The 61,386-nt window shown below is 52.1% G+C and overlaps 2 protein-coding genes across 2 annotated transcripts in view; both read right to left on the bottom strand.

Annotated features, from left to right (window-relative positions):
- DGKZ (diacylglycerol kinase zeta) overlaps positions 1-852 on the bottom strand; it is a gene marked incomplete at both ends in the record, with an annotated part of 39,058 nt that extends 38,206 nt beyond the window's left edge. The window contains one exon of the mRNA XM_082000449.1: positions 794-852. Within this exon, the coding sequence (XP_081856575.1) occupies positions 794-852 (59 nt within the window). The remainder of the gene's footprint in view (positions 1-793) is intronic.
- Positions 853-15,377: 14,525 nt separating this feature from the next.
- Positions 15,378-59,121, bottom strand: CREB3L1 (cAMP responsive element binding protein 3 like 1). The gene is made up of 12 exons (XM_082001089.1): positions 58,666-59,121; positions 34,674-34,902; positions 29,724-29,884; positions 27,954-28,032; positions 26,850-27,007; positions 26,087-26,236; positions 25,261-25,319; positions 23,320-23,388; positions 20,853-20,952; positions 16,663-16,783; positions 15,949-16,195; positions 15,378-15,547 (listed from the first exon to the last, which is right to left on the bottom strand). Exons 1-12 carry the CDS (start codon positions 58,771-58,773, stop codon positions 15,511-15,513), a joined length of 1,518 nt encoding a protein of 505 aa, XP_081857215.1. The 5' UTR covers positions 58,774-59,121; the 3' UTR covers positions 15,378-15,510.
- Between the last annotated feature and the right edge of the window lie 2,265 nt (positions 59,122-61,386).

The following is a 61,386-nucleotide window of genomic DNA, read 5'->3' as shown; positions in this document are numbered from 1 at the left end:
CACCGCCGGACGGGGGAGATGGAGCCAACAGCCCCGCCGCCGCCACCGCCCTCCCCGGGGACCAGGAGCCACCGCCGGCCTTGCCGCCCAGGCGGACACTGTGGCTCCTCGCCCACCTTTTTAGCCAGCCCGGCCTCGCCACCTGCCCCGCTCCCCCCGTCTCCCGGGGGTACCGGCGGGTGGGCGGCCGGCCGGCTCCCCGTGGCTGACGGTGCTGGGGCTGCCTTCGGCCAGGAAAGGCTCTCCCTGCCTGGCAGGAGCGGTGCGCAGCCCTCTTTTGCATGGGAAACGAGGCGGCCGTGATGGCTGCTTTCCCCTCGCTCCCCCGAGAGTGTCGAGCCAGGCTGGAAGCCGGGGCTGGCAAGGGCTGCCCGGGCAGGGTCCCAGCCCCCACTGCCAGCCCGGCGCAGCCACTTGTGCTGACCTGTGACCCCCTCGCTGGCTACCTTGCGCACCAGCCTTTCCCAGGGGGGGATGGTGGGGATGGTGATAAGAACGTTCCTTCCAGCTCACACTACTGCAGGAGGAAGCTGACAGGCCAGGCAAAGCCCCGCTGACCCCGTGCACCCGTGGGCTCGACATCGAGAGCGCAGACCTCTGACACCCCTGCTTGCAGAGCGCGTGCTGCGCAAGCCCGTCCCCGGCACCGGGAGGAGGGGATTGCCGGCAAGGCACCGGGAAAGCACGGGAAGCTTTTCCCCCACCCCCCAAAGCACAGGCTGTCAGTACCAGCCACAGCGCCTCGGCCCCCCGAGAGCAAGGGGAAAGTGGCAGAGCCCGGCTCAGCAGGTACCTCGTATCTACATCCCCCGGAGGGCTCTGGGGAACGTCCCAGGAGCGGTGCCGCCACATCTGCTGCAGCACGAGCTGATGCGCTCAGCCGGCTCGGGGTTCACTCTCGCTCTTCCTCCCACGGCGGCCGCTTTCCGGAGTCATCCCGAGGGCAGGTCCCTGGCAGTGCTCCGCCGCCCGGCCGCCCGCCCGGGGCCCCGGCTTTGTTTGCACCCTCCACCTGGTTCCTCTCTCTGCACTTCCTGGAAGTGTGAGGGCGGCTGTCATTGCAGCCGGCTGCACCGCACTCTTCCCCCAGCAGCCCACGGCGCGGGGCCAACTCCTGTGCTGGGCCCTCTCCGGAGAAGCCTCGTGTGCGCCCTCGGCAAGCAGGAGCATGCCCTGGCGCGCCGGGCTGCGCGCGGAGGAGTGGCACCTCCCTTGCCGGGTGGCTCTTCAAAAGCCCCCGGGCTCGAGACAGCCCCCTCTCCCAAAGCTGCCCCAGCACCACCATGCAACCCAGGCCACGGCGGTGGGGTCATCCTCCTGGCACCCACCCTGTGCCATGAACGTCCTCACCCCACATGTCACCGCAGCACTCGCAACCCCCTGGCTGTACGTGTCCCCCCTGTGCGGCGGGTCTCCAGACACCCCCCAACCAGCAGCGTCTGCTTGCCCTGCACTGGAGTTCATCAAAAAAACACCTGGGTAACCCAAATATGGGCACTGCAGGAAGCACGAGCATTTGGGATGCTCCAGACCAGCTTCCAAAGAGCGGAGAGATGGACTGAAATTCATCATCCATCCCCTGGTGTGGGTCTGCAGGGCACAGCATGAGCCTGCAGCCTCAGTCTGTCCCCAGCTCCAAAAAAACTCCAGCTCTTCACAACCAGACGTGGTTGGTTGGTCTGGATCCAGGAGACATTCAGATGAGGGAGAGGGTCCGTGGACGGCTTCTGGGCGGCCAGAGAAAAACAAGCAAGCAAGCAGAGCCAGTCCCTGCAGCCCGCACAGATGGCATTTCTAAAGGGGCACATGGTCTTGCTTTAGACTCCATCATCAAAAGGAAAAAAATAACCATCAGCAGACCTTGATCTTGCCAGGCAAGCTCTGAAACCGAACACAACCCACTGCACTAATTACCATGCAGAGGGAGGAAAAGGCAGGTCCTGGACGTCTAACTCCAGCTCAGAGATCAGGGAGGGGAGAGGTTTTATTATCACCAAAAAGGTTTGTCATCCTCGCTGCTTTGCATGTCATGAGGGGTTGGTCACATTTGCTCCCTGCCTGCAGACGTTTCCCTTTCACCTTTTGTGCTCTGCCCCACAGCGTTGATGTCCAGCCCTCTTACCTGGGAGCACCGGGGCTTGGCGAGGCTGTCGCAGAAGTAACCCGCCCTGTGCTGGCACCTTCACCCTCATCTCTGTGCTGTGCCCGTGTGCCCTTCCCTGGTCCTGTCCCTTGGGCTTGATGCAAAACCACAGGGGATCCCATGGAAAGTCCAGTCTGGCTGTCCTTGGTCAGGAGACCAGAGGGGACCGACCCTGCTGGCGCTGGCTTCTCAGGCAGCACCGGAGAGGGACGGGGATCACCGTGCTGGGTGGTTTTGTGATCTGGCACCCCTGTCTCTCTGTGCTAGTGTGTGCAGTCCCCTGGTAAAGAAAGGGTTAAGCTGCCTGTTTAGCCCAAACCTGGCAGGATATGGTTGGGATTCCTTGTAAGCTGGGATGGGATAAGGGAGGCGATGGCAATTTCAGTTCAGGAAACCGAGCTCTCCCCACCCAGGAGCATGCGGGTGCAGTTTCGCATTGCCCCTAATGCAACCTCCTTGCTGGACTGCTTGCGGGGGACTCCCACCCCGCGCTCCCCCCGCGGCGCACCCCGGCCGCCTGCCTCCCCAGCCTGCCTCGGTGCGGCTGCTGCTCTGGGGGCAGCCAGGGAGGCTAACCCGGTCTCTTCTGCCGCCCGGGCGAGCTGGCCTGGCCCACCTGATGGCTACAGCCTGTGCAAGGAACAGGTGGAAAACCGTCAGCGTGAGGGAGGACGGGAGCATCCCCTCTGCTAGCAGCATGGTCTTGGACCGGCTTAAACCAGGGAGCCTGTCTGGAGACGGGGGCTCGGGGCTGCATTACACCGCCCTGCCTTGGCACTGCTGCAGGCATGTCCCTGCACAGCCAGGCTGCACCCACAGCCTCCCAGTTTCTCCAAAACTGCCACCTGGGATATGTTTCCATCTCCTGTTACATGCAGCCCAATCCCTGGTTTACCGCTGTCCTGCACCTAGGAGTATCCACACCAAGAGCTGTGATCAAATATGCACCAGCACTGCCCACCGAGCGCTGCGTGACGCTGACTCCAAACCCATCCCAGCCCTCCATCTGCCCGAGCCTGTGCCTGACGGCTGGGCCTGGGAGCTCTCACAAGTGCTACCTATGCCCAGCAAGCAGAGCTTGCCTCCGGCTCCGGAGAGGGTCAGGGCAGGGGATGGTGAGACACCTGCTTGTCACTCCCTGACCAGGGTCTCTGAGGAGCATTTGGACTTTCCAGCGCTGTGAGCTTCCCGCCGGCCGTGCCACCTCCTCGCCCCGGCTGCACAGAGGACGCAGAGACAGATGTCTATGTCAGAGTGGAGCGGGCTCGGCTTGCTGGGAATGGATGGGAATTTGATTATGCTGCTCGGTACAGCTGGGCTAACACGATTAAAAGGCTAGCAGGCAGGACTCGGGAAGGAGTCCTCCTCTCTGCCCCTCTCTCCCCGCAGCTGGTGGAGGCTCTCTTTTCCTTCCTCCCTAGCCCCTGTCCAGCTGGCACGGAGGGGCTGCCCACCCTCTGCCCCGGGACTTCCCAACCCAGCCAGGTCTGAAGGCAGAAGGAAGAGAAGACAGTGGAGAGCTGCAACTGTGACCGGCACCCCCCGGCCCCAGAGGGCTCCCACCTCCCTCTCCCCAGCAGGCCCTGCCCGCTCTCCCCTCTGCCCTGCCTGCGCCAGTGCCTGTGCCCAAGGTCCCCCGCTATTTACATTACAAAGCAGCCCCCTCTGCTCCGCTCTCTGGGTTATATTTAGCTCGCCCAGCACAGAACAGCCTGTGGGACGCGTTAGCCACATCCTATCTGCCAGCTGGGGACCGTGCCGAGGTGCCCCGCATCTTGCTAGCAGGGATGGGAGCTGGCAAGGGGACACCCCACTTTGCTCCATGGGGGCTAATGCCAGGCTGGGGGGCACAGAGGGCCACGGGGACCCCTCTACCCGTAACCGCAAGATGCTTGCGAGGAGCCCCACAGTGCATGGACTGTGCCAGGCGCTGCCTCCAGAGGTGGCTGAAAGCAGAAGGGGACTGGTCTGACGCCCGGCACATCCCTCACCCCATAGATGTAGTAGCCTACGGGGAGCCCGTGCAGTGAACTTGTGAGCACTTGTGGTTTCCTTTCTGGGTAAACACCCCTGCGGGCTGGGTTGCTGGGAGCGGTGACAGTGACAAAGGCCACTGCTGCAAGCGTCACCCCAAAAGCAACTGAGAAAGTGCTGAAGATGACAGCAAGCCCAGAACTGCAGAGGAAAGGCTGCAGGGTGCTGCTGCGGCAAGTCGGTGCCTGTCTCAGGCCTCCCCGGCTCCCGGCCACGGGGCTTTTCCTAGAGCAATGTTCCTCCAACCTTTAACTTGCCTTATTGCCACTGGAGCTGCCCCCCTCAGGGAGCTAGTGATGCTCCTGCCCCGCCACAAAACCTTGGTGGAGACACCCGCGGCTAGCAGGAGCTGCCTTTGGAGTCCCGTTGGCCGAAGTGACTCCCTGGGGAGCGAGGCACAAAGCCCTGGCACTCGCTCAGGGTTTGCTGTGGTGACAGAGAGCATGGGGTCCTTCTGGCGCTGCAGAGGGACCTCCCTACTGAGAAAATTGTCCCAGAATGTGCAAATCTGGTACACAAGCCAGCATCATTAATAAGTTTGGCACAAAACTGCTACTCAAAGTTCTAAATATAACCTGAGCGCTGAGCTCTCTTCCACCCGCCCAAGGTGCCTCCATACACCGTGGCAGCTATTTATGGCAGGAACTTTATTTCCATGGGCTTAATATAATTTCTGCTCATTTCAAATCCTTTATATAGCAGCTCATGCCGCCTGCCCCGTGTGATGACTAATGGGTCCCAGCAGGAATAGGCAGGTTGGCAGCAGGAGGACTGCGGCCTCCAACCTTCACTTGACATTGAGGACACCTGTGATGCCCACAGCCCATGGAGGAGGTCCTCCAAACTTGTACCAGGGTTCGGTAAATGCCTCCAGAGCCAGGCAGCACAGTGAGGGGATTTCTGTCAGCCCCCGCAGGGCTCCTCATGCTGAAGGTTAGCCCAGCTCTGGGCAATGGCTCCATCGCTGCCTGACCTGCCCAGGGAGCGGCCAGACCCAACCCTGCCTGGGCGTGCAGGACAGCACAAGCAGATTCCACCCCCAGGCACTTCCTCTCCCGTTTCCCCTTCCCTTTGCTCAAGCTGCCCGAAACGGAGGGTGGAGGAAGCAGCTCAATCCCAAAGACCGCCTCGTCACTCGCTGCTGGCCTGCAGGTAGCTATGGCATTCCCTCCGACGCCACCGGATTTCTCTCTTCGGCAAAGCCCACCTTGGATGGAGCAAAGCCTCTTGCAAAGAGACCCCGCGTGAGGGCTGAGGAGGACAGAGGCGCATTGCGGAAGGGCGGCACGAGCTGGAGCGTGTCAGCGGAGCCGCTTGCCTGCGGCAGCCGGGGTAGGACGAGCAGGATGTAAACAATCCCCAGCAACCTTGGGCAATTCTGGAGCAAATTCAGAGCTGATCAAATTAGGTTGCAATATGGTCCCTTCCTCCCTTGGGGAGGCTGGATAATTGCAGCTGGCTAATCCCTTCGCAAAACACGCCGGGCACATCTGGAGGAAGACAGCTAAGAGGAGAAAATCCTGCTCTGCCCCCTCTGCTCGGCACGGTAATCCCTCATCCGCGGTGGCGTCAGGGCAGAGACCCTCCCAGCTCTGCCCGGCGCCTCAGCGAGCAGCCCCGGGTGCCAAATGAGGGCCAGGAGGGCTGCGCGTTGTCCCCGCTCACGGTAAGGCTCAGGGATGCAGGGCTGCCTCGGGGAGGACTCTGCCACCCCGGCTCCTGCTTGCCACCCACTGCAGGAATAACAAGCGCTCGAGATGAGTCAGCTCGGGGCCCCTCCTGCTCTGCAGGCACTAATTCGGTTTCTCATTAGTTCCCGTTACTGCAGTATTAGAGAGCAATTCGCTCGCAGTTTGTACCGCAACCCGTGCAAGGGGGGAGAAGGGCTGCTGTATGCCTGGGAGCACAGCTGGGGGGTGGCCGATAGCTCCTGCCCGAAATCTGCCCCCCCAGCAGAGCTCTGCGCCCCGGGGTCCCCAAGTCCCAGGCCGGAGACAGGAGTGGCCATCCAGCCTCTGCCCACCACGGCAGCAGGCATGGCACCAAGGTCCTCCCTGCCGGTTTTCCACCTGTTTGTAAACTACCTGACGCTTGCTGAGCACGGCATGACATGGTGACACCGAGCCCGGCAGGACACAGAGACACCCCTGGGCCAAGCTGGCTCAGGAGAAGGGGAAAGAGGCGGCTCCTGCGCTCTCGCCTCCGCCCGGTGCCAGGCCCTCACAGTAGCCCAGGGTCAGTCCTGCAAGTGCTCACTTTTACTCCAGGCAGGTGCAGGGTCGAAGGATTTCTCCTCACTTACACCTGAAAGCCATTCTGCAAAGTTCAGGGGTACTAAATGGTAGAAAGGCTTAAACAGTGAAAGAAAGGGCAGGGTGAGACACCAGACCTTATTTGCTGTGAGAGAAAGAATAGACCTGAGCTCTTGGAGGTGCTGACCCAAGCAGGATTTCGGACAGTATGGTTGGAGTTGGGAATAGGAGCTTGCCTGAGCATCACCAGGCTCCCATAAGCTCCCTGGAAGTTATGAAAACCACTCTTTGCCTCCACCTGTTTTGCTTGGCTATAGCAGGGGTGGATAAGCAGGGCAATCCAAGCACAAGTCACACCAAATGCCAGGACAGATACTCCTCTTGCTGCAAGGTGCCCCCAAACGGCACATTCCCAGCCTAAGCCTCAATCTCAGCCCCTTCATCTTTGTGTTACCACTCAGTATCCCCAGGTGGGATCAAGGTTTCTGGACCTGGGAATCACACAAAGGGACATTTGCCTTGGGGCAGAGGAGAATCAGTGTTTTCAGAAGTCCCTTGTATCCAGTGCACTGAGGAGCGGTAAGCCAGGGCTGCAGAGAAAGAGGGAAACGGGTTCCAGCCATGCCAGAGCTCGTGGGAGGCTGTTGGGCATGGAGTGCCTGGAGAGGGACCTGGGAGGCATCACGGCCCCGGGACAGGAAAGGGGACCTGAGTGAAAGGAAAAATAAGGGTACCTGCGAGGCTGACAGGGGTACTGCCGCTGGGGAGGGGGCTGTTGCATGGGTGGGGAGGGAAGGGGCTAGCCGGTCACCTTGTCCCTGTGCTCAGATGGTTCCTGGTGGGAAGGCACTGGTGGGGAGTGGGAAGAGCCAGCCCTGAACCTGTTAGGAGGGAGATGCCCCAGGACAGGGCACTCCTCCACTCCAGCCCAGCCCTTGCGCTCGGGGACGTGGGGGCTCCTACCTGTAGGAGACCTGCTTTCTGATGGCCAAGTGCAGGAACTGCTCCTCCACCTCCGCCACAGCCCCTCTCATCTCCTCCCAAGCTGGATCCACGCTGCGGAGGACCGAGTTTTGTGCTCGCCCGGTGCTCTCTGCATCCACTGCTCCCAGGAGGTTTGCCGCAGCCTCCCCAGCTACCTTGTCATTGTCCCTGGCTGGGGTGAAGTCTCTCCAGCTCCCAGGACCTTCAGCCATGCTGGGGTGAGGTGTTTCTCCACGCAGGGAGTCCTGCTCTGCCCCCACAACCTTTTGGGCAGCTCAGTCTGGTCTCGCAGAGTCCCACGGTGCTGCTCCGCTTTGCCTCCCCAGGGCCGTGGGACAGTCCCAGTGAGGCTTAACTCCCCGCAGGAGCACAAGCACGGAGAAAAAGCAGTGTCCAACTTTTTGTAGTGGTATTTATCGGCTTCTTGATAGCGGTTTGGGCAGCTCAGGTGCTGCAGCTCAGCCTCCCTCTGTCTCTGCTGCCCTGCCACTGCGAAGCGGAGGAATAGCTGACAGAAACCCGGAGGCGTTGGTTGCTGCTCCTCGGAGGTGCCGGCACTGCGAGAGCGGCAGGGAGGGAGCGGGAGACACGGTGCTCACTGGAGAAGGGGTCTTAGGAGAGACCACATCCAGGGATGGCGATGCTCCCAGTGAGTGGAGAGTTTGGGGTGCCTTCTGCGAGGTCCCCCCAGGGCTAGGCACGTCCCGCGGTGTCCCCGGCAGCAAGCAGCTGAGCGGGAGAGGCAGGCAGAGGTAGGCAGCGCAGAAGGTGCCTGTGCACCGATCCTGCAGCAGCCCTCAAAAGACAAAGCAGAAAGAGAGCATGAGCGTGTGTGCGTGGGGAGGGGGGCTGCAGAGAGCTGCACCGAGAGAGGCAGCCTGGTGTCACCTTAGAGACACTCGGAAACTGGCACTTAACCCTTTGGAGGCTGAGGAGGGAGAGGAGGGTGACAACTCAGCCGCCCCTCGCTGCTCGCAGCCCAGCTGGCGCCTGCCTGCCTGCAAGGGCTGCTTGGGGAGCTGGGTCTCAGCCGCTCATCTTAACCAGACGTGCAGTCAGGTAGAGTCAGGCAGCCTGGAAAACTGCCTGACAGCAGCCTCAGGAGAGCAAAGTACCTGCTGCTCTGGCTGACTGTCCAACACAGATGAGATCTGTCTGGGGACGGGGTCCCCAACTTTGGGCAGTGGTACCCAAGGAGAGGCACGGCCCTAGCGGGGCTTCCCTCCTCCCAGCAGGCTCACTCAGCTCCTTGCCACTTGGGAGGCTACATTATCCCTGCTTATTACTAATTCAAGGCATTTTTTCTCCAATCCTGGAGAAAATCTACTATCCAGAGGTAGAAAGGCCCTCCTGCCCTCTGCCCACATCTATCAGGAGAGTTGCATCATCTGTCTGTCCTTCGCTGGGACTGGACTTTGTGACCCCAGTCCCAGCTCTGTCCTGCCTCATCCCTGCCCACCCCGGTGCTGCAGATGCCAGCTGGGGTGAGAGATCCACACAAAGCTCCTATATGTGCCTGGCTGCTTGTTTTGGATTTGTTCTTCCCCAGATTCACACACTGAAGCTTTACCTGCTGGGCACTGGGAAATTTGAGCTTCGGGTCTATATAAGCCACCCCCTGCATCAGTTGCCCATGGCAAGGTCCTACATTCATGTATTACATCAAGAATGCATTGCTATCACTCCTAATCCCAGTGCCTTCCCATGAAGGGCTGGCATGACGGGAGCTGGAACAGGTCCTCAGCTTGCTCTGACTGTTTTATCCCCTTGGGAGTTGTCAGGAGCAGGTCATCCCTCCTGCCAGCGCTGCCCATCACCTCCATGCAGCCCTGTGGCACTTCTGCTGCAGGGTCCCGTGACAGGGCACATTTCCACGCCACTCCTGATCCCAACGTGGGAAACAGCAGGGACTGGAGAAGGGCTGTTCCTTTCCCTGGGAACCACAGCCCACTGGCACCTTCAGTTCAAGTTACCAAACCTTTGTCTGACCCTGAACGTCACGATGACATCTCCCGCCTGGTCCTGTGCCCGCCGGAGGATTTGTGCCCCCCAGGGGCACGGCAGCCCCCGAGCCCACTCCTCCACGCAGTCATGACTTGCAGCGAGCCCCGCACACTCCTCTCCGCGTGACTCAGCCCCTCCAGCCCCCACAGGAGTTTTGTTCCCCTTGAAAGCTGGAGTGCTGCTGGGCAAGCCCTCCCCGATGGGCAGAGCTGGTCCTGGGGAAGCGGCTTCACCCTTGCTTGCTGGGATGGAGACCTGCCTGGGAGCTTGCCAGCGCTCCCCGTACCGATGCATGGCCCTGCTCCATGTCCTGCTGCCGCCCACGGGCACCGTGGAGGCTGGGAGCAGGCTGTGGGAAGAGAAGCGGCGAGTAGCTGGCTAGTGCAGAGGGACCTGTGGCATCTTGTTGCTTCCCACCACCCAACAGGGCGATGCCTCTCTGCCTGCCCTGGTGCTCACCCTGGCCTGGGGGTGCCCTGGTTGTCCATGTGCTATGAGAGCCACCTTCACCCACGCTGGCTGGGCTGCCAGGGCAGGGCAGAGCAGGGCTGCCCAGAGGAGCTATGGGGGATGCAGGTCCACTCGTGCTCCCAGGAGATCTTGGCAAACATCTGTCTTGTCCCTCAGGGTTGAAGGAATCAGTGGCCGTCATGCTGAGGAAGGGCATGGCCAATCTGAGGTGGATGTGAGTTGGAGGCTGGAGGAGCGCAGGTTCTGGGCATGGGAAGGAGGAGAGAGCCATCTTACTGATGGCTGTGTTGGTGCCATAGGAAAGGAGCTTCAGGGAGGGAAGCAGAGGCCCTTATTTCAGGAAACCTCCCAAGAGCCAGGCAGAGTAGAGCCCTGGGGTCACAGCACCTCTGGTCAAGGCAGAAAGAGGGGCAGGACAGCGGGTGCCTCCTGCTTTCCCATGGGGGCTGATCCTGTGCTACAGGAAGCCTCTCTGGGGGGAGGAGCAGCCAGCAGAGGATTTTTCCCCTTTCTACCCGTGTGCCAAACTGTATGGCTGTCACACAGGCAGTGCGTCCACATTTTTTGTGTCTGGAGAAGAGGAGACGTCATGGGACGTGCCTGCATGAGGGGAGGTAAAGGATTGCTCAGGCTTCTGCATCTCTCTCTGCTCACCTGTCTCTGCAGGACATTTCATGTGACTGTCCCCAGTGGGGTCACTCTTCCCTTGCAGGATGCCACCAGTGCTCCCTGAGGACCTGGGAAGAGCAGGGAGATGCTGGCTGGGGACAGTGTGGCTGGGCAGTGCAGTTGGGTCAGTCCTGTCCTCCTGCCACCCAAGGCACCCTTCACAGCTGAGCCAGGTCACCTGCTTACCTGGGGCTCACCACCTTACATGGGGCAAAGGCAGGAGAGGTCCTCTCCTGTGCCCTGGGTAGGGGTTTCCTTCTGTGTGGGCATGTAGGACGGTGCAAGGGCAGCTCAGTGTTGCCATACGGACCCCATCCTTGCTTTTGCAGGCACAGGCAGGGCACGGGCTTTCTAGGAAGCAGCATTTCTAGCCAGTAAGCTCTGGGAGGGTAGTGTCTCCTGCCCTGCGCGCCAGAAGAGGAACCTCCACCCTGCTCACCTGTAAGCCCCGTTTCAGCCACCAGGTTAGAAAATGAACATGGATTTGCTGAGGCAGGCTGCATCCGGTCAGCGTCCGGCCAGGTGCCATCACTACTGACAAGCCCTCAGCCCCTGGGGGTGTCAGGGGGTGTGAGTGCCCTGTTCTCCCCAGCAGCTGTCCAAAAGCCCAGGCTCCTTGCCAGGCAGCAGGACTGAAGCCTGCCGATCCCATGATGGATCCGTGTGAGAACTGCTAGCGCAGTCCCAAATGGTCACAGCAAGAGGGACCACGCTGGGCTCGGAGAGCGGGGATGCTCGCCTGAGAGCCCTAATAGCACATATCCTTCCGTAACGAACTCACCGTACCCGTCAGGCTGCTGCCATGCACCGCCAGTGGCCTGCTCAGCAGCAGCGAGCTGCAAAAGCCAATTCTTTTCTCTTTTTCTTTTTTTTTTTTTCCAAGTTGGCCTGGTAACAGAGAATAGTTGGGAATAATTTATCTCCGAAAAATGAAGCCCGTGTTCTGCTAGCGTTCTTTTGTTCAGGGCTTGTACATATCGACAGTGAAGAGGCTTGTTAGAAATGTGACCCTAAATGGGCAAAAGCCTGGCTTGGCGTGGCGGAGCCTGACTGGGGGCATTTGGAGCAGAGCCAGCGTAACTGAGCGAGGCTGAAGGTGACTTGTAAAGAAGGTGCCCTCTCGCTTTGCTAATTCTCTCGTTCTGCTCTAATTAGTCGTTGTAGCCACATTGGTAGGTGTGATTGGCTGGCTACGTTTCAGGAGGCATAGCGAGGATCAAAAGATCCTAACGTGCCTGTTTTGAGCAGCTCAGAGTTATCCGGTCGACTGCAGAATTAAGAGGATTTGTCAAGATGAAGGAAAATTTGCTCCTGACAGATGGGGGTTCTGGTTTCTCTGGCCGCATCAGTGTTAAAGGAGCCAAAGCCAGAGAATTCGTCCTTTTAAGAGCTCCCCTCTTGCACCCGTTTCCCTTGATGTTTTGGAAGGCAACGCCCGAAGAGCTGGGTGATGTTTCACAGGGGCAAGCAAAGCAGGAGCCCTTCCCTCGGGTGAAATCTGGTGGGTGTGGGGAGAAGCCTGGTCGCACAGTGGGGGAAGGGGCGTCGCACTGACGAAGGGGTAGGAGGCTGCTTTTGGACAAGGTGCTGCAAGGAAATCGTCAGACCTTTGACTTAGAAACTAGTTCTGGCCCAGGACACAAACTGCAGGGCAAGGTCAGGCATTTCCTCGCATCCGTGGGTGTGTGTAGGGAAAGGGAGCTCTGCAGGGGTCTGTAAAACCCATGTCAGCCTAACCCACCATGGATCCCATGTCAAACCCCCTCTTGGCAGTGCAGACCCAGCCAAGAAAAGAGAGCTCCTCTCTCTCCCAGCCACTCTTCAAGGGCCAGCCCCATCACAACGGCTGGCACAGGCCAGTGCTTTCCTCCTCTCCGCAAGGGAATCGTAATCCGCAGAAAGAGATCTTTGCAGGCCCGGTGCCTCACATCCTCCTCCTGTAGCAAAGTCAGAGCCCTGCTGCGCCAGCCCAGCCGGAGGCAGGAGATGGAGCCACCTTCTAGTGTCTTGGAGACGGGCTTCTGCTTGGGTTGTCCTCCAGCCGTGGAGGGATTGCAAGACTGCAGGAAAGAGTCCTTTCAATGGCCAAATTCTAACGAGCCCACTTGAAGCTTTCTAGAAGATGAAGATTTGTTTTCTAGACCCCCTGTTGCCTTGTGTTTCACACAAAATCAAGACAAAACCTATTAGTTTTCATAGATAATAAATGGACTGTCAGAGGTACAGGCTGACAGACAGCCAGGTCCCAAGTCGTTACCAATCTAAGTGCAGCTGCTCAGCTTTTACAGTTAACGGAAAGATTTAAGTATTTTTTCAGATGGGATGGGACCAGAGCCACAGTGCTACTAGCAATGTCTTTGTTGTACAGAACCCTGCACGGGCCCTTCATCAGAGGAGCTCATTGCACCTCATAAACGTTCTTCGATGATCTTCCTCCTTCTGAGAGGACAATGTTAGTGGGAGAAGAAACTGAGGCAGAACAGTTCTGACTTGTTCAGAACTGCAGAAGTCACAGTGCTGCTGGAAATAAAACATGCAAGGTTGCTTCTAGCCCCTGACATTGAGCACGAGGTCCCAGCACTGAACTGATTCTGCAAGTGGGACAGCCAGGGAGCAGGAGGTGAGGAGCTGTGCATGTGGGCTGGCGTGACAACCATGCCTCAATGAAAGTACCCGTCAACCCAGGGCTGATGCTGCATCTTTTTATTTTATTTTTATTTTGCTTCACTAAGCAAATGCAGAGCGAGTGATAGGAGGGAGGAAAAAGGTGGCTTGAAAAAAACAAAACAAAAACCCAAACAAAAAACAAACAGGAGGGAAGAGGCAGCTGCTGGAGTATAAGGGGAAAGTGAGCTGCTAACATGAAAGAAGTTCATAGATGCCAAGCCCGCACTAATTCTTAATAAAATACAATACTGAAAATAGGATCTGAGAGTCTCCAAAATACAATATCTTAAGGGATCGGCAATAATACAAAATAAGGTTCATTATGTACAAACGAGTTCTGCTCTTGGTCTCTGTACAACGGTGGGAGTGGGAGGCATGGGGACATGCTCAGTGGAAGTGTTGGGGTGGAGGAGGGCGTGCTTGGACCTGGCAGTGGTTCTCTGTGCTGGGGTGGAGGCGGAGGACGAGGAATGCAGTGGTATCTGGTAACCAGCAGGTCCTGTGTGAACCTCAAGAAGAGCAGTTATGCTGAAGGCCTTCCTCTTCTCACCCCACTGGCCAGGCATGTATGGTTGCAGCTAGCTGTGTCCAAATTTGTCCTAAATGGCTTCAAGGGACAAAACCAGTTTTCAAAAAGGGAGAAAAGAGGGATGTGAGAGCCTTTCCCTCACTTCTCCCAATCCTTGAGCAAAAGCCATCCCATCCTTCCTCTCCAGGGAGCCCTCTCGACTCCCAGCCTGGGGAGAGAGGAGAGGTTGGGGCAGTGCAGAGTGAGTCCAGGGCACTTGAAGAGAAACAAGCCAAAGAGGAGCTTGCTGTGAGATGCGGCAGAGTGCAGAGGGACTCCCATGTACAAACACGGGGCAACCTGCCACACCCCAGATCTCCAACACTTACGTCCCACATTGTCATTCCATCAAATGGCAGCTGAGGGAACGGAGTGAGGAGACACTTGAGCCTTTCAGCAGGGCTTTTGCTGGGGAGGAAGAAAGTTCAGAAATGGGTGTCTGGGTGCTAAGGAGGATGGCATAGGCTTGAGATGAGGTCATTTCAGCACCAAACTTGGCAAGTCTGCCCTAAACGGTGTTATGGCAAAAGTTTGCTACCTTTGGTGCCAGCACTTAGAAGGAAGAGGTCTAAAACAGTCTTTGGTGACCCTGGCCAATTCCACCATGCCACCTCCTTCCTGACAGACGTACCTGTCATCAGAGATGCCAGTATGTCCTCAGTGGCTTTCACAACACTGCTGTGCACACAGAGGATGTGGGGGGAACAATGGCTATCTGACAGCCCTCCAATGGGCTGCAGAGCTCTCCTTGGTGGTTCCTAGAAAGACCCCATTTGGCATAAAGCAGAATTGGGGATGCAGAGCTGGGATGGGGAGTGGGTTTCTCTCACCCACTCTCAAAGCGGGAAGCCTGCAGAATGGAAAGTGAGAAGGCCACTGACCTGGTTAGCACTGCACTGTAGGGCCCAAGCTGGGAACAGAAAGGGACATACCCCTGCCAAAGCAAGGGTGCTGAGGGTGGGGAGAAGTGGGTTGTAGGGGAAAATTGTTCTCTGTTTCAGAGCTCTGGTTGCCCAGAAGCTGCTGGAAAATTTTTATGGTGGTTTATCTGTCTGGGATCTGTCTCCCCCACTCCGTTTGTGTGCAGATCTTTGCAGATAGTTGGCGTGGAAGTTATGTAGCATGTCCATCAAGAGAAAACTAGAGCAAGGAAGAACTAGGTTTTCTCTCAACGAAAGCAGAAGTATACTAACAGATGGAGGGGAAGCAATGAGCTCAAACTCTCCAGAGCCATCTCTCTAGCACCAGCATCACTCACTCCTAAGCCCCCAGGCAGGACAGTAAATCCAGCACTCTCTCTCTCTCCTTCAGGTGCATCCGATGTAGCCAAGGGGTACACTCCTGGGGACAGCCCCCTTGGTCTGGAGGCTTTGGGGTGTGAGCTGAATAGTTTGGGGGCTTCCCCTGATCTCCCTCCACTCCAAGTTGAGCCCACATCCATAGGGTAGTGCTCATTTAAGCAGGAGGTAAGGCCAGAAGAAGAGGACATCTCAGGGCTTCACCAGACATTTATTGCTAGTTCTGGCAGTCCTGTGACTCCCTTCAGAGAGATCAGTACTAATGGGGGGTGGAGGGGGCATGGGGAAGGGGAGGAGCTGAACCCAAGGCCAGTTTAGGAGTGTCTGAATGCAGCGTCCTCTCCCACCAAGTCCCCTCAGTTGCTCGGTGAGGAGGGAATCCTGCAATCAGACAGATGAGGCCTTGAGGTCCAGCAGCTGCTACAAGTATTCAGCTGTCTCACTGGAGCTTGTCTCTCTGAGGAAAAGAAAAGACAAGGCATCAGTCAAGGTTCATTGCAACCTCCAATGCAAATTCACCTCCCTGTGTGCTCAGATGGTTTGCTCTGACCAGGACGCAGCCGTTCCCCATGGCACTGAATGACCAGCAAGCCTGAGACCACTTGAACCACCCAGTCCTCCTCAGCTCTATGCCAGTGGGACACCGCTTTATGGAGTCCCACAGTTTTGCTCTAGAAAATAAACTTGGTCTTATGCTCCCTGCCAGCATTGGCTTCCTCCAGCCACTGCTCTTTAGCTAATTGCCTGTCCCAGGCAGCTCAGCTGTCCTTAGCTTGCAGCAGAGAGGACATGCCTGCTGCTCACTCACAGGCACCATGCTGTGTTCTGGGGCTCGGAGGGTGGCCCCCACCTGCTTACCTCTCATGGAATTGCTCTTTGAGGTGGGCGAGAGTTGGGTCAGTTCGGTTCTGATCAGGAGCCTCCAGCTGGGATTTGCTCAGATATTTGGCCGTCTCATGTGTCCTGGCCAGATGAGGCCTTCCCTCCTCAGGCTGCCCTTTTTCGGCCTCCCACCCCTCAGGATGGTCCATGGTGAGGAAGGAGCTATAGCTCTCTTCTATGGAGCCAGCACCCTCATCATAGAAAAGGAGGCTCCGTGACTGAACTGGAAAAAAGAAGAGTATTGGTTAACGATGAGGACAAGGTCTCTTGTAATGATTGTGGGTCACGGTGGTGGTTTCAGCCCATGCCCATCCAGCTATGGCCTTGTTCATCTTTAACAGAGGTCTGCTCTGCGGGATACCCACCTCCCCCCAGCTTCAGGAGGCAAATGCCCCCCTGGACACACAGCCTCTTCAGAAGAAAATCGATCTGCCCTGGGACTTTTCCTTCATGTTCCTTCCTTTGACACTTGTCATGTTTTGGGACAATGGTTAGCAGAGAATGACAACAGGCCCAAACCAGGTGCTGTTATCAGTTTGTGCCATTGACAGGCCAGGAATCTCCCCTCACCAGAGCCCCAGCCTATGGGGTAGGCATGGAGGGGAGGACACTAGCCCTGAACCGTGAGTGTCAAGATAAGAGCTGGAAATAGTTTGACGGGATGAAATGGACAAACCACGTTAGACTCACTCTTACTAGTTGTGTAAATGTCTGGTGCTGGTGTTGCTTTCACTGTCTGTGATGCTGAAGAGAACTCAGGGAGACAGGGCATCAGGGATCCTAGGATCAGAACGAAGCAGAGTGCCAGCACCTAGAGAGGAGATCAGCACAGACTTAGTGAAATTAGCCATAAGGAAACACTGCCCCCGCAGCACACAAACACGAGGCTGTGTGAGAACATGTGGTCAGTCTGGCAACTGGGTCGCTGTGGTCCCCAGGGAGGGAAAGGGCTTGCTCTGCTAATCTCTGCTGAAAATCTAAGAAGGGAAGTCAGAAGCTTCCTCATATTGCTTTATTTGAAGTATTTTTGGTTCAATGGTGTGAACTTGCCTGTCCAGTTGATGAGAGATGGTGGAAGGCATAGCTGGGGAACAAGCTGAGAAAGAGGGAGACTCAACTGAAGTCTGTTGAGTCTCTCAACAGTTCTCAGTCAAGAGTTCTCAGGTCTGAACTCTGCCTTGGCCAAAGGGAACCTGACCATTGGCTCAGTAGGAGCTGTAGTGGGCTGTAAGAAAATAAGCTCACTAGCAGGAATCTGTGAGGTACCACAGCAAATAGCAAAGCGACGCTACTGTCCATGCAAGGACAGAAATGACAGCAGAACTGCAGCTGCCTAATACCTGATAGCAAGGATGGAGAGTCCAAGGAAGGAGTTAAATTTATGCTTGACATGCATGTAGGCAGGACCATGTGTCCATGCCTTCTGCTGTCAGGCAGACCAGTCAGAGCTACGGGGCAGTGATAAAAGGAGAGAGGCAGATGAAAGCTCCTTGGAAATCCCCCTCTGGTAGGTCTGCACCTGTCTGTAAATTCTGCCATAATAGTAAAGCTTCAGAGCGAGATGCCAGTGCCAATCATAAGGGACTCTATAGACTTTAGGGCACTACCAGTACAGAGCAAGAGGGGACACATGGGAAATGATAGACAGCCAAACGCTTATTACCTGAATACCCGTGTACCATGGGTGGTACCTAGCGTGTGCCAGCTCAGTGGTCAGACTGAGCATGTCAAAGAGGCAGTGCATCTGTTGGTGATTTCTACTACCTATGTATAAACTAGCTAAGTTTGACCTGTGGGGACAGCCAGCTTGACTGCTTTCCAGAACAGCCATCTATTTTGGAATAGCCATGTCTAAGTAACTCATGGAAGCTGGTACATCAAGGTAATTTTGACCACCAGGTGGATTCCGGGAGATGTGGAAGATCAAATAATAGCATGAGGATACTATGCTATGTAAAGATGGATTTTAATTGTCCAGACTCTTCATGGCTGGTTTTAAAGTAAGGAAATAAAATGCTGTCTAAGCACATCATATCAGGCACACAAGGCATTTAGAACCCTTATTCCACAAAACCAGGGGAAAAATAAATTCTGCATAGAGGTTGCTTGGAATTATCAAAGCCAAACATACAACTTCCAGAAAGGAGAGACAGCCTTGTGAAGCTTGTTCTTCTCTTCTAAAACAAAACAGGCTTTATGGCCTGGGAAAGATCAGTATACTTAACATCTTGCTTTAACATGGCTTTCAACTGGGGCTTTGTAAACCAGCATTGTTTTTACTCTGTTTTGTTTCACGTTAACTCTGATTGATGCTCTGATTCAGTTCCAGTTCAAGCTCTATAACACTTCATAATAGTATTTGTTGGTTTGACTCTGAGTACCATTCATCTCACAGCTTTTGACCATCTCACCATTTTACCTCTTAAAAAGCGAGGGAAACTAAGCTATAGGAAACTACTGCAAAACCGGTTGGAGAGGTGGAAGCAAAATTAATCAAAAAAAGAGCGTAGTTATCAAATGGTTTACTGTCAAACTGGGAGGAAGTAGCAGATGGAGTAGCAGATAGATCTGTTATGGCTCTGGCAAGATTCAACATTTTTAAGCTTGACTTGGATGATAGACTGTATCAAATCTGCAGATGGGAGAGACTAAAAGCAAACTGGCTTTTGATCAGGGTTCAAATTCAGAATGATCTTGACGATGGGGAGAAGTGGTCCAAGAGAACAGTGGGCAGATCCATACAGACAAACGCTGAGACCTTGGAGGTGGCAGGACTGATTAACAGAGGAAACATGTCAGTGACTATGTGGCCAGGCAACTGCTCTACAGAAGAGGATCTGGGAGTTAAAATGGAGCACATGGTGGGCACGAGTCGTTGTCACTTTGCATAGGGCAAATCTCAGCCCGAGCAGTATGAACAGACTTTCTGGCTGGCTGGCTCTGTACCAGCCTTCAGGTGGAACGCTGTGTGCAACTTTGGGCCCCATACTTCCAAAAAGATGCAAGGCAATCAGAGAAAGTCTGGAAGAGAGCTCTGGGAACAGGCAATGATTCAGTAACAGCCTACAAGGAAAAACTGAAGAAATTGTGGGGATTTAGCAGAGCAGATTGAAGGGAGTTGCTCAAAAACAATAGTTTTCAAATATGTAAAATGCAGGTGTACAAAGGGAGGGTAAACTGATCTTGCTTACAGTGGGTAGAAGAAGTTGTAATAGGCTTACGCTGTTGCAAGGAAGACTGAGATGAGATAGCAAGAAAGCTTTATCTGGGAAAGATAACAAAACATTGGAATGATTTGCCTGAGGAGGCTGAGGACTACTCATCACAGGAGGCCTTCAAGAACTGGCTGGACAAATATCCAGCAAGAATGACACAGGGCTAAAAAAGAAGGGTACTCTGCTCCACTCCCATGCTGCAGGGCATGATGATTCTACATATCTGTCGTGATAAGGAGTGCTGTATTTGAAAAAGGAAAATGGGAACTCATAGGCCTATGAGAGGAACTGGTCAAAGATAGAAAAGCAAATTACAAATTCTTTAAATGCTTCAAAGCTAGGAAGCCTGAGAGAGTTGGTGTGTGGGCTGGGATGACGTGGAATGAAGGGAGCAGCAAGGAGAGATAAGACATTGTTGGGAAGCTAAATTAGGTATTTTATCAGCCTATAGCACAGGGGATGTCTGGAAGGCACCTCTTCTGGACTTCCTCATTCCAGGTAGCAGTGATGAAGAATTGCTGGAGCCAGGGGTGCTCTGATGAGCTGCTGCATTAAGGAGCAATGAATCACTGGGCCCAGCTGGGTCATACCCGAAAATGTGGAAAGAACTTGGGAATGAAACCACAGAGCAGCCAACAGAAAAGACAGTCAGTCATTAAAATCTTGTCTGACATGGGGGCAGCAAAGAGTAGCAAAAGTTTGAGCAGATTTTAAAAGGGGAATGCTGGAAATTACAGAGCAGGGGCTCTGGAACCTACAAAACTAATTGAACCAAGAGCAAAAAACAACCCCTCAGGACACTGAGGGTGCTGAGAAAGTGGGGAAAGCACCTCACCATCTGTTTGTATTTCATGACTGTTAACAGTACAGAAGTGACAAGTAGATATAGATAACTGACTTTGACAAATTTGTCACAAGCAGCTACTATGACAATCCTGCAAAGACATCACAGGGTTGAAGGTTATATTTTTATCATGGATCAGAAACTTTCCCCCTGGCAAAAATGACATGAAGAATAAGCAATTGACTCTATGGCCACACACTGGCATGCCCCAAAACTCTACAGTGAAGCCGGTGTTGCTTAACCATGATCCTCCACTATGAGAAATGAGAGGGAAGCAGGGATTACCAAAACCGACAGACAGCCCTGAATCATTTTGGTTAGTCAAAAGGGCAAATGAAGAGAATTCCAGTTGGATTTAACAAAGTCTGATGTGCAGGCATAGCAAGAACAGATGTCATTTCTTGCTGACAAACACAAGGTAATGACCACTGGGAGGAATACTTGAACTGTTTGTCCGCCCTGTTGAGTTAAACATTAAGCATTACCAACTCAGCAAAGAAAACTCTTACCCATTATGATGGAAGCTCATTGAAGATTTTTGCTGAATGGCCTACAGCTAATGAAAAGCAACCAAAGTGCTGTTTTGCCCGAAGAACAAGACAGTGAAAAGGCAGGAATTACTCTAATGCTGTTGCATAAACAACTGACACTAGCGGTGGATGTATGACACAGGGCCTAGTTCTGGTGACTCTAACACAAAAGGAGAGAGCAGATATAACTGGCAACAGAGCCGGGCAGCAGGGAAGAGGGCAGAGTCAGGAAATCGACAAATCTGTCTGGGGAAGCATGGCCAATAAGGAAGGTGGAAATGAAGCTTATACCATTAGGCAGGTCCCGGTCTGTGTAGAAGCCATTTTGTAAGGTCTGGAGACTTTCCCAGCTACCAGAGCCTGCAGCTTCTGTAACTGCTGGAGTAGAGTCCTGGGATAGGAAACAACCCAAATCAAAACTTGATAAGGAGGTAGCAGCCAGTAAGTGATGCAAGAATACCACTACCCCCCTTCATATTTTACCCTGATTTTCCCTTCTTGTGAAAACAAGTATCTCCTCCTTGCTATATCTTGCCCAAGTTCTCTGACCAAACAGGCTTGGGAAGCAAGAAGCAAAAAAGGGTGAGTCTGAGATATAAAGTGTGCAGGAACTGTGGGAGGAATGTCCCAAGGTGCTGTTACATTGAGGTAACACCCTCCGTCTCCTCACCAGTAGATCTACCACAAACTTCACTGCAACTAACCACCATTATGAATGTCCCGTTCATTTAGGACTACTAGTTGCCTCAGAGCCCAGCTAGTTATCTCCCAGAGCAATGGAAAGGCAGGATACCATGAAAACCAAGCTCTGGGATGGAGGCTGAACTTTGTAGTCAGGTCAGACCTTCAGCACAGGCCCACTTCACTGAAAGACATACACTCTGCAGCTCAACCTGTGCCCTGAACCATATGGTGGAGAGAGAAATAAAAAACAGTTTTGATCCCCTCCAGCTTCTTCAGTGTTGGCAAACTCTGCAGAGGGATGTGAGCAAAGCCAAATCTTGAGTTCAGCAATTAATTCACTCTCTGGCTGCCCCGGCTGGAACACGTGCTAAGGTCTCTCTGCCCCACTTAACTGAACATGGGCATTGGCACACATAAACACAAAACAGTGGTAGGTGTGTTACTAAGAGCCACTGAATCCTTCACTTGGCTGATGAAGAAATCTGGGATGAGGGAGACTACAAAGCACACAATTCCCAAGGGCTGCTAATTACTGAAATGCAGACTACTGCATGTTTCCCCCTGGGAGCGCTGACTGTTTTACACAAATACATTTGAACTTTTATAAAATGCCAGGTCCTGGAGGCACGAGATTGCAGGAGAATCCCAGCTTCATCTCTTTCCAAATCTTCTTCTGCTCCTTGTACATGTGGATAGAAGCACAGAGCGTCCCACTGGCAGTACTCAAAAACCAAACCCAATCAGAAAGAACACAACGTGTATTTAAAAAAAAAAATAAACCCCTCCTGGCTTTTAGGCCAATCTCCTGATTCTGCAGGGTGGGGCTCACGCTTTTTCAGCAGCAGGGCTGCCCGTGCTCCAAGAGAGGCCGGGCGACAGGCTGTGCCAGGTGGATGAGAGCAGCTGGGCAGCCGCATCTCTGGCAGATGGGAGGCTCCGGCCATTCACACACCTCAGCCAAACCACGCCTGACAGCCCGCGGTCCCAGCACCAGTGGCTAGCATGGAAGCCGGGGACACAGCACTTGTGTCATGGATGGGAGGAAGGAGTGTGGTAGAGCCTCAAGGAGTATTCTATGAGCTGTAGTGGCAGCAGAAGGGTGGTTGGACTGGCCCTCTGGCTGCAGTTCCCTTCAGTTAGAGCTGGAGGTGATAGAAATGAGGCTGTAGAATTGAGCATCCCCCTCACCAGCCCCGTAGCTAACCCTGCCCTTCCTAATACCTGCTGTACCCAGTAAGAGGGAGCAGAGCTGGGCCCTCCTCCAGCTCCTGCTGCCTATCCCCACTGCAGGGGTGAGGGTCTTCATTATTTGCTTCCAAGGATCAGTCAGCCATCTCTGCATATTAGGAGCAAAAGTGCTCACCAGGTTCTTGGGCAAGGGATCCAGGCGCCTGCTTTGGGGCTGTGGGAGCAGCTTGCTCCTTCCAGGTGAGCAGCAGCAGCAGATAGAAGGGAAATTCTCTGGGCTTGCTTTGCAAGGGTAAGAGGCAGGGCAAGGGCTGGGGTACCACATGCACAAGCAGTTGCCCTGGATTTGGTGGGAGCTGGGATCTCAACCCTTATTAGAAGAATGGGCTTTCTCTGTATTCACCAAGTCCGCTCAGCTCTCTCAAGAGAAATCTGAAACAGCCACATTATGCCCAGGGCCTTGTATTCCTCCAAAGAGACCAAGAGCAGAAATAGTGGGTCTGAGAGGCTGGTATGAGGGGCCTCCTTCGATGCAGCTGCCCTGGAGACAGCCAGAGACCTGGAGGGCAACGGGACGGGTAGCATGAGCCCAAAGGGCTGCAGGGAGAAGGAGGAACAGATATGAGAAACGTGCCTTCCCTCCCTCTCCTCACTGCAGCGCAGCCTGGCCATCCCAACACAAACATTCCAGGCTCACTAACCAAACCCAGCTGCCTTGCTGCTGCTGCCATGGGCCGAAACCCAGCACCTCGCCGAGCAGCGCCCATCCTGCCAGGAGCTGAGGAGCCTGCCTTTCTCTTCTCATCCCCCTGCCCCAGCATTCCTCTGACTTCCCTTCCTGCCTACCCCACCCTACCCACAGAGTGTCAGGTCTAGCCCCTCTTACCTGTTTGCATTTTCTAAGGTCTCCACTTTTTTCCAGAGTTCATTGTTTTCTGTTGTGTATGTCTCAACCCTGCGGGAATAAAACCCAGAGACAGTTAGTTACAGAGGCCAGACAGATAAAGAAAATGTAGTCCTTGCCTCTCTCTGAATGTGGAGGCTCAATGGCCTCATCCATCACCTGCAGATATGGTCCTGGAACCAGATGTTCCTGGCCCGTATGGCTGCTGCCAGCCCTGACGGACTAGGGACAAGATTGCAGGTGGACAGCTACGTGTGACAGTTCCCAGTTCAGGCTTTCCCGAGGGCTGGGAGAGCCAGTAGCACCAGTTACAGGCAGGTCAAGTCAGGACAGACCCAACGTTATGCAGGCATTTCCATCACTTCCAAACCCCCTTAAGGAGCATGGAAAAGGAACAGGGGGACAAATTCAAACATCTCCCGCTACTGAGAACGTGCCCTGAAAACCTGGCAGTTCTGTGCAAATGCTGGGCCACTCCGACTGCAGGCACTTGAGGGCAGCAGAGAACCTGCAGGCCCCCTCCCACTGCTTCGGGAGCGAAAGCGGTTAGGCTGCAGTTGGGACGAGGGAAGGGGAATGCCTCCAGGCCCGGAGGAAAGCAGGCCAGGGACACAGTCTGATCCCGCTGGAGGTTTCCAGCACAGCCTCTGAACCAGGCGTTCCATGTAAAAACTAGGCTTGCAGCAAAGGTGTCAAGTTGAATGGTGAAGGGCCCAAGTACAGGCTTTGACAAACCAGCGTTTACAGAAAGCCAAGTTGACCAAAGACTTGTTCCATTAAAAAAATTCACTGAATGCTGCTTTTGGTTCACATTTAAACCTGGCATTGTTTGAAAGCCATCTGTCACAGCAATGCACTAGCGTAACAAACTGCTGAGTACGTACAAGGCACCACAGCCATGTCTGAGGAAGAGGCCCCAGCACAGAAAGCCCTGGACCTGCCACTTGCGCAAGGCCAGCCAACTCCCCAGCCCCGGCTTGAAGGATCTGGGTGTCAGCGTGGAACACTAGCTGGAGGCAATGTGCTCTGATGCCTGGACACACACATGCATGCCGAGGTGCTGCTTATGGAAGGGCATGAGAACTTGAAGGTGCCTTGAGTCATCTGTTTTTATTCAGCATTTCTGCACACTTAGAGAAGATAAACAAATAGCATCAGGGAGAAGATTTAATTAAAGTTGGGGCTTTTTTTCTTCCATTTTGCTGACCTCAGGTGGTGTTAACAACAGCGAAGACGACAGTATTTAAACAGAAATGTGAATTTGCACCTGGATCCCATCATTCTTCTTTGCCTGGGAATGCCCATCAGGGGCTGCTAGTTACAGAGAGGATGACAGGATCCAGCCCCTCAAGAGTTATTTTCTATTCTGTCAGTGTCATGTGATGTCACCTTAGGCTTATGCCTGCTATACATGCAGGACCTCAGAGTTGCAAGGAGAAAAACAAAGTTCATGCAGGGAAGGGTGGAAGGGGAGGGAGTGTGGAGAATAACTATAGTGCAGGGTTTTTCTTGCTATCAAATGCTTGTGTGTCCACCCTCATGGGAAGAAAGAGGGGAAAGAGGTGGTCAGTGCCCTCAGAGAGCCTGCTGCTTATGGGACAGACAAAATAGAAGCAACTTCTAGTGGGAAAACATTACTTTTACCCAAAATCCTACCTTGTTGGCAGCCAAAATGGCCTGTGTTCTGCAGGGGACCAGCCAAACTAAGCAGTTGGAACACAAGGTTTCTAGACCAATCTTTATCCTGCAAGAGGATTTCTGGGAGGGAGTGGAGTAGGGGCAGGATCCCAAACCAAACTTCTGTGCAGCCAGCCTTGCAAGGAATCATACTCTGAGCGATTCCGAGACAAAAGCACTAGAAATGGAGGCGGTGCATGGACAGGGCTCCTTTTTGAAAGGTAAGACTGAAAAGAAGAAACTTACTTTTTCTCTAGACACTCCACATATTCTTTCTTCTTCCTGCGACTCTCCTGAGCAGAGATCTGTGAGGGGGCAGCCATCAGAAAGGAGTCAGTATCAGTATCACAAGCCTCTAGACATTTCTTTGTGGCTCCCTCATCTTGTCTGTTCCCTGCACACAAAGCACCCTAAAGGTAAATGGGAAAATTGCCTTCCCATCTGTCATTCCTACTGGTCTCCAGGCCAAAACTGGGAGGGATGGATGCTGTAGGTATGCAGCCTTCTTTGACCTGTAGGCCACAACCATTTGTTGCAGTATGCCTGACCCCCTTGCTGCTGAGAGCATTTTTAGGGTTGCTTTGAACTCCTCTGACTCACAGGGGTACATACTGTGGCCATCTGGGCAGATTCTGCCCCAGACCACTTCTGAGTCACTGGGTGACTAATTCAGGGTCTCATCATTTCTCCCACAGTCTAAAGTCTCACAGCCTCTGCCGGGCTAATGAACCCGTCCTGCATCATGTAATGGCTCTTGTTTCCCTGCCCTCACAGCAAGGCCTGACCAGGCTGGTTTGTCTGACCCGTGATGTCTTAGTCTGTGGGCCCTAACCCAGGCCACACACTCCCAGGAGCTGGGGCTGGAAGCCACACTTCCCAGATACACATGCATGCAGAGATGCCCTATGGCATCATTTCTGTGGGTTGGGAGGCTCATGCCGGTGTACCACAGGCAGGATCCCACCTTTTCTGAGCTGCACTGCAGCTGAGGTGAGGGTAACTCTAGCACTGGTCAGCTGAGGATGTTCTGGAATCATGGGAAAACTGCATAGTTACATTTTTTTCCAGTCACCTTGTTCTTGATTTTCCTCCTGACCCTCTTCAGTGCTTTCTCCTCTGCTTTGGTGAGGGGCAGTTTGGTAGGAATAGGGTAGCCCTCGGCAATCAAGGTTCGTTTCTCCTCTTCAGTCAAGAGCAGCGGTCCAGAGGTCCCTTGTAACTTCTGAAACACACAGAGAGCAGCCGTCAGTGTCAGCAAGGAGTTCCATCCCAGTGATCCTCCTTAAAACCTTGCAGAGCAGCTAGGGGCTCAGTACAATAAGTGCAGGGCAGTGCTCTTTCCTGCTCTCAACCTGATCCTGGGGGCACAGCTCAGCAGGTGCCCTCCTCTTTTACTTCGGAGGGCATCTGCTCCTTCATAGTGAGGCTGGCTACACACTTGCACTGCAGGACCCCTCCAAAGAACTTCTGGGCGATGGTTAAAACACAATGTGGTTATGGGGATTCTCAGTTATTCTCTTCTCTTCCATTAACCTCCTCAGACAGTCCTCCTGTGTATAGGCCACTTCCCAAAGTACAGGGTGAAAGACACCACTTGCTAAAACAAGGTAGCTGCTGGCAGGCATTGTGCAAGACTCATTGTGCCTCTCCTCACTCCTGTGAGCACCATCCTGTCCCCACATCTTTGTGCTAAGACATCACATTGCCTTGCCAGGGCATGTCAGCTTAGAGACCTTAACAACAGCAGGACTCCCCTCATGACCCTTGGAAAGCCTCCAACCCACTCTGAGCACCAAGGAGCACCGTGTCCCAGTGATGTCCTGCTGTCTCCTTACGTGTGGTGCTGTTAGGAGAGGTGAGGAGGAAATGGCAGTAGAAGAGCGAGCAGCAGGTCGGGCTGGGCTGGAGGGAGGCAGGGACCGGGGGCTCTGAGATCCATCACTGTCACTGCCATGGCTGCTGGGTGGAGTTGGAGGCATCTGCACCAGGTCATCTACTGAGAAATAAGGAGATCAAGTCAATGGCTGTCATGTCAGCCTGTTGGTACAGGCACAGGGTCCTGAGTAGCACCAGGAAAAGGCACTGCTATAACACAGGACTGAAAGGAGAGGGTGATGAGTCTCACAAGACGGGCTGTGTTTGAGAACAAGGCTGGACTAAGCACTGCCCAAGACAGAGGTGAGGCTGACCTCAGATGTGCTAAACTAGAAACTGCAGGAGTCAAAGAGCTGGCAGGGGCTTTGCCAAGACAGTGACGGTATTTACAAAGCAATAAGGTACTCCAGTGTCAACTAAAATGGAGTACAAAGCCCGTGATGTTTTGCTCCATAGCCTATTCACAAGTACAGAAAGCTCTGTAAGAGAAGAGCTCTTCCAAAAGCACCGCAGGGCTCACACACTTGCCAGCACACTTGATCCAAAGAGGCTCCGGTCACTCAGTCGGTTTCCAAGCACTTGAAAACTGTCCCCACTTTGTACTGGAGAGCCCTGGGGGCCTTAATGGAGGTGGGAATATGCTTAAGGAATGTCTCTCTGCGGCAGTGGAGTTCCTATAGTGCTTTCATTTGTGCATCGGCAGATTTTCAGATGCTTGGGTTTCTTTCAAATTAAACTGGATCTTGAATTTCCTGACTTTCAGATGGTTGTTTTTGGATAACACTACAGTCTCTCTGAGGATTTTAAAGGCACTCTTGCATATTTCCAACTCTGAAGTAGCCTGTTTTGCCTGGGAGTCCCTGTCTGAACAATTCTGTGTGTGGCTGCTGGTCCAGACACTGATCCGAGTTGGAACAGTGCAGCGCTCACACCTCTGTTGGTCTGTGCCGCAGTGCTACCTCGTATGCATGGCTCTGCTCTCATCTTTCCTCCCTATATAGTAATGATCTTTATCTGAGTAATACAGGGGGATGTAAGTTGACCAGCAAATTCTATCTTCTTACCTGCAGGTACATTTAGAAACTGGTTCACCTCTTTGGGTTCAGCTTTGATCACAGGTGCTGGGGTCATTTCTATGGGAGTCTGTGGAAGAGAAGCAGAAAGAGCTCTTGGGCACTGCCACACCTCGCCTGCCCAGAGGGCTCCTGCCAGCTCTGTTCATAGCCACTGCTCCCCTGCTCTCTGTCCTCTGTCACAGCTCTGCCCCAAAGTAGACTCTCATCACACATAACAAAAACCAAGAGTCCAAACATAAGCCCCCTGAAGTGTGTGTCGCTAGGCACAGAGAGTACAAACACAGTACTGATAGTCTGCAGAGGTAGAGGCAGTGGCAGATGGATATGCTGCCAAGCAGTGCACTGGGTACCTCCAAAAGGGAGATAACTTTTGTCCTTGGCAATTCTTCCCTTGCTAGATCCAGACAATGCAATTTAAACCAACCTATCCATTACCATGGGAAATCCCTCTTTGATCTGCCTTCATTAGAAATGGGAATATAGAGGTTGTACAGAAACAGAAACAGAACAAACCCCCTGTCCTGCTCACATGATTTTCACCAGGGCCACTGGGCAGCTGTTTCCAATTGGAGGGGACTTGAGAGTTAAATAAAGAGTAGACTTATTCCCATCTGGGCTATGCTGCCCCTCAGCAACCCGGCTTGCCAGCCCCCAGCCCACCATAGGCTGGGGGAGTTTTTACACTAAACAGACACATTGCAAACTCCTCCAGACTGTAAACACAGCTGAGAGAGTACCATGCTATGGCTGCTGAGCACACACAGTAGAGCTTCAAGGGCACAGCAAGTTCAAGCTGTGTAAATAATGGAGGAAGTTTGTGCACAGTTTTGGCTGGAAGTACGCATTTGTTTTGGATGGTTGTTTAAATGGGAAGATGCTCAGCATGAGTGAAAAAAGGAAGTGAACCCCAGAGATGCTCTACTGTTATCTACTGAGCTGCTACAAGATAGTCAAGGTCTGTGTGAGACTGGTCAGACCTTCCCATCCAACACGGCTGGACTCAAGGCCAGCCGAACTGAGCCCCAAACTTACACCCATGTACCAGTGGCATAAGTGAGCCTCCTTCAGACAAACAGACTTCTTAAGAACTTAGATATGACCAAAAGACTTGGTCCCTTGTTTCTTAGGAATAATAATTCCTGCTGCTTCATTGGAAAAAGAAAGCAGGACCTGGAGTGGGACTTCCATTTCCAGTGAGCAGCTGAGAAAAGTGAGAGGCAATATGATAAGCCCAAAGCCACGAAAAAGACAGTGGCAGAGCAGGGGTCTATACTCAGGAATAGTGGGGTCACTGGCATCACATTAATTGACACTGCTCTCCAAAAAATGAAAATAAGCCAAGAGTGGCTATAGAAATATTGGCAGATTGAAGGGGACAGGCCTCCAGCACAGGCAAGCTTAAAAGCCTTTGGCTTTTGTGCCAAGGAAACATGCTTGTATTTAACTGAGATTGTAAAGCCTCCTGTGCTGGAGAAATGCTCTTTCGACCATTTTCTCTGGAAGGATAAGCTGTCTTGTAGCTTCACTGCAGGAATCAAGGTCACGGTTCTAGCTAGCATCAGGAGTGCTGCTCCTCTGACTGCCATTTCAAGAGGAGAATGACAAATAATGCAGTATCTGGGCTTTGTATCACCTTCTCCTGACTGTCCAGCGGCTAAATCACCTAGCAGGACTCTGCAGTCACATGGCTGCGTCTGCATCACCACGGGTGCCGCTGTGTGAGAGCCTGGGTTCCCGATGGATGCTAGATGGGCTCACCTCCTCGGGGACTGGCAGTCTCTGCAGAGGGTTGAGGTTCAGCACTGGTATGGAGCTGGCAGGTAGCTGGGACTCAGGCAGGTCTAGAGCCAGGTTCTGTTCCTGTTTCACCATGATGGAGCAGAGCTTGGGCCCCAGCGACCACACTCCATTCTCCAGCTCTGAAACATGCACAATGTGAGAGTCAAACTCCAGCAAGAACAGGACAAGAAAAAAAAAAGCCATGCAGACAGCTTCCCCCCATCTGGGGAGGCTGCCTTTCCAAGTTTAGCACTGTCACCACACAAGCATGTGCAGGCCCACAACACAGAGTACAAAAGGGAACAAACCCCCAGTGTGCGGGGAGCAGACAGAACAGAGCTAGAGGGATTGTGTCTCAGCTCTGCTCTGACTGTGCAGCCCAAGCGCTGGAGGACAGCTGCGGGGTTTCTTCCCCTAGTGATGTCTCGGTCTCATCCTCTGGAGCTTATTTATATTTAGAGCTCAGTGAGAGGAGGATGCTGGGCTGTTGCTCCTTAGGCAGCATGGCCAGCATCACAGGGCTGCTAGGTGTGTTACCAAGAATAGCACCATCTCCATGCTAGAGAGCTGGCGAGAGGGCAAGCACGATGACAACGAAAGGCTGACAGTGCTGCTTTGGCCTCCCGTTGATGTCATGCCAAGTACCAGAGCTTTGCTGCATGACAGGAGAGGAGGAAGGTCCATTTCTGTGGAAGGAAGTCCAACATGGCACCTGCTTGTGAGGCTGCTCCCCTCAGTCTCACCTCTGAGGCTCCCTCCTCCACCCTGCAGTGCTCAGGGGGACTGCTGCCTACAGCCATGCCCTGCTGCCATTGCTGGCAGGGACAGAAACAGCAGCGAAGGAAAGGAAGTGTCTGAAGAGAACTGAATGGAGCTGTGTGGGCACACTCCCCTCACCCCCTGCCTGCTCTGTCTGGTGCACGTCTCTGATGTAAGCCTGGCTTGTCACTGGAAGTAGAGATCCCAGGAGCTGGGATTCAGGCTGTGGTGGATAAGCTGCAGCTCAGATGGGAAAAAAAACCTGCTAGCCAGGAGAGCTGCCTGGGCTCTGCTCTGAAGTTTTGGTCCTCTCATTGCTCTTTAAATACTTCAGCCTGCCAAAAAGCTAGTCCTAGCTGGCCTGGAGCCTGCATCCTCCTCCCTAATTCTCATCCCTTCCCCTTTTTATCTGACAACCAGAAATGCATTTGGCTTGACACAGGACAGACTATTGCTAAGTGTGTCACCAGACAGTGCCGCAGTTGGCTCAGTGTAAGGCCACAGTTGGGCTTGCTCCCTGACCCCTCTGCACTGCTCTCTGCATACAGCACTCACAGACCCAGGGATATTGCCTAGCTGTCTGCTGCTCAAAGCAGCTCTGCAGTGCCAGTCTCAGTATAGAAGGTGTCCTGGCAAGAGAAGAGAGGGAGAAAGGTCCTTCTCAGCTCCAGAAAAGCCTGCACAAAGAAGAGTACAAGCAAGCAGCTGTTGATGTGGGAGCTGCCATCTGAACTAAACTTAAAGGTAGCTTGACATCACCTTTGCCCAACTCAGTCTCTGTTTGCTCTCAGGAGAGGACAGGGTGGAATCCTGCCTCTTACTTTTGCTTGGACACGGTGGTGGTAAAGCTTGGGCAAGAATTATATCAGTTAACGCAGTGTTGCCCTTGCCAGTGGAACACATTGTCTTCCTGTCTTTGGTCTAGCACCTCTTATTTTGCTGCCTAGATAGGTAGCACCTCTCTTAGCAGAGGCTCGTTCCTTCCAGCTCCCTGTGTGACTAGACATCTTCAAGCACAGACACAAGTTCCTGTGGCTGCTCTGCGTGCATGTGTGCACTGCTCTCAGTGCTGCTGGATCGCTTCCTGGAGCTTCCCACAATGCAGCGGGGCCAACGTCGTCAGGCAGAGTCTCAGGCAGGGGTGCACCGCACAGCCATGACAACAGAGAGGCTGCTGAGCAGACACAGACTGAATTGTGTTTTCTCTGTCCTGCTCAGGACACCAAACCCGCAGCTGGTAGTGAAGTCTGTTACCCCTGGTACGCAGACAAGTCCTTTCTGATGGAAAGAGGCAAGGTGTTACACAGCCACAAGTGTTTGCAGCCAGAAAACTTGGACTGATGACTTCTGCCTGATCACAGCCTGTCACAGAGATGAGGGACCTTCAGAGGTCTTCCAGTCTATCCTGCTGCTCTAGGCAAGTTCAAATAAACCAGTGTCAGTCCTGACAGATGGCTGTCTGACTTGATCTTACCCCTCTGAAAAGTGATGAAGAGTCCACAGCTTTCCCCACTAAATTTCTTCTATGGTTTCATTATGCCCACTATGGGAAGGTTTTGCCTACTGGCTAATTTGAAGTTCCCTTACTGTGATTTTAAGCCTTATCTTCCTCATCCTCCCTTTCTGTTGCAAAGCTCTACATTTCTCTTTTTCTCAGAGGCGTGGGGCATCCTCTGTCTGGGAGGGCTGCTGCTGAAGCAAGTTACCAGACAAGGGAGAACAGACCACCAAGAGCTCTCCCTGTACAGACTTGACTCAGCAAGGGAGCAGCCCCCAGTACTGTCAGTCCAGACAGTCCAAGGAGCAGACACCCAGATCAGTATGCACTGTCCTCCCATTTCCTGTCTACATTCTGACCCTGCTCTCTTTCCCACCCTTGGAGATTTATCTGGGGAGTGATTGGGTTACAGAATCAGAAACACATAAGCCGTCAGAAGGTCAATGAGGGACTGAGGAGGAAGCATTTTGTGTGGACACATCTATGTTCTGCTGCCTGAGAGGATGTTTCAGAGGTATGGCCAGTCTGTAACCACTGCAGAGTTTACTGTATATTGGTGGGTGAGGCGTGCCAGGAAGCTCATCCTATACTCTAGATACTCCGTACATAATGGGAAGAAGTAGGGCTGAGAGGTATCCATAGCTGCCCAGGGTTGAGGAGGTGAGGCAGAGCAAGTGAGGAAGCAGGACCTGAACAGGAGTGCGGTCAACAGCCTGAGGCTGGTCCAGCACCCACTGTTCTGCACAACCCTGGCTCCCCCTCTTCCTGGCATCAAATCACGCCCTGAAGAACAGGGCTGATACTGAGAACTGAAGCACCCAGCCTGTACGTGCAAACCATCTGGAAAGCAGACTCCGCTGATAAGCAGGGTCACAATGCACCCAGCGGCTTGCCCCAGCTGACCCATGTTAGTGGGAACCATGTGGGAAGGGGCAGGATTTAGAAGTGTTTTGGAGATATGCAGAAAAGCTGGGAGAAAGCTGATAAATAGCAAGCTTCAGCCAGCTCCAAGCCTAGACAGAGCCTGGGCATTCCTGAGGAACTCTGCAGAACAAGCAGAGCTTGCTTAACGTTAAATAAAGCCCATTCTTGGGTAATTAATTTGAAGTGAATGTCTAAAAGGACTGAGACTGGATGGAGCTATGCCAAAAGGACTGCACAGTGTTGCAAATACTGGACCTGACTCAGGGCTATACTAGAATATGACTCACATCCAATTACGAGCCAAGATAGCCCTGCAAAGATGGGTTGAATTATCCCACTGCAGGACTGGGTCCATAGAAACCCCTATAACTTATGCCACGTTATACTAGGCCTTACTCCCTGTATAGAGCTGATCTGCACTCTCAGAGAGCAACTGCCAGGTCCATTTCAAGCTCTCCTGGGTTATGCACTGTATACCTTGTGCTGGCCTCTGTCCAAGGAGCAGTGTCACACTCCATTCAGGAGAGTCATGGTCTTGCCTTGGAGACACTGCAGCTGAAGCAGGGGCATGTCCAGACATAGAGGAGAGGAGCTGAAGTGGTGACAAATGTCTCAGAGAGCAGTCCCTGAGGTAGCTTCATGCAGGCAGACTTCATTTCGCCGCTTTCTACAAACTCATGCTTTTTGCTTCTCTCGTTCCCAAGCCTCATCTCCTCCTATTCATTTGCAGGGGCAAAATAAAGATGTGTTTATGTGCTCATCCTGGTTTGTTTTTGTTAGTCGCCCGGTTGCCTGTTTGGGCTGAGTGCCCTCCAAGACTGTACTGGAGTTAAAACTAAGGAAAAAGAAATGTAAATGGAAAGCTTTTTTGATACTAAGGCAGAGCTTGCTTGGCCTACCATGACCTTCTCTCCCAGCAACTCTCTGAGTGGCCCCAAAGGAACATGGCATTGATGGCTACGTCCTTTGCAGGAACCAAAGAGGCAGCAGAAGCCAGCTCCTCTCCTCCTGCCTTGGTGTTTGTACCAGAGAGCTGGGATCATTCCTGGCCATGAACGGGAAGCCTCTGTCCCAGGTCTCACTCTTGCTCAAAGGAATGGCTTTCTTCTGTGTATACTGAGCCTGTGCCACTGCTTTTTCAGGCAGCCTGGTGTCCATCAGCTGTTGGGACACCCACACAGTCCCACAAATTACAGGACTCTCTGCAAGGATGGTTCTAAAAATATCCAGCCATTATAAATTATCCTGAAATGAATTGTTTTAAAAATAGGTTTTGAAATGACTGTTCCTCTCTGTCTCCTGCTAAAAGATCTGCTGGTAAAGAAGCCACTTAGCTTTCCACATGTACCAGCACTGGTTGCAGCCAAACTCATGCTTCCTATATTCAGGCCAAAACCCTGCTGCCTGATGCCAAAACAGACCTGGATCTGGGGCATCCACACCCACGTTTGCAGGGTCCTAAAAAGACATTGCCTATTGCTTGCCAGAAGCTGGCGGCATACTGAACCACAACCAATTATCATCCTCGTAAATAACAGTTAGCCCAGCAAAGGAGCAATGTGACTGTCAGAGCACAAGCTGAAGGAAAAAATGTGGGCTGTATTTGACAACAGCAAATCAAATTCTTCCCTGGATTAGCCATGCGCAAGCCCAAGGAATAGCCAGTTTGTCCTTATATATGGAAGCTGGCCACAGCCTCTACTAACACATGTGCCCGAAGCTGTGCAGTGTGTGCGTCTCATGCTCACCGTTACCATTATCTTCAGTCTTGACAGGCACGAGGGGGCTCTGGGGAGCAGAGTCTCCACTGAGGGAGTAGCTGTGCTCTGCCTGGATGCCTGGAGTGGGTGGATCCAGGTCCATGTCCAGCAGTGGGTTCTTCTCAGCCAGTACTGGGTCATCGAAGAAACTGCTGAAGAGGTCGTTGGAGAAATCTTCCATGTTGTCAGAGAAATGATCCAGGTTCTCTGAGAAGTGCTGAGGAAAGACAAAAGGAGGGAGAGTGTTAGTGTCAACTCCAAGAGGGATCTGAGAGCCTTCCTCTGCACTGGGAGCCAAACCTCAGCAACAGCCCTTTTTGGATGGGAAAAAGCAGTTTCTATCCCTTGCCTGCATCGGTTTGATAAAAACACTTTGAATTAAGATAGAACGGGATGTGGTGCTGTACATCTTCTCCGCCTGTTTATCTATGACAGAAACACTCATGAAACTCTTCTATATTCTCACATCTCCCCCTTTCTCTGTGGGTACCTATCTTTGGCTTCCTAGCATCATCCCACTGTGACAATGAGCTGAATAGAGCACAAGGCAAGAAACCCCTGTGATGACAAAATGCAAATGTGGCAGAAAATCAGAGTCTTCAGCACCTGTCCTTGGTGACAGACACTTTCTCATGTTCTCTGCCAGCAGCAATAGGCACCCTGATGCCCCAGAGAACGTCAACCCAGCTGCTGATTTCTATCAGAGGAAAAAAGATCAGTTGGATCAACATAACAGGAAGGCCCCCTGTTGTATTTAATTTCCTCTGGGATTTCACAGCCCCTCTGTGGACCATATGAGGCTGTCCTCCAGCCAGATAATGCCTGTGAAATTCGGCTCCCCGATGAAGTTTAAACACTACAGATGGGCTGTTAACAACAAACAATCATTCCACTAATCATTCCAGTAACAGTCAGTAAATCTGGCCAGTGCTGCTGCAGAGCTGAGCTCCTGATGCTACAGCGAACCTGTTTCCTTTGAGGCATATCCTCCTATTCAGAAGTCAAGTCACTAACTTTTCCATTTGCTACAACAAAGCATTGGTTGAGCAGGGAGAAAAATGATGGTTGCCAAACACCAGCTGAAAAATTATCCCATTTGTTGGCAGATTGAAGCTTCTGGCTCAGGGAGAGGAAAGAAAAGACAGATACATTCAAGTGACTATATTACACAGACGGAACTGTGTAACTTAAATGAACTGGAGAGAGCTCAGCAGAGTCAGACTGGGTCCCCCCTGCCTGGAAAAGCATCTGGGTGGGCAGAAAGGCATTGAACGCAGCACACTGAAATACCAAGAGCATTGGTATGGATGAGAGAGAGTGGGAGCGAGCACGCAGGTCCTAGAGTGGAGACATGAATGCCAATGAATCCCAGTGTGAGAGCTGAGCTCAGGAAAGAGCCCGGCTCCTAGAATAGCATGAGGTGCATGTAGTCCTTTCTTTCCCTAGAGGTAGGACTGAAGGAGGACTTGGCCAGAGGACCCCGGATGCTGGAGCCTGCAGGTTCCTGCTCCTACAGGAAGGTATATTTGTTTTACCTGAGTACAGTATCACTCTGTCAACATTACGCTGGCTGCCAGAGGGTTGGGGTGAGGCTGGGGAGTGAAGTAGGCTCCATCTGAACAGACCCATGCTTCCCACCAAGTGGGGGAGGGAGACAGTGAGCTGCAGCCATCTCCAACATGCAAGTGCTTTCACCCTCCAACATCATCCCTCAACCACTCAATTTAAAAACTCAGATGCCCACAGAGCATGCTGCAAGTGGGGTGGAGTCCCTGCCACCTGCATTCTGCCTGACATGAGGTTCCTCTTCCTTCGCTTCCTTCTCACTTGCCCTGTCCTCCCACTGCCCGGATTGACAGCCTGACACCACCGGAGGCTCCCCTGGGAGGGCAGACACTGTGTCTGCAGGTAAGGTGAAGAAAGCACACTCATGCTAAATCCCAGTGTTGAGGCCCTCCCTGGGATGTCTGGGCTGAAGTTTTCTCCACTTGTTCCCACACTGGAAGCAGAGTTGGCGGGGTAGCTTGGTAAAATCTACCCAGCCATTTCCAAGTTGCCTAGAAGTATTTCTGCACTTGAATCAAGCGACAGAAAACACCTCCCATCTGTGCTGAGCATAACCATTCTCCAGAGGGAGCTGAGTCAGCAGATGGAACTGGGTTAGATATTTATCTAAAAAGCACTGGAAAACCAAGTTTTGTCCTATCCTAGAGCATGGAGGGGTAAAGAGTTTGGAGTTCTGAGCATTAACCCCAGAGAATGCCTGCTCACGTAACAGCTGTTCTTTGTCTTGCTTTCTCTAAACAACACATGCAAACACAGGATATGAACACGATAGTCTTACAGTAAGGGTGAGAACGTAACCACAGAAAAGTGAAGGGATTCAGAGTTCTGGCTGCAAACACACCACGACAGCACAGCAGAGCCAGGATCCAACAAGAGGCACTCAAATTGTATATACTGTTGTAACCATCAAAACTAGAACCACCATGTAACCCTGGAAGAGAAGCAGAGCTGGATGGACAGCTGCAGGGAGGAGAGCTATCTGCGACTGCCACGTGCTTCAAATTTCTTTCACAACCGTGCATTAACAAAGGCAGAGGTGGGATTGAAGAGAGTCAAGAAGATGCATTTATGCAGTAGTTCCACACACTATCTTTTAGCGGCATCCCACCCACGCTTAGAACAAGGATCTCTTGGTCAGTCAACAGTCTTCCTATTGTAGGACAAACCTACCCAGAGGGAAGAGGCGGAGACGTGCCTCTGATTTTACTCTAAAACCAAAAAATCTCCCCAGCAGTGGCTAAGAGATGAGAGACAAGTAATGGGTGCAAGGGCCTGAGTATCAGAGCCTTAACATGGGCACCAACTTTGGCAGGAGTAATTGCAGATTTCAGGTTCTTCTTTTAGACAACACACTGCAGGCTTGCTTGAGGACCTTGCTGCTTGGAAGTGAGGATGAAGGCAACACTGTTCTTCCAGAGATGCAGCAGTTCAGGCCCACAAGAGACCATTCTCTCCCAAGGGACAGAGACCTACTGCACAGTATGGGAAAAACACGGGTGATAAGCACAAAATGAAACTCATACCCTCCCTCAGAATCCAGAAATATTGGGGCACATACCCCCTCTCTGGGCTACTGGGTCTTACCCGCCAGCACAACTAAATACTGGCAAAGCCTTCTCATCAAAGCAGCCCCCTTTTTCACCTCTCACCAATCATACATATACCAGTCCAACATCTCCAAACAGACGGTGGAGAGATGGGAGCTAGCCTATGAGATTGGGTGGACGGTAGCTTTATCCTGGCTGGAAGGTCACATGCAAAAGAAGATGCTGTGCAGGCACTAGCCCTCCCTTTCCACCCAGACTGGGGCCAGCAGAGCTAAAGGCCTTCATGTGCTGCCACTAAATGAAACAAAGGTGCTGGGCTTTGGGGAGACTTTTGCCAACACCATGGCAACCAAGATCTCAGCAGACCAGAGGCACGTGATGGTGGAAGGTCCAAGAAGAAGTCCATAGGACTCAGGTGTGATTGAAGGTGGGATGTACAGAGCTGCATAAGCAGAACAGGCTCATCCTCCTACAGCCTCTTCAAGGCCTAGACTCTCTCTCCTCGAGAGCAACTTCCAGGCAGGCTGAGATCAGCCAGCTCCCGCTCCTCAGGGAATTGGCCAAGAATTTCTAATTGTGACAATGAAGGACTCTGCAACTCTGCTGAGATTCTCCTTTAAGATATCTCAAGTAGCTTTCATGCAGATGGGCCTGGCTTGAGCAAGGGGGACCAGTCAACTGGGAAGCGTGATCCTTACCATCCTGGCCCAGAGGGAGCGGGTGTGAAGTGTACTGGGGGAAAACAGCTTCCAGATGGGATACAAAGCTCACAGCAGAGTCTCATTTTGCATTATTTGCTCCTGCTATCTCCCCCTCCCTTTCACACCCTCCTTCCTTCTCCTTCTAACTATGCTCCAAAGCCAAGAAATAGCACGAGATGTGTTTCCAAAGCTGTATTACCAGTGAGCGGTCAGGGAGGGGGCAGCCAAGGGACAGAAACGCAATGGTGAGGATGTGCTGCATTTCCTGATCCAAGCCCAATTTCTGGCTGCCCGTCCCCCCACCGCAGTTTTGGGAGGACGGGGAGGCAGTGCCCAAAGGGGATGAGCCAGCGTGCGGAGGTACAGGGGAGGCAATGACCACCGCATCTCCAGGCCCAACAGAGAGCCTTGAGCTGCTCTGGTGCTACAGGAGAATCTGCTAGGGCTGAGGCCATCTCAATCGCGGGGAGAGAGTGCGAATCTATCAGCTGCTGGCTCCTGCTCCCTCCCACTCCTGGTGACCGACATAGGCACTGACTCTTCCAAACATATTTCCACCACATGTTTTCATCCTGACCTCATGCTTAGGGTTGTCTAAATAGCACATTGTATGTGCGTGCGTGCACTTCTCATTTGAACACCCTTTCCTGTTGTACAAGTTATCTTGGGAGCTAATGTAAGGCATCCAGACATCTAAATGCATGCTCTCTATTCCTCCCCACCCAGAGTTGGTGTTAGACCTCTGGGGGACCCAAGCAGAGACTGAGGCGTTAAGCCTTTTCCCCTGCCCGGTTGCGCATAGGATGCCTTTAAGGTGCCACTCTTGTAGCCCAATGGCACCACACATGGCTGCGGAGGGGACGGTTTCCTCTTCCTGGATCCAATTCTCGTCTGTGGTCACCCTGGCTGCATCTGTCCCTCCTTTTCCCTTTCATCCTTTGACTGTGACTTTCTCCTTCCCACCTCCAGCTGAGTTGTTTGGAGACAATCTCCCTTCAGGATCAGCCTGGTTCTCACAGCCTCCCTGCTCCCACCACAATGGTCTCGCTCCAAAGAGAAAGCAGCGAGGGGCTAATCCAGCTGGGCGGCAGCCCAGGCCCAGGAGACGAACAGCCTTTGCAGGTTGGAGGTTCTGCTCGTGCTGGCAGGCAACACAGATGGGGAGGGGATTCTTCTGAGTTTTCTCTTTTCTTTTTGAAAGTATTTTTCCTCTTTGCTTGCCAAGATAAATCTCCCATCCCATCTGTGACATCTGCATTTCCCTTCTCTGCTTTCACTAAGGAATGAAGCCCCCTGCACTCCAGCTTCACAGCCGAGGTTTCCTTTACATTCCAGGAAAGAAGAGCCCATACACTCCAGACAGTCCTTCTGCTCTCTTTAAAATGCAGTGAATTTTAGACCTTGTGAAAGGTCTTGACAGCGTTAACAAGATCCAGGTAGGATGGACACTTCCAGGCTGTGCACACTTAACCTCACAGTCTAGTTGGTACATGTGCACCCCAAGGGGCACAAGTGATCATCCAACCACCTCTTGGCTCTCTGAAACCTCTCTGGTGCCCCTTTGCCCTGACCCGTTTTGCTCTCTTGGTCTCTCCCCTTACATACCACAGCTCCCTGCTGCTCCATACCTGGTCTGCCCAGGCCCCCAGTCTGCCAGGATAGCTTGCCACTGACCTGCTACCCCCTTGCTGTTCCTGCTTCTCTGCATGGCATGGCTGAAGCACTTCAGGCCAAACCATCTGCAAACATCACTGCTATTTCTCTCTAGCAGTGGTACAGCATCCTGACCAGCAGCACCCCTCAATCTTTCTCAGTCCAAATCACCCATGATTATTTTCAGCATCACAACCTTGGACTATACAGTGAAGCAAACGCTTCTCTGACACCCAGCCTCCAAGACGCGCAGGGTTTGACTGAATCTGATCTAGAACCAGACACAGAATTTATTCCTGTCTGTAGAATAATGCAGAATGACAGAAAGAAGGGAGTTCATGGTCACTGAAAGCAAGGCAGGTGACCTGCTTCCCCACAGGCCAGCTGTGCCATCAGCTCCCTCCCCACAAGGACTGCAGCCCCTCAGACCAAAGGTGCTACAAGCCGTTACTCCTTGGCAGCAGCAGCCACAGCCATGTCCCCGGTGCCTTGCAAAATCCCCGCGAGGCTCAGGCACAGCTCGCTGTGGAAACCTCCTTCCACCGCGCATCCGTGCCAAGGACCTGGATTTACAATTTCCAGCACTAGGCGCCACAAGACCTAGGAGGGACGACAGAGGCTCAAGACACAATCAGGGGAAGGCGATTGAGGGAACTGTGCCAAGGCAAGGCGCTACCCTGAAGCGACGAAGCAGCACCAATCCAGGCCGCCGAGGTCCCCCCCGCCTGGGCCCCGGGTGCGCGCAGCCGTTTCGCCCGCCGACACCCCGTCAGGCGGAACGGCCCGAAGCTCCCGGGTGACCGGGGCGCCCGGCACATCCCCGCTGCCCCTGGGTCCGAGGGGCGGTCGGCGGCTGCGGGGAACCACCCGCCCCTCCCCCGCCGCCAGCGGTTAACGGCCGCCGCGGCACGTTTCCAACGGCCGACAGCGGCGGCCGCCCATTGGCCGACGCCGTCGAGCGGCGGCCAATGAGAAGCGGCTGCCAGCGGAGCCGCGCGAGGCGGGCGAGAGGAGTGCAGGGTTAGGACGGAGCAGCCCGCGGCCCGCCGCGCCTCCGGCCGGGCCCTCCCGGGTGCTCGCTGTATCCCTGTCTCCGGCTCCCCTGCGGTGCCCGGGTGCCGCTCGGCTCGACTGGACGCTAAGGTCGAGGGGCAGACCCCGTGGAAGGGGGAGGGAGTGTCTGCCCTTTGAGGAGGCTGCGCCTTTGCCCCTTCCTGGCTCTTTCTCATCCTGAGACGTCTTAATGAGTGCCTCAAAGGACATCCTCCCAGCCTCTCCGGGAGACTTACCCGTTCGGGTACACGCTGCTCCCACGATTTGCAGTAACCTCTGTGGCATAAAGGTTTTGTGGTTTTCCCCCCTGTCCACCCCCCTCCTCTTCTACAACCCCAGCACGGGAGAAAAATATCAGACAGAACGGGTGATGTTGATAAAAGCATACGAACAATACAGACCACATCAATATTCTGTGGCTGTGATTGTAGCCATGTAATACCCAGCTCAGAATTTGTGAGCCTGCTGTTCATTGGGAATGAATCTTGGGAGGCACCCAGGTGCTGGAGGAGTGGGTGAGTTAAGTCTTTAACTTCAGTGTTTTCGCCCTTGAAGGAAAAAAGAGGTTTTCTCTCTTTTTACTTGGAAAGCTAAAATCTTCCAGCCTGTGACTGGGTTTCCCAGCGGCCCTGAAGGAGGCACCGAAAGCACCTGCTGCTGTAGTGGCACAAGAGACAGGCAGTGGTGATGTGGGAGATACTGGAAGTGCCCTGTAAAGGGAATGACTGTGGAGCAGGGCAGAGCCCAGGGCGAGGTGAATCAAAAGACAAGTGGCATCACAGTTTGGTCACAGTGGTGTGGCCATCTGCATGCTCTCAAACCACCTGTGGATGTCAGGGTGTGGAGCAGGTATGTGTGTGCTAGGGAGGAGGGGTAACATGTCAGCCTCCACTAGGGCAAACTAGGCTCCACTGGCCCAGCGTGGAAAGCAGCTACACTACACAGTTTGCCTGTTGCACAAGACTCGCTGAATCTGCAGAGACAGGAGCACCTCTCCTCCCAGCAGCAGCACCCTGGAGGATAAAGAGGAATGCCTCCGCTTTCCAGCAAGCTTTTGCTATGTGTATGCTACATATGCAATGAACGTCCCAAATTTCCTTTGGCTTACAACTCCCTTGCAGCTGACTGATAAATTAAGAGTAGGACTTAAACCATACGCAGAAGTGGACACAGCCCTCTCAGGATGAAACATTTAGATCAGCTACTCTTAACCCTCATTTGGCAAGAGATTTAGGCGCTATTTCTAGGAGTCCGTGAAAGGTAAATAAAAAGTTTGTCCTTCAAGGCCCTTCTTGAGCTTGGAGAACTGAAGACACCTGCTTGCCACAAAACAAAGCCTCCTTTATTTCTGAGCCCTTGTGGTGGCAGCTGGGCTGTGTTCAAATGGAGATGTGTGGGAGGTGTTCTCCGTGGGAATGCAGGTACCTCTGGGCAAGCTTGCAGGGGTCTGTTCCTCCTCTTTGCTCCTTCCTAAGCTGAGGTCAGCACAGTCTCCCAGCAGAGACTTCACACAAGCAGTAGCTCTGAAAGAAGCTGTATCATCATCACCGCCCCCAGGCCTCTGCCCTCTTGTCTGAATTGGTGCTTGACCTCTTTGTGTTAACTTGGCAGCCTCAGCTGAAATTGCAGCGGGCTCCCAGTGACACTCTAACTCCACACCATGACTGGGGGACAGGGGTCTTTCAGCTGCTGTAGCATCAGGGAGAGGGGATTTGTATGAACTTCATCTCCTTATGTATGAGAATATAATCCGTCACTTTTGGGAAGGCCCTATCTACTATGTTACCTTGATCCACCTCCATCCAAGCATGCCCTTTGCAGAGCCCAAACACATCCAGCCCTTCTCAGTCCCCGCAGAGGCACAGCAGCCAGAACAGAACTGGGTTTCCATAGCTATGCCTGTTGGTGTTCAGCACCCCTGCACAACCTAGGGATGCTGCTCCAGCCCAGCCCTGCAAATCTAGGGGCAAATCTATACTGAAGAGGTCTACATGGATTTAATTGTGTGTGGCATGTCTGCCTGGACAGTTTAGGGAAAAATTCTGCTTGATGGAGAGGGACGTGTGGTGCGATGAAAGGCAGCAGGCAAGGCAAACGAAAGAAAATACTGGTTTACTCTGCGTGACTCTCTGTGAACTACACTGCCATGCTGAAGCCGGGTCACAGTATCGCCAAAAGACATGAAATACAGCTTGAAGTTCAAAACAATTGAAAATAGATTAGAGAGGTGCAACTGCTCAAGCCAGTCACCAGTCAGTTGGATGGGGAAGTTTATTCAATAACCAAAATAAACTGGAATAAACACCACTCTGCCATCTCTTCCATCTTTCTTGGAAGCTTCTGGCCCTGCCCAATATGGGGTTGGATCCACCAGAGCTGCCAGATCTCTGCTCTTACACAGCTTGTCACCCTCATGCCATTACGGGTCTTTTTTCTGCATCTTGCAAGAAAGGCAATCTGAGCAATGAGAAGGGCGCCCTAAGAGACAGAGGAAATCCTGCTTTGGGAGATAGCCGGAGAAGGAGGAAAGGTCTATATTATCTTTACAGTAAGCTTCATTTGTCTCATTGAAACTGTTTCTCTTTAGTGCTCAGAGAGCAAAATTGGAGATAATTCACATTTTGTCCCTTGGCAGGTCCCTAGAGACCCATAAAGAAAAGCAGGCCTTGGAAGAGGAAGATAGCTGTACTCTGTTCAAATCCAAAAGCTGAGGCATGCAGCTAATACCAAACATTACTGGTGGCTTTCATTCTTCCAGCCTTTGTAAAGAGCAATTACAGAGCAACTAAGTCTGCACCAGCTGATTTGTGACTCAAGGATGTGAGGGATTTTCACGCAAAATCTTGAGAGAGCAAGAGCTGGGACTGTCTTCAGTGGCCAGGCTGGGCAAGAGCTGGGTTTTGCAACCAGCAGACTGAATGGGCTCCTGCATCAGGACTGTTTTCAAAGCAATTCAGCTTGGAATGCAGATTTCTGACGTGCTGCCAATATCTCAGTGGAAAATCTGTGCCCTGAACAGCAGATAGGAAATTAAACTTCATCTCCAACGCTGAGGGTATCATTTTCACCTCAGCAGTGGAGCTGCAGAAACCAGAGTCTCTGGAGAATGGGGAAATCCTTCCTAGCCTGCAAAGGGCAGCAGTGACTCTCAGACCATTCATCAGTACTGGGGCAGCCTGGATTAACAGACCTGGGGGAGAACAACAGTGTGATGGGGGGGGGTCAAAGCCCTGTACTTCCAAAGATGAGGATGGAGATCTGACTGGTCAGAGACAACGCAGGCCTTTCAACCATAGGGTGAAAATCAAGGCTGAAGGAGAAAGGTAGCCTGTGAAAACTCTTTCCAAACACCTGGCTCTCCAGCTATCCCCTCTCCAAGCTGGACCTCTTCAGGACAAGGCCCAGCAGCTGATTACCCTGTAGCTGGTGAAAAGAAGTAGAAATGTGAAGATGTTCAAGTCAGAAGCTTCTGGGAAGAAAAGATCCTGTGTGCCTTTGAAGACAGGAAATCTATTATGCCTTGAAAACCTGCCCTGAAAGCTCCTATGTCTGAGATCAAGCAGGCATCTGCACCCCAGCATTGGAGGGGTGTCTGCAGAAACTGGTGGATTTGAGAATTCATTCTCTGGTCATCCCTGGAGCGGCACAAGGAGATGCTGGATGGCTTCATGGGTTTTAAGAAGAAGACTGGAAGAACCAGTCTGGTAATCAGACATGGTTCCTTACATAGCTGAGTGCAGGAGCTATATTCATGTCTCCTGCTTCAAACTCATCATCTGCAACTGAACTTCAGAGAAAGAAACATCCCGTCTCAGTTTAAAGGCTTCAGATAAATCCACCCCTTTCTAAAAAAAAAAAAACCTGTTGTAGAAGCTAACTACGGTCACCAAACATGAGTCATTGCAAAGGGGCACTCTCTAGGTTAAGCCTCCAATGTGTTTTCTCAAGCTTTTTGCTCTTAGATGAACAAGTCCTTACTACCAGAGGTCTTCCTGACAACAAAACCAAGTCACCTTTTAATCTGTGGAGTGTGGTATGGCATGGCCACCCTATTGGGTTATTCCGCAGACAGCAGAAACAACACTGGTCTCATTGCAGTCAGGCAGAACTTGAGGACTTATTTAATGATGGCAGGTTGTAGTAATGTAACTTCATGTTAGCAGCAGATTCAAAGATTAAATTATCCTTCAGTGTAATTAATTGCTAGGTTTTAACATAATAAAATCACAGGTGGAAGTGAGTGATTCCTGTGGCAAAAGAAGTTACAGCCCTGCCATGGTGGCCAGTGCTGCAAAGCGATAATGAAGGCTGTGCGAGCCCTAGAAAATCAAGATAAAATCTACAGTGGTTTGGCTTCTGGGTATCCTTTCAGACATGGCCTTATTATGCAGGTATATAATCCAGGACCAGAAGCAACAATAACCTTAGTATCCATCATGGTTTTATGTGCAACAAAAGAGAAAAAGCATCAGTGAGAACTTCCCCTTCCATTCCTCAATCTTGACACCAAGTGAATTTTCCTAAGTATGGAGTACTCAGTATACATGAAATCCTTCACAGGTGCCCAGCGTGTGCCCCAGCACAGACACACCCAGCCCCTGTTCCTGCCTGGATGCTCACAGCACCAGACCTTCTCATGTCACCCTCTTCCCTCACGCCTCTGCCGCTTGATTCTCCCCTGCTTTGCTCTTCCTCCCATCTCCTCTCTTCGAAAGGGTGCACACATCTGGCTTGCCTTTATTGTGTGATAAATCTCACCCTGCATCTTGGGTTCATTTTCTGAAAGTTTTGAATGGTGTCTTGGAAATGCTGTTGGACAATAGGAGCTCTTTGAACCCAGGCCAGCTGGATGGGAGTCATTGCATTGCAGCTGACATGCAGGCTTTGGCGGTCTTTCTCGACTCTCTCTTTTCTTTACAGCATTTGAATTGTCCTCAAACTTTATTTTTGGAGTGGGCAGTGTGTTTCTGAATCTTTTCATCATTATATTATTATTAATTATGGTCATAACTATTTCTCTTTCTGCTGGCACTCCTGGGTGGATCTCTCCTCTCTCACTTAATGTCTTGGGTAAGACTACCTTGGCTGTAACCCACTTAAGCAGTGACTCAGAATCCCTGGCCTGCTCCCAGGAGAGATGCAAGCGTTTTGCCAGTCCGTTTATAAAGAGGCCATCGTTTTCCTCAGCTACTCTCTTGCTCAGCAGAGCTGAGTTGGGTGGAAAAGCTCAGCTCTGTAGTTTCAGTGAGTCCGTCACTGGTGGACAGGCCATCCCTGGGGTATTATGAAAGCAGAGCCCTGCTCCTTCAGGGTGCAACCAGGACAACTTCTGAACCAGGCAGTAGGATTCTCCACCGAACAAAATTTTGCTCCTTGGGGGTCACTGCACTCAAATTTCCTGTTCCCAAGCCCCTGGAGGAAACAAAGCTAAGTGATGCATGTGGGCAGGATGAGGCATCATGAGGGAGGGAGTACTGTGTGCTCATGTCAAATTATTGCCTAATGGCTCATCACACAGCTACCCACATCTCTTGAGTCAGAGCAGAGAATGGCATACTCTGAAGCAGACCCCTCATATCACTGGGTTTGAGGCTTGCTTGCAGCAGTGGTACACTGTAGAGAAAGCCCATCTTCATCCTCTTGGCATCTCAGACCTTTCCAGCCATGTGGGAGGGGTGGAGTTGCTCTGTTTCTGAAGGCAGGAGGGGAAGTATGGCTCTACTGTTTGCCCCTCCACACATGGAATTTATGTAGTGAAGAAGACCACTTTGCTTCTGTGTGGCTCCTGTAACTTAAAGACGTTCAAACACTGTGCTTTTATGGAGGCAGATGTGCAAACTTTCTTTATTGCATGTGCTGGGAAGGACTCAAGAAGAAAGATGGCAGGTATTGGTGTGGCATGCCTATCTCCCACAGACTATGGCGGGAACATGAGTCTGAATCCTTCCCATTAGACTACACTGCCTCCTGGAAATGGCACTGAATGATGGAGGGAAGGAAATCACAGGCCTTCTCCTAGCAAGGGTGGGTGCTTGGCAGCATTGGACCACATCCTCCTTCAGCTCCCCATCCCATGTGCTGGGAAGCACACCTGTTTCACAGGGCAGCCGAGAGCCCCGGTGCTCCCTGCTGCTGGCATTAGCAAGGGAGAGGGACTGAGATCATCGGTTGCTTTTTACTCACATCTACTAAAGGGAGGAATAGGTCTTGGGCCAAATAAAATTCTCCTTCCCCACCTGTTCTGCTCCAAGACGCCGCAGAGCAGAGAAGCCCACAAACGGCTGGGAAGGGCATTCTCACCAGCCCTCCTTGTGCTGGTGTTGAAAACTGAGCTGACTCCTGAAATCGGCTGCAGCAGGCAGCTTTGCCCAAGCACCAGGCAGAGGTGTCACCCTCTCTCCAGCCATGGCACGGTGCAAACCACAGCTGGTTCCCTATGCAGGGTTATTCCTCCCCAGCCGGCAGGCTGGCCACGGTTGGCCTCCACTCCATGCTGGCGGGGTGGCATTGCTTCTTCAGCTTGAGGAATGCAAACTGCCCGAGCTGCTCTTGAGGATTGGCCAGGAAAAGTCCACAAATAGCAACAGGAAATCAAAATGCCCGCTCCAGACATGCACCAGATACAAGGCCATCCAGCGCAAGGAGAAAAATCAAATGCTGGACGATGGAGATTACATCATGCTGTGGATAAACCTGTGAGCCTGTCCAGCTGGGACCATGCCAACAGGTCCAGATGGCTCAGGAATGCTAACTGCATAGCTACCTCTCTCTTGTCTTTGCTTTTTCTTCCCTCTTTCTTTCCCTATTCTCCATCCCTCCTGGCCTCCTTCCCTCTTCCCTTTCCCAGAATAAATAAATCAATCCTCTGGCAACTCTACATAATCCAATTTCATCGAATATCAGAAAGGCATCTGAGACCAGTGGATGGGGCATTGGTCTGGACACAGGTCTCTGGCACTTACTCGTAGATATTGAGGCTGCTGGGTGACCTCACCACACTGCGTAGCTGCTGGGGTTGATACAGCAATGTGTGCCTTCATCTCACCTGGGACTTCAGTCCCTGGCTACAAGGGAGGAAGTTGCCAGGGCTGCTCCCCTGAAGCCTGAAGCACTCAGGAAAATTAAGAAATGAGCATTGCTCCTGCTCTGCTGCAGCTGACCCCAGCTGCTTACAGCTGCCACTGACTGCTCGCTGTGGCTGCAGTTACAAGGGGAGGGAGAAAACAGTTTTGCTCTCGCAGCTAGCAGCCTCTAGCTACCACCCTGGTACTAACTATCGACAAAGAACGGAGTGCAGCACCCTCTGTTCTGTCCCCAGCATTGGCCAGAGCAGCACCTGGTACTCCGCTCTCTCCCAGTGTGACAAAAAACAGGGCTCGAAGACATGTAAGGAAAGAATGAAAGGTGTGTGCTTTGCTAGGTCTGAAAAAGGGCTGTAGGGCATTTGCTTATTATTTAACGCTAATCCAGCTGCTGGACTGCTGCCAACTATATTTGACAAATCCTGAAGAGCAGGAGAAGTATCAGAGAACGAGAAAGCAACGTTTGCATCTTCCCAGTGAACGATGGCAATCTTAACTTTACGAGAGGTCAGGCAGACTTACTGCAGGGAAAAGACACCTCCAAAGAGAAAGGGAAAGCGTAAAACCATGCACTGAGCAGCAGGAGGGACTGACATAGGTCTTGAATGCCCTGCTGGGGGACTGATAAAGCCATGGCACTCTGGTACTTTCAGCTTGTTACCTCCTTCTCAGGTACAAACTGGATGAGACATAGTTTGGGAGCCTGGGAACTTGGCACAGGCCTGACCACGCAGCAATTTGGGGCAGAAATGTAATGGGGTCCTCTCAGCAAGTTGCACCAAACCCAGGGAGAAGTTAGGTTTTGCAACTGAGCCAGGATCTGGTTGTGCAGTGGAGGATGAGGTATGAGTACAGCCCATTCACTGGATTTATAAAGCACAAATTGTTTGGTTTCCACTAAGGCCCAAAGAGGTCAAGCCAGCAACAGCATGGGCCAAGTACTTCAGTTTAAATCCTGATGTTGACCAATGCAGTCATTCAGACTGACCCAGAAAGATTACTCTGGATTAGCCTGAAGTATCTGAGGTCAGGATCAGGCATGTGCGGTCCCCAGGGGCAAGGAACAGGAGAGGGGTGAAGGATAGCTGGGACTTCGGTGGAGGATGGACCTGCCAAACTGAAAATGTTGCAAATATCATGTATGGCTGCAAAGTCATTCAAAAAGACTCTAACCAGGGAAGCAAAGTAATAAGCTCCTATGGACCTTTCCTGGCAGGTATCTACTAGCAAAACCCCACCCCAGTCTAACTTCATTAATCTGCTTCACTCGTTGATGGCACTGCCCCATATCAGTAAGAATAAGGATATGCACTGCAGCAAAAGTTGCATTGCTGTAACTGACACCCTGATCACACGCTAAGTAACTGGCAGAGCTGGGACTAAAATACAGTTTCTCCCATTCCCGACAACCTCACTGCACCACTGTCCGTAAGGAGAGAAAAAACACAACAAAAACAAACCCAACATAATTCAATTGGCAATTCAGCATTTGTGGCTCAACAGCACCTCATCAACTCTCAGAGTCTGCCACATTCACTTGGAAAGAAGAGCCAGACTTCCAGCACTCCCTGGGCAAAGAGCTCTCAGATCGAGAGACTGAAAAGGCTTTGAAAGAAACCTTCCATCAACAGTCTTTACAAATGTCAGAGCTGGTTTCCTCCTGCCTGAGTTGCCTGGCTTGCAGTCCCTCCCCTGGGGCAGCAGTGAGCTCAGCCAAAAGCACCTGCCCAGCTCCTTCCTTCAACTGTCATGAATTTACAGGACTTGTTTAACATCAAGCTGCTCCGACATGGAACAATTAACTGTCAAGGCTCTGGACTTGTGTCCCCTCTTCTTTATCCTCGTCTTCCTCTGCCTCAGCTACCCCTTCTGGAGGGAAAAGCTCTCCTCCCAGGAGAGAGAGGGCTACAAATGCTGCAGAGCCAGGAGCAGGTTCGCAAGGCAGACCCCCTGCACCTCCGCCAGCAGGGATGTGTTATCCCTGAGCTGCAGTGCTCCCACCTGGACATGCCGTGGCATTGGGAGGAGAAACCAGTGCCCCCGTGACACTGTGGTGGGGAGCTCAGCACAGGAGAAGTTCTTTGGGCATCGGTCTAAGCAGGGTCACCTGCAGGAGGGATGCTGACAATCCAATATGAGTGTCCAAAACCAGTGGTTGTATCCAGCTCCCTCCTGTGTAACGTGCTTGGTGTCAGGCCCAAGCTGTATTTCTCCTCCAGCCTCAGCTGCCAGGTTCCTCCCAAGGGAGCCCTGACATTCCTGTTGCAGGGGAACTCCTGACACAGATCGCTGCGCTGAATGCGTTACGTTGCATCTATTCTAGGAAAAAATGTTAACTGCCTTCTGAGCAGGCTTTGCTAATCGGGTCAGCCAGACTGACCTAAACGAACATTTTTCCTAATCAAGACAAAGTCACAGTGTAAAGAAGCCAAAAGCAACTTTGCTGAGGTAGTCACGGGTGAGTTTCCTCTGGAACAGGCTGGACAGTTATTGTAATGAATGACCTCACATACGGCATCACCTTTGAGCCCTAAAGATGGTACTAATTACCCCAGCACTGGTTTAAATTACAGACTAGTTTCAGGGAGAATAGCCATGCACATTGCTTCAATCCTGTATGAGGAATTTCTGCAATCTTAGAAAGTGAGAAGATGAAATAGGCAGAGAAAGAAAAGAGTAAAGAAAAGACTAAGACACCTTAAGACTTTTCTCTAAGAAAAGAGTGTGTGGATATCTGCAGTTCCAACCTTCATGAGACCTTGTTCTGGCTTAACAACATATCAAGATCAGTGTCAAGCATCTGTCACTTGGACACTGACCAGACCAGAGCAGCTTCATATGATTTCAAAGGCAGACAGCCCTGGAGAGATTTAAGAAAATAGAGGTAAAAGGAGAGATGCAAAGAAAGAGAAAAGAGAAGGTGGGTAAAGAAGTCAGAAAGGGGTGGGTAAGAAGGGAAGGGTTGGGATGTTCAGGTCAGCTCAGGAGACTACAGAAAAGGGAAACCTTAAATGGTGTGACCCTACAGGAAAGCAGAAGCAAAAAAAATTGTTTTCCTGAGCAGCTGTGAGTAAGTTAGATAGATGTAAACACTGCATGGCAGACATGTGGGGGGCAACTGGGTTGAAAAACACAGGCTGCCTTTCAGCATGCTACCTGCAGTCCCCTGCTGCTCTAGCCATGCCATCCACTCTTCACAACCTTTCAGCTATTTCTGCTCTGAGGAACAATGCAAAACATGCAGGCACCAACCCAAGAAAACACCTAAACTCACAACACAAGTTGAGCTCCAAAGACAGGAAAGAGTAAGAAAAGGGGTCTGTGCAAGCACCCACCCTGTCCTATTGCCAGCCTGAAAACAAGATTGATGATTTCAGCCAGAGGATACCAAACTACATTAAAGTTGCATGTGCAGAAGTCACCTGCTGCAGCAGGACAGCAACAGTGCCAGCACGGGAGTCAGATGAGAAACACAGCTTTGGTTCCACCCTTGCTCTCACTTCTCATCTCCCATGTGGAGACAAGAAGTTCCAGCAGTTCAGATGTGTAAAGAAGGATAAATACAGTCCCCAACAGAAAGCTGGGATTGGTGGCATGTAGTAATCCCAGCACTGAGATTGGCCTGGAAGTGATGACTAACACACTTGGCTCCTCCAGCAGACACCTCTCCTGAAGAAGAACAATGCTGGCCACAAGGTTGCCTGTGAAGCATAGATGACTGCACCTGATTTTGCAGCACAGACCTGGAATTTCCCTGGGAAATCACCCAGCCAAATCAGGCCAAGAGACAGCTCTCGGCCATTTCTTTGTTGACCTGTAATGGTCCGCATCATCGTTCATGCACTGCCTGTTCCCCTCTAACTCTGCAGCAAGGAGAGTCACCAACTGGCTTTTGCAAACCATCTGGTTTCCTGCAGTGGACTGTCCACAACAGGACAAGGATGCACAGGCTTTAGTGGGTTGACTCATTCCTTCCTTGAAATGCACAGGTGCAAGTCAGTCTTGAGAATCAAATCTTCGTATCAAGCACAATCCTGCCTGTGGCTATGAGAAAAGGACCCGCCATGTGGCTGCCACAAAGGCAACTCCAGAGAGTTAAGCATTTTCATTTGCTTCCGTTAACACTGAGAATTCTTTAGATAGTAAATATATACTAAATGCTAATTAAATACTACAGTCTTTACACCTACAGGGAAGTGCTGAGAAAAAAAGGAGCATTGGCAGGAGTAGACCTTTCTCAGAGGAAACACAGGAGCACAACGCAGAGGTGTTAGCCTGACTATATTTTGAATAGTGGGACTGCACTTGTGGCTATGAAATCCCTACTTCTAAATTTCCCTTTAAGGGGCTGCTTCAGAAAATACTCTTCTCTCCGAATTTCCCTCTCTACCAGAGACAGTTCCATTCCAGGCTTCAGCGAGACCAGCACAGCTCCAGATGGGACCAGCACAGTGCTGGATTAGACCAGTCCAGCATGGGTTGGGACCAGTGCAGCAGCAGATGACACCTTGCATCGATGAACCCAACACTTGTCATGTGGTTCAGAAGCCACCAGACATCATGCTTAGGCACTCGTACTGGTACCAGGAGGAGGTCCAATGGGCCAGTCTCAGAGGCTTTCTACAGTCTCATCTGTACAAATGAGACCTCAGGTTTCCCCCTGTCTGAAAGTGGTGATGGCATTGAATGACTGCCTTATGCCAGGGGGGAGGAGGATCACCTGGCAGACATGGCCCAATCTGTACACAACTCCAGCATCTCCCAGCTGGTGCTGCTGACACCCTACCCCAGTGGGAGTGGACTGTATGCACAGATGTGCTTCCACCTTGTGCCAAACCCTCCCTTTGTTTACTCCGCAAGCACTTCACCAAAGTCCTTCCTGCTACTCCCCACCAAGATGATGGCTCCGTCTCCACTGTTTAACCCTGTTTTGGACGCATCCCTTCCTGCACTCCTGCTCTGAGTTCCAACCTCTCTCCTAGCTCTGGCCTACCAGCACAGTTAAAGGGTTCTCTCACTTCAGCTGAGATAAGCATTTAGGCCAGTGGATTCCCATCACATGCAGGCAGTTGTCCAACAGATGAACGTTTTTATTTAGGAAGAGTATCCTAAATGTTTATCAGTTTCTTGGCAGTTAGGAGGGACACATGAATGATCCCCAGCCTCTGTGGAGAAAGTATCCCCGTCTTCATTACCAAAATGGAAATATGTTTCCTTGTGATGACCCTGTGGTGTTGATGTTGTAGGCTCAGAGACCCATGAACTTCTGTGTTCAGTTCTGGTTTCATCCTGCTACTAGCACTTCTGTAGGTGTAAGTCCCGCTATGAGACAGTAAGGAACAGCATGGACATGAAGTAGAGGAACCACGAGATGGATCCAAAGAGACCAATGAAATAGGAAAATCTGGGAACTATTATTTTAGAATTCATTTCCATCAGGCCAGGTCTGATGGCCCCACCAGGTCTCTCTGTGTCTGTGCTCCAGATCCCATAGGAATCCCTGACTGGCAAGTTCCAAGCAAAATTTAAAGAAAAAGTCTTGCCTTACCCAGTACTTGGCTGACTAACCAGAGGTGTGTCACTGACCAAATTTTACTAGTCATAGGACTAGAGGGCCAAAATGCTTGCTGCATTTGTCCCTACCAGGGACTACCATCAGTCCTAGAGACCCAGCCTCCCATTACAGCACAGCTCCCCCGCCTAGCAACTGGAAGGGGTGAGAACTGGACGACCAAATCTGCCTGAGCTCTTTGTCCTCACTGTGTGCAGAGATAGTGAGAGGGAGCTTACACAGCATGAAATTCACTCAGATCGAAGGCCAGTCCAAGACCTAAGCACCACTTAAGTGCTATTTATGTCCCTGAGGTAGGCATAAGAGGAACAGAAATGTGTACAGTCATCTTGCAAGAGCGACGGTCATCCATGGTGAATAACCTCTCTTCATCTTCAGGGGACGCTCTCCATACAAGTTGCACCACCACTGCTCTCAGTCTGCTCACTACATACAGTCCTGCTACTCTCCTCCTTTCTGTGGGCTGGGACAATATTAAAAGAAAGAGCACACGGTAGGCACAAAACCCAGCTTGCACTCAAGGAGCAACCCACAAAGACCAGCAGTTCTCCTCCCATTCTGCTGTCCCCCCAGTAGATTCCAGAAGATGCCACTTGTCACAGTGCCCAGGCATACAGGATCACATAGTGAAAGAGCGCGTTACTGTGCATTCCCCAAAGGAGCTGGGCTAACACTCCTGAGACAGCCTGAATTGCCATTTTGCAACTTCTAACAGTGGAGACCTCGACTAGCATGTAGGCTGTATTTTTTGCCTTTATGTCTCTCTTAGAAGAAGGTAAAGAATACACTTTGAAAAGCATAGAGTCAAAATAAAGCTGTGTTTACATGAACATCCAAAGTCATCTTTGAAGGTATTTTTCATGCTATAAAATCAGCAGCATAGGGAAGAAACAAACCCACTGGGGTACTGGGTTAAAAAGAAACACATGACTCCTATTTGGCTGGTTTATTCTGGCTTCATTCTAACACCAGAGTGTCACAAACCCAGTGAAGCACAGTCGTGAATCTGACTTTTGAAGAGTTTCACAGCACTGATAAGAGCTGAGAGTGAAAGTAAGAGCTCTCTGAGTGCAGCTGTAATACACCGTAAGTGAATAGATGGGTGCTTGCAGGAATGACCAGAAATGCTGGACTCAGCAGGAGACAACACAGGTGAAATAGATAAGCAGGCACTGCATGAAGGATCAGCTTCATGTGTCCTTCTGGCAGAAAGACATATAGCCATAAAGGCAAAAGGTCCTTCTGGCAGAAAAAGATGAGCAAAGTTGCCTAAGTTCAAGAGCAGTAGGTGGTCTCCTGTGCAAAAGGAGACTGATAATGCTGTTAGCAGTCATCGTATGTAAGTCTGGTTAGCAGAAGCTAAGTGAAGTAAAAAGCATTTTGTGTCCCTTGGAGATTTTCCCTCCAAATACCAAGCAGACACCATTCTCCTTAAGATTTAAAAAAAAAACCCCAAACCCATCACATAATCACAGTCTCATGCAGGTCAGGCGGGAGCTCAGGAGGTCTCTAACCCAACCTCCTGCTCAGAGCAGGGCCAACACCAAATACAGCTTGCTCAGGGCTTTGTCCATATAGGTCTTGGAAACCTCCAAGGAAGGAGCTTCCATGGTGTCTCTGGGCAGCCTCATCCTCTCCTAATTCTCCTCACAGTGAGAAATTGTTTCCTTATACCCAGTCTAAACCTTCTCCGATCCAATTTATGACTGCTTATCCTCCTGCCATGCACTTATGGAAAGAGCCTGGCTCCATCTTCTCAGTAACTTCCTCGCCAGTGCAGGCAGGCTGCTACTAGGTCCTCCTGGAGCCACCTCTCCTCCAGCTGAGCAAGCCCAGCTCCCTCAGCCTCTCCTCACAGAAGTTCTGCAGCCCCTCAGCTATCTTGGTCACCATCCCCTCCACACACTCAGATTTATCAACGCCTTTCTGGTACCAGGCAGTCCAGACACTATATTTCAGACACAGTTTTATGATTGTCAAGAAAGGGGGATAATCACTTCCCTTTGTCTAGCTACCGCCGCCCTCCTGTTGCTAGCTGCCTTTGCTACCGGGGCATGACCCCTGGTGGGGGCAGAAGGATGGTCCATCCATCCCAGGGGCAGGAGTCAGTATTTATCCTTTCTGAATTTCATGAGGTTTCTGTCCACCCATTCCTCCAACCTGGTTAGCTCCCTCTGAATGGCAGCTCCCACACTTATTCAAATGATTTTTTTTTTTTCCTGTTTCAAGCACACAGACCTTTTTGAGGATGCATCTACAGATGCACCTTCATTATTTCTTTGTCACAACTTTAGATGAACAATACTGAGAACCATTTTTTAAAGACCAAGATGACTCATTAGGAGTGCCAAGGTTCAGGAAAGGAGATTAGTTTAGAGACACGTAATTCTTTGCCCCAAAGGAGCACAGCCTCTGCAGTAAGGTTCATCCATCTTTTCTTTCCTCTTCCTTTCTGAACAGAAGAAATCATCCTCGGAAGAAATTTTATACTGGCATTTTATGGCTGAAATTCCTGGCCTGCTCTAAGAAAAATGCCTGCTGAACAATATCTGGAAAAGTTTGCCCATCTTTGAAGCAAAGACACTGGCAACTTTGTGAGCTATTGTGCACGGTGATGCTTTGCACAGTTCTATGTAAAAAGAACTTCTCAACACATCTCAAGATCCCAGGAGATTTGCTGGATTTAGTAAGAAAATGTAAGTGTATTCCTTCCTCCCATGTTGTTATGCAGAGTGAGAACAAAGAGGGTGATGTATTATGTTCTGGCTCTTGTATCACCAACAGATTTGGTAGGCAAGAAGTGGCTACAGAATCTCTCATATTTGTCATTTGCAGGAAGAGGAGGTATCAGCTTGGTTCTCACACTCCAGCAGAAGTTTGTGGTGCTGGCAGTTGGGAAAAAAATCCATACATACACACACACCCCCGCCCTTTCCTTTCTACTTGTAAGCTGAGCACAACAATGCCCGAGTCACTGCAACCTGGTTAATGTGAAGAACGTGAAGGTAAGGGTAGGCTGCTTTGAGAAGCAGCTCTCCAAGCAGAAAGGCCATTGAAATGAAGCAGGACAGAGCCAGCCTGCACATGGCCACTGCACACTTTAAACACACTGTCCTGGCAGGTGGCACCAGGTGGCACTCTTACACAAAAGCTGCTTTTTCACAGGGTCTGCTTGCAGGCAGAAGTTGCATCTAAGCTATAAAAAGGTACCACCTCTATTGGTTAGGGGTTCCCTGACTTCTGACTACAGCCCACATTGCACCCAGGCAAAAGGGCTGGTGCCAATACGTACTATTTTCACTTCAGTAAGGGAATAAATGGTCCTGGCATAAAGCACTTCATATCGGCATAGCTTCATCCACACTGGATGTATACGGAATTAGGGAAAGCACAAGACTCCTAACAACAGGTCTCTCAGATATGAGCAGACAAGGCCTCGCAGCGTGAGTGAGCGCTCAGTCTTGGGGTGATGTGCCATTGGAAAGGTCTGCCTGAACACAGTGGGACTGCGCTGCCTCCTGTAGAGCCTGACTGGAGTCAGTCCTTGAGGCACGGTGGTATCTTGGAAATTAGGAGCTGGCGAGATTTCTGAGAGATGGGGCTGCCTGCATAATCTCTTTCCCAGACCCGGTGTGTCTCCACACACCAAGTGTGGTGCACTTAACGTTTATGCAAATTCTGCATCTTTACTGTCTCCTCCACAGGGGAGGCAGAATAAAAGGCTTTAGGTATCTTTTGCAGAGCAAAGCAGAAGTGGATTCATCAGGTGTTTAATGGCTACAGCCCTCCTCTCCCTACCCCCGGCTTCTGTGTCATGGTCCTGGCATCTCCCCCACTCCTGTTGCAAGGGTAGTCCTCAGGGACGCTCACAGTGCTACACCGGCAACGCAGGAGGTGCCAATATTGTGACAAGGGAGAAACAAGCCATGGCTAAAATCCCTCTGTCTGGGGCTGGGACACTGTCCCACGGCTGCTGCTGCTCAGAAGCCAGTGCAGCCTGGGGTGCAGGCAGTGCCCCGCTGCCCAGCATGGGATGATGCCCTCACCCCAAATCACCTCTGGGGTGGGGCCCTTCCCCTTTCTGCCTCAGCACTGGGTCCTCCCTGGCAGAGGGGCTGCAGGATTCGCAGCACAAACTCCCACCGAAAGCTCGGGCAGGACAGCAAAGAGCCTGTGGGCGCTGCTCAGGGAGGGCTGCTGGACTGGGGACTTGGATGACTCCTGGGAGAGGCCGGGCAGTTGCCCGGGAGGTGAACAATGCCCCTTTGGTTTCTTGGGACTGGCAACACACTTTCCTCCCAAGTCACTCTTCTCCCTCACTCTTCTCTCCAAAGTAAATCAATCCAGCCTTAACGCCAAGCAGGAGATGCTTCATCTCCCAAATGCCACTCTGAGAAGTTACAAGCAAAGGAGAGCGGAGGCGCTGAGCCCAAATCTCTCCCGATGGCACCCGGCCATGCCTCCCGTGCTGCCCGAGCTGAGCCACGGCAGGTTGTATGCTCCCCGCCCGGGACCGCCCGCTTCTCCCCAGCCATCAGACGCAAAAAAAAAAAAAAAAAAAAGAAGAAAAGAAAAGCGCGTTATAAAAAGAAGCCTGTCATAGCTTATAAGACCCCCGCCGGGGTCTCCTCGGGCTGCCCGCGGCAGGACACCTGCGGGCGGCGGGGCCGGTCCCGGGGGGCGCTGGCCGTGTGCGGCGAAGGGCAGCCGGGTACCTGCACCCCCGGGGCACCCCTGCGGCCCCGGGGCCCTGCCTCGCCGGGGAGCGGGGAGTGGGGCGGGGGGTGCTTGCCGACCGTCCCTTACCACATTGCTGAGGAAGTCCGCCTCGCTGAAGTCGCCGAGGTCGAGGAAGCCAGTGCCGGCGGCGGGGAAGAGCCGCTCGGCAGGGAAGGGCTCCAGGATACTGTCCATGGTGCCCGCGGCGCGGGGGGCGGCCGAGCCCCCGCGCTCCGCCAGCCGGTTTCACTGCGGCGGCACGCTCCCGCCCGCCCCCCGGCGGCGGCGGCCCATGGGGCGGCGGGGGCGGCGGCGGGGAGCGAGCCGCCTTGCCGGGGACGGGAGCGCGGTGCCGGGTGCCCGCTCGGGGCAGCTGTCGGTGCCCCGCTGCCGAGGGGCCGGCCGCGGCCCGCCCCCGCCCGCGCCCCGGGAGCCGGCGGGGCGGGACTTGCCGTGCCGACAGCCCCTTAAGGCAGCGCGGCGGCGGGCAGCGCACCCGCTTGCCGGGCAGCCCGGGGGTGATGCCAGTCGCCGGCAGAGCCATTTCGGTTTGATAGGCGGAACGAGCCCGCCCTTCAGCAGGCGTCCCCGCCGGCAGAAGGGTGGCGGCAGTCTCTGGTGGTCCCTCGGGAAGCAGAGCCGCGAAGGACGGGTCTGCCGCGGGGTCGTGCCCGAAGGGGAGCCGCCAGCCGGCGGGGAGACCACCTCGCCCTTGCTCTCCTCAGCGGGCTTGCACGTAGGCCTGGCTGCAGCAGCCCGTGTGGCTGCTCTGTAATTAAACAGTTGGGTGCCATTAAAGAGCTTCAGGAAGATTATATGGCTTCAGATAAATAGGATTATGGATCCCTGTCCTCTCTGATCCTTACTCCAGCCAACACTCAGGAAAACCACTTATAATAATCCTGTTGAAGAAGCCCTGATGTTTTATTAATCTGTCCCTGCTTTCGTGGCTCCACAGAGAACGGACTGGAGTCCCAGCTCCCAGCAGGGGCTTTCTTGGTCACAGGCATACAGAAAAAAAAATGTAAGACAGTGGTGCGTCTCTCCAGGAAGAAACCTAGCTGAGAGCTGCCAACAGTGAGGGTCCTGCTGGGAGGAGACCTGATTTGAGGCTGGCTGGAGCCTGTGCTTGAACCAGATGCTGGGTTTCTACCCATCCAGGCTCTGGGTCTTGGGACTACCAGCACAACCCAAGGTGCTCCCTGGTTACTCGTTGTACAAGCAACCACACGCTACCTCCTGCACACAAAAGCCTTTATACTTGCACGCACAATGGGCTCTCTCAGTCACATTTACTTTTACCTTATGTTTCAGACAAGTGTACAGAGCCTTTGGGTAAAACATCAGAGACATAAATTCATCCAGGATCAAGTTGTGCTGAGAAAATAATGCTGTTCCTCCTTCCTTAACGGTAAAGAAACCTCTTTGTCAATGTGGGTGCCAGTGGACCTAAAAGGGAGGGAACACAGAAACCTTTGCCACTGTAAGATGAGGAGAAGAAATATGTCCAGACCCTTCAGCAAGAAGCAAACCTCTACTTCCAAGCAAAGGAAAGACGTCCTTCCTTTAACATCCCAGTCAGTGGGGTTCTCCACTGCGAGGGGCAGAAGGATCGAGCCCTGCGATAGCCGTGGGGTGACAGCCCAGGGTCACGGAGCACAGGCAGAGCCACAACAGGGGCAGCTTCACCTCCTGCCACTAACCAAACATGGATATCGCTTCCCTAACTGCAAAGACTCACTAGTGAAACCAAGAGTTTCTGGTTCAGTGCCTCGCCCAAGTTAATACAAGGAAGCCTCTTCTCAGGACACACGCTGTATTTATCCTCAGTGCTAGGCCAAGGAAGCTGAGATGGTGTCAGCTCCAGCGACTGTTTGCACAGCATGGGTGGCAGTGTCATCAGAAAAGGTCAAACAAAGTAAACCTCACTTGTTTGTCCATGCTCTGAAGGAAAAATGCTATGGCACATTCAGATAGGGATTGTGAAGTCCATTCGAAAGATTAAAATACCTTGGAAAAAAATGAAATTGCCTGCTCTGAGACCCTGCTTCTATTTCATACTTTTAGTACTGAGCATAACTGCCCGGATGCAGCTCCCCTGTCTATCGCTGCTGCACCTCTGCAGGCAAGAAAGGATTATAACAAACCTCCCTTTTTGGTATTGCACTGCAGAGCTGCTCTATCCTATCTTAGAGAGCTCTGATAGGGACCCCTGTCCCAAGCACTTGTGTACAGCTTTGAAATGGCCGTTTTCCCCGTGCCAGACACAAGTGCAGTCCATTAAAGGCAACGCAAACATTACCTTTGTGTTCACAGAGTGTTGCTGCTGACCCTCTGGAGCCAAAAAGGAGAGGTATTTCTGCAGGCAAGCAGTTTCGTGCTCCCAAATAGGCCTGGGGATAGGGAAAGTGTTGATGGGGTGCAGGGAGGTGATGGCAATTCAGCAAGACATGGACGTGCTATTGCAGCTACAGGGGGTACCCGCAGCGAGGGGGGAAAGGACAGGCTGAGCAGCACTGCTGCAGCAGAGGCCTGGCACCAGCAGCGCTTGCAACACTTAAGCAGTGTTACCAACATCACAGGGCTGTGAAAAAGGCAAATGCCATGCTGGGGTATGGATGTAGGAATTCTCCTACAAAACCTTTACCACATAAAGTTCCCCTCCTGCTCTGCTAGAGGACCAGTGCAGAATATGGCGTTAGCCAAAATACCATGCCTATCTGAGGTGCCACCCCTCAAGCAAGACGGGCACTAACCAGGCTGGCTCCAGAGGAGTGCAGTGGGAATGACTGGAGAAAAAGTGAACAC

The sequence above is a fragment of the Phaethon aethereus genome, assembly GCF_964289735.1.
Source record: "Phaethon aethereus genome assembly, chromosome: 5".
Lineage (NCBI taxonomy): Eukaryota > Metazoa > Chordata > Aves > Phaethontiformes > Phaethontidae > Phaethon > Phaethon aethereus.
Note: the sequence above shows the minus strand (reverse complement) of the source record. Positions and strands in the feature narration are given on the sequence as shown.

Coding starts and splice junctions, on each gene's coding strand:
- CREB3L1 (XM_082001089.1), bottom strand. CDS start 58,773: ATGGACAGTATCCTGGAGCCCTTCCCTGCCGAGCGGCTCTTCCCCGCC. Junction 28,033..29,723: donor GACTGCCAGTCCCCGAGGAG/GTGAGCCCATCT, acceptor TCTCTTCCACAG/ACTCCCATAGAAATGACCCC. Junction 23,389..25,260: donor GTGGAGTGTCTAGAGAAAAA/GTAAGTTTCTTC, acceptor TTATTCCCGCAG/GGTTGAGACATACACAACAG.